The sequence below is a fragment of the Triturus cristatus genome, chromosome 3_1 (assembly GCF_964204655.1).
Source record: "Triturus cristatus chromosome 3_1, aTriCri1.1, whole genome shotgun sequence".
In the NCBI taxonomy this organism is placed as follows: Eukaryota; Metazoa; Chordata; class Amphibia; order Caudata; family Salamandridae; genus Triturus; species Triturus cristatus.
In genome coordinates, this window is record NC_140583.1 from 593,381,224 (window position 1) to 593,453,312 (window position 72,089).

General features: G+C 44.0%; 1 long non-coding RNA gene across 1 annotated transcript; it reads right to left on the reverse strand.

Moving 5' to 3' along the window:
• Positions 1-12,043: 12,043 nt before the first annotated feature.
• On the reverse strand, positions 12,044-55,650 carry LOC146860598 (uncharacterized). The gene is made up of 3 exons (XR_014979188.1): positions 55,365-55,650; positions 41,361-41,510; positions 12,044-12,783 (listed from the first exon to the last, which is right to left on the reverse strand). It is a non-coding gene; the product is annotated as an uncharacterized LOC146860598 (long non-coding RNA).
• Positions 55,651-72,089: the final 16,439 nt, after the last annotated feature.

Sequence of the window (72,089 nt, forward strand, 5' to 3'; positions counted from 1 at the left end):
ACCACTTATGAGCTCTATTCTAAACATGGTGTTGGCCCCATCGCCTTTAATGAGGTATGGATCCGATACACGAAGAATGATGGTGTTTTAAAATGGCCAGAAAATGGTAGTTTTGAGCCTGACATACTAGATAATTTGGAAGCAGTTTTATTCAAAAGAAAAGCCCGGCCGGCAATGTTTGACTCTTTCCGCCTTTGGCGTAAGGAAGCCAAACAGAAGAAAATTAAGCAAGAAAAACAAGATAAGAAAGCACAGGGTATGACCATTATACAAGCTGCCCAACAGTTTAAAGATGATGAAGTCGATAATGCGATGGAAATTTCAGAGAGACAGCATCGTATGGCGATAGATAAATGCTATCCGATGTTGCCAGTTTCCCCCTCTGATAAAAGAAAGGATTGAGAAGAGGATTCCTTGATGTCTCACCTATTGAGATTACCTCCGCCCTATGCACAAGGTGCTGATGCACCCCAGTTGTTACAGCCTGTTCAGCCGCCAGTTGCGCCTCAGCCTGCTCCGGCTCTTCCACATTTGCCCCCTCAGGTATTGCCGCCTCTGCCGGCTTTGCCTTTGACTCCTTTGCCTTCGTCTTCTTTGCCTTCTGCTCCTCCGGTAATTACCGATTCCTTTTCCGTTAGTTCGCCTAATACTTTGTCCCCTATTCTTATGTCCAATTCTCCGTCTATGCGTAAACGACTCACAGATACGGTCTCTGGTCTTTTATCACCTTTCTTTGAGGCATTAAATGTGTCTCCGGCATTTTCTCGAAGACAGTCTCGTAGTCAGTTCCCAGATTCCGAAGAACGGGAAATGTTGGGCTCTCTTGCTCGTAAATGAATTGAAAAGGGTCCTCGGTATAGTGTACCTGATATTATGCCTACATTCTCACAATGGAATGCGCCTACGCAGAGATATGTTTTCAATGCTATGTGCGATACTCTTATTAAAGGATGGGAGGATATGAACTTGGGTTCGGTTCCTCAGGGTCTGTTAGACATTCAGGATAATTTTGATTAAGGTCTCATTGTGGGTTCTAAGGTTGAGGACGCTGTAAAGACACTTGTTCCCTTTAGGACCTTATTTTCCTCACAGACTTTTCTAGATTCCGATCCTTCATTTAGGTTGACACTGAAAAATTATCCAATGAGAGAGGTTCCTCCAGTGTGGAGAGAAGAGTTTGCGGGAGTAGGTGGTAATCAACCTATTCCTGCTCACTTCCAGCGAATATGGGTACATGTCCCCTGGAAAAGATCTGAAGTTTTAGCCCTTAAACAGTCTCTACCGGATCCTCGTAAGAACCCTGCAGGTTATTATAAAGAATTGTCACAAACTGTCGAAGCCTGCATCATGAATTTAGCAGATATTGACATGTTGATGGGGAATGTAGTTCCACAAGCATTATGGGCTAGGATTCGTAAAGAAAATCATGCCCAAGAATTAGGTGAAGATTGGGATGCTATCATTGCCGCAGATAGAAACCAAGTGGGTGGTGCGAAGCCTGATGCTTTGATTTCAGAACTCCCTGGTAGGATTATTACCTTAATGAAAACGATGATGCCTGCCTTGAGAGTTAACTGGGATAAACTAGCCGCATGCAAACAGAAGAAAGATGAGAGTGTCTCCGATTTCTTCACTCGTTTCGAGGAGACATTCATTGATCACAGTGGTCAGGACATGACTACGGAGGGTGGACAGCGGTTATTTGTAGATAAGTTCGTATTTAATTTGCTTCCTGAGCTGTCGTATAAGTTGAAAGACTCCGAAAGTTCATGGGCTGTTTCTTCTTCAGCCCAGATATTGGCTACTGCTCAATATTATGAAAATAGAGATAAAGAAGAAAGAGCTAAGCAAGAGAAAAAGACTAAAGAATTAAAAATGAAGGTTCTCTTGCAACAGGCTTATCCGCCTCGTCATGCTCAGCCTCAGTTTCAACAGCCTCCGCAGTTTCAGAGGATGTATCAAAAGCCTGAGCCATATATTCCGCGACCTTTGTTAGGACCTAATCAATGTGCCTATTGTAGAGAGGAAGGTCACTTCAAGAATAGTTGTCCGGTTTTATTGCAGCGAAATGGGACACCATCTGCTTCACGAGGTCGTGCTGGCCTCCAGTCAGCAAACAGAGGTAGAGGTCGGGGTATGTTGACCCAAGAACAGCGTTCCCTTCCTCCTTCTAATTCCGTTAATTACTTTGATCAGCAAAACGCTCGGTCTACACAGTACTACAATGAGGATTGTTATGTTGAAGACGGGAATGAAAGTCTTCATGCTAACTAGGACAGCCATGGACAAAGTAAGGGAGTTGTGTCGATTCCAGTAGACCAGAATGGACCTTATGTTAAAGTCACTACGATGGGTGTTTCAGAGCCATTTCTTTTAGATACTGGTGCGATGAGAAGTTCTATCATTCATTCTAAACTCCCTGGGGCACCTTTGTCTGGCATAACGAATGTATCTGTAGGATTTTCTGGCACCCCTGTTCGTAATCCGGTTTCTTGCCCTTTGCCCATTTCAATTGGCCCTTATGATTTGGAAGTTTCGCTTCTTTTGATGAATGGTTGCGGTGAGAATCTGTTGGGTTTGGATTTATTGAAAAGAATGTATGCTACGATATATTGTTCTCCTTCTGGTGTACATCTTACTTTAGGTCAGTAATTAATTTCTCCAATGTATTTGTCGAAAGATCAGTTTCCACCTGAATTGCTTTCTCTTCCGGCAACGCTTTGGGCCACGGGTCCGAACGATGTGGGCTGTCTTGAGATTCCACCGTTTGTTGTTACTCTCAAGCCTAATGTTGAATTGCCTCGTATTCCACAGTATAGAATTTCCACTGAAGGTGAAAAAGCGCTTTTGGAAATCATTCATGATTTGATTCAGAAGGGTGTGGTTGAAGAAACAAGTCCTATTCTTCCTGTTCTTAAACTCACTGATCCTTCTCAACCCCCTGTATATCGTTTCGTAATTGATCTTCGGGAAGTAAACAAAATTGTTGTACCACAATTTCCTGTTGTCCCAGATATCACTGCTTTGTTGACAATGATACCTTCCACAGCGACTTGGTTTTCTGTTATCGATCTAAACAATGCCTTCTTTAGTATTCCCATTGCAGAAGAGAGTAGAGATATTTTTGGCTTCTCTCTTGGAGGCCGAAGCTTCCGGTTTAAGCGCGCACCTCAGGGCTATTGTGAAAGTCCCTCTATTTACAGCCAAGCTTTAAAATGTCATCTTGATACTTTTCATTTGCCGTCTGGTGCTATTCTTATCCAGTACATGGACGACTTGTTAATCGCTGCTGATTCAGAAGATATTTGCAAAAACGTGACTGTTGCATTGTTACGCCATTTGTTTAATCTGAATCATAAGGTTTCACTTTCCAAACTGCAATATATTCGTCGAGAGGTTACCTACTTGGGTCACCTCCTATCAAAGAAGGGACGACGATTAACCCCAGAAAGAATTCAGGCGATTTCACAAATGTCTGTGCCATCCACACAAAGGGAGGTCCGTGCCTTCCTGGGCATTACTTCCTATTGTAGACAGTGGATCCCTAACTTCTCTCTGTTGGCCAAACCTCTGTTGGCACTTACTTTGAAAGATACACCTCAGCACCTTCCATGGACTGACGAATGTCAGAAGAGTTTCACTGACTTGCGTGCTGCGCTATGTTCTGCTCCTGTATTGGGTACTCCCGATTACAGTAAGCCATTCACGCTATATGTTCATGAAAAAGAAGGTTGTGCGTTGTCAGTTTTAACGCAGCGTTTTGGAGACAAACAGCGACCATGTGCATATTTTTCAGCTACGTTAGATCCGGTAGCTAAAGCATTACCTAGTTGTCTTAAAGCGACAGCAGCAGCAGCAATTTCTATTCGACAGTCTGCTGGAGTAGTGTTAGATAACACACTTATTGTTATGGTGCCGCATGCAGTGGATACTTTACTAAACCGAACGAAAACACAGCATCTTACGAGTGCTCGTTTGTCTGGATATGAGTTGACACTTTTGGCTGGTCATGTGCACATCAAACGATGTAACACTTTAAATCCAGCTACTTTGTTGCCTCTTCCAGTGGATAAAAATGATGAAATACAACATGATTGTTTCCTCCGTACTGAGGAAGAGACAAAAGGAAGAAATGACTTGAAAGATACGCCGCTAGAAAATCCGGATGGAATTCTATGGGTGGATGGTTCTTGCTTTAAGCTTCCTAATGGAGATACAGTTTCAGCCTATGCTGTTACTACTTTACATACAGTTGTGGAAACAGCTCGTATCAGACACAATTCAGCTCAAGCAGCTGAACTGATAGCTTTAACGAGAGCATGTGTGTTGTCAGAAGGAAAAAGAGTGAACGTGTACACCGATAGTCAATATGCCTTTGGTGTAGCGTTCAATTTTGGGCGTCTTTGGAAAGAGAAGGGATTCCTTACTTCACATGGCACTAAAATACAACATGGTCAGTTAGTGACTGATCTTCTTGAGTCACTTTCGTTACCTGCTCAGATAGCAATTGTGAAGTGTAGTGCACACAAGAAGATTACAGATGATGTTGGTCGAGGAAATGCGTTTGCAGATGAAGTAGCGAAAAAGACGGCGAGGGATGCTACAAGTCGAATGTATGTTGCTGGTACTGCGAACTGGGTTAGAGAGAGAGGAATGTATGAGGATACAGTAGAAAGTGTAAGGTCGATTCAAGAAGAGGCTACAGAGAAAGAATTGAGCAAGTGGAAAGAAAGTATGGGAATGTTAGATGAGATGGGATGTTTGGTGGAATTATCTGAACACCAACGTTGGCTGTTACCAGACGCCTATGTACTCCCAGTAGTTACTATGGCACATGGTCCAGCCCACTTAAGTGCGAAAGGTATATGCAAGCTTCTGGCTCCAGTGTGGCAAAATGAAGGAATCCCAAAGTGTGCAGACAATGTAGTAAAACATTGTATTGTTTGTTTGATGTACAATCCAGGAAAGGGAACCCCAACTCCAGCGGGTCACTTTGCTCCTCCGACATATCCATTTGAGGTGTTGCAGATCGATTACATTCATATGGAGCGATGCAACAACCTCAAATATGTTCTGGTGGTAGTATGCGCCTTTTTTCCAGATGGATAGAAGCATACCCTCTAAAAGACAATACAGCCTTATCCACAGCCAAGATTCTACAAAAAGATTTTTTCCCCAGGTTTGGTTTGCCGCGCATTGTCTGGAGTGACAATGGGAGCGAATTTGTGGGCCAAGTTATGCAGAAAGTTTGTGCGGGTCTTGGTATCAAGCAAATGTTTCATGCGGCAAACCATCCACAATCAGCGGGTTTAGTGGAATGCTACAATGGAACCTTAAAATTAAAGCTAGCGAAAGTACAGGCTAGTACAGGATTTAATTGGCCCGATGCTTTACCATTGGCTCTTCTATCCACCAGAACTGCTGTACACTCTCGTTTGGGACTTAGCCCTTACGAAGTGGTGTTTGGACGCCCAGCTAATATATGGGGAGTCCCTCGCCCTAAGAAATACTCAGACTTGCCATATCTAATGTTGATTGATTACTTGCATGAACTTACAACTAAATTGCGTGTTCTCCATCAACAGGTTCAGAGTGCTCTGCCGGAGGCTTCCACAGACCCAGGTCATTCCATCCGACCAGGAGACTGGGTCTGCATAAAAAACTTCCAAAGGACAAAAAATTTGGAGCCCAGATGGAGGGAGCCTCGGTTGGTTCTCCTCACCACGAGAACAGCAGTGAAAGTCAAAGGAAAGAAAAACTGGATTCACGGCATGCATTGTAAGAAAGTGCCTTTGCCCCTACCCTTTGATCAATGGATGCTTAAGGGCATTAGTGACTCTGAGAGCGAGAAGATTCCACGATTTGTACCTTTCAGTGATGCTCGCCTGAATGGAACATTGTCTGAGAAAGAGGATGACGATATTCTTCAAGAAGCAATAACACCACATCGTCGCTTGAATACGACAAATCCGAGAACATTGTTCCGAGACCAAACTATACCTGATAAAGAACACTATAACCTAAGACCTAGACTGAAGAACACTTAAGATTTTCTCTCTCCTATGTAGTATTCTATCCCGGTTGCAGGGTCACGGTAGGAGTCTTGGTTGTGACCTGAGTAGTGGCAATAGGCCTGCAGGACTTGCAGTGTCATAGGACGGCAGATAATCATAATTAAGTGATTGAGGAAGATTGCCATGAGCATCCATTAGAAAGATGGAAACTACATTAGGGAAACGAGAGAGAAAGGATATAATAAAGAAAGAATTCTGTAGATTAATGTACAGTCGCTTTAGTATAGCTTTATGTATTATTATATTATTGTGTATCCTTTTGGCGTGTATAAGTTGGATTATTTACGCTCTGCAGCAAAAAGTTGTCTCTCCTTCTACCTCTTTGTCTTCCTCTACTGTCTCTCCACATCTATTTCATACCCTTCCTCAACATGAACTCAGGAGACTGGGTCTGCATAAAAAACTTCCAAAGGACAAAAAATTTGGAGCCCAGGTGGAGGGAGCCTCGGTTGGTTCTCCTCACCACGAGAACAGCAGTGAAAGTCAAAGGAAAGAAAAACTGGATTCACGGCGTGCATTGTAAGAAAGTGCCTTTGCCCCTACCCTTTGATCAATGGATGCTTAAGGGCATTAGTGACTCTGAGAGCGAGAAGATTCCACGATTTGTACCTTTCAGTGATGCTCGCCTGAATGGAACATTGTCTGAGAAAGAGGATGACGATATTCTTCAAGAAGCAATAACACCACATCGTCGCTTGAATACGACAAATCCGAGAACATTGTTCCGAGACCAAACTATACCTGATAAAGAACACTATAACCTAAGACCTAGACTGAAGAACACTTAAGATTTTCTCTCTCCTATGTAGTATTCTATCCCGGTTGCAGGGTCACGGTAGGAGTCTTGGTTGTGACCTGAGTAGTGGCAATAGGCCTGCAGGACTTGCAGTGTCATAGGACGGCAGATAATCATAATTAAGTGATTGAGGAAGATTGCCATGAGCATCCATTAGAAAGATGGAAACTACATTAGGGAAACGAGAGAGAAAGGATATAATAAAGAAAGAATTCTGTAGATTAATGTACAGTCGCTTTAGTATAGCTTTATGTATTATTATATTATTGTGTATCCTTTTGGCGTGTATAAGTTGGATTATTTACGCTCTGCAGCAAAAAGTTGTCTCTCCTTCTACCTCTTTGTCTTCCTCTACTGTCTCTCCACATCTATTTCATACCCTTCCTCAACATGAACTCATTAGAAGAACCGAATATTACAACAATTCATTTGTCCTGTTATTACATCAACACCAATTAGTGATCAATACAACTGACTGTTGGGTGTGTGGACTTATGCCACATACCACAGAGAAAGGAATGCCGTATTTAGTTCTTCCGTTTTCTTATGAGGGATCCGCTTGGGCTTATTTTGTTATCTTCTCCAATGCCTACCAAAGCAAATTCAGACGACCTGTTAGTTCATATATTGGTGGTCCGGATTTCAGTCATAGTTCACTGATAAAGGGAATGGTAGCTATGGCTAAAATCATGGAGAATAGTAAGATTTCCGTTGACGAAAGAAAAGCGTACACCAATTGGAACGTCACCCATTATGTCACTAGCCTTAGTGATAAGGTTAAACAAGGAACATCTCCACCGATTTGGACTATTCCTCATCAGGGAAATTTCTGTCTGCAAATTAATGATCCGTCTACTGATACCGTACAAAGAGACAACTGTTCCCACACATATGTCTACTCCTCTCAAAACTCACCTCCACTAGTACCATCCCAAGGCACGTATTTTATTTGCCACGATAGGGCTTACACGTGGTTGCCAACTGGTTTTTCTGGTACCTGTTATATAGCTTTCCTTCTTCCCCCTACATACACCGCTTCTGCAAATCATCATCGAAATAGATATGGCAGAGGGATTATTGACTCTAAAGACACAGCAGGACAAGAGGGGGGAGATTTCCTCAAAGGATTTCTTCCTTTTTGGGGTCCGATGGTCAACAGCAGAAATATAAGGCAACTGGTTCGTGTCGTAGAAACCACTATAGACATCACTGTAGGAGCCTTAAGTAATATCACGGCAGAACTACAGGCGGATCGTCTTATGACTTTACAAAATCGAGTTGCTTTAGACTTTGTTCTTGCGGATCGTGGTGGAGTGTGCAAATTGATCGGGTCAAGTTGCTGTATTTTCATACCTGATGACGCTCCGACAGTATACCAAGCTATCTCTAAGTCACATATAATCTCTGAGTCGATTCATCAGGACGAAGGAGATTGGTCATTATTGGAGTGGTTTTGGGGGCTACTGTCCAAATGGGGTTGGAAAGTATTGACATTCCTTGGAGTAGTTTTGACCATCATTTTCTCTTGTTGCCTTTGTATGCACTGTGGTCCCGCCGTCTGCGACCTGTGTGCTACTATGTGCATCCCTAAACCCAAACCACAAGTAACAGAGAATATTAGAATGATGCTACAGCAACAGCTCGATGACCTCATGGCCATCGACATTGACTCAGATTAACGTGAGTCTATGTATCTTGCCTGAGTTCTGGCAAAAGGAGGGTCTGAGGAAATTCGATTTTCGATCATGATCGAATCGACCCGCCATTTTGTGCTCCGCCGCCATTTTGTGTTGCCCTCACTCAGGCAGCACGGCGAACATAGTCTTTTCTGCTTTTTCCTGCAGCTTTGTGTCGAAATAAGCCTTCTGCCTCTATTTAAAAAGCTGATGTTAGCACTGGCTGAGTACACTAATCCCTGTCTGGTTTTTCTAATCCCTGTCTCAACTATCTCTTGGTTCACACTATTCTCTTCTAACTTTATCTTATCGTCTGGCCTTCACTGTCCTCTGCTAGTATTCTCTCGTTTCACAACTGTCCTCCAAAACACACAAACGTATCTCGTCACCTGCGAGCCGACCACAAACCTGTCAATGAATTAGTTCTTGGGGAGGGGTGACAAACACAGTTGGAGGAGAGGCTCTTCGAGTTACCCGATACTTTGTTTTCAAACCTTTCCTATTGGTTCTGTTCTGTTTTTCAACCTTTCTTATTGGTTCTTTCTATATGTTTTAGGTGTGTTCTTGGTTAATGTATATTTCACATATGACCTATATAAGATTGTGTGCCACGGAGTGAAGTGGCAGTCTCCTGAGAACATACCGTGTGTACTTCTAGGACAACTGTACTAGCTGCAGCTAATAAAATCTGATCTTTTATGCCGACGGAGTGTCCCCGTGTCTCTGTTAGCTGAAGCAGGAGAACCCAGGAGATTAAGGCGTACCCTGCGCCGCCAGACCCAAAAGGTTCTGGTTATTCACAGGGAGCTGCTGGAAATGCAGCTACCTGTGTGCAAGTGCAAAAGTGTCATCTCTTTCCCTGCCCACATGACTACGGGCAGGAAAAGAGATGAAACCTCTGCTTTCAGCAGGCTGGAGCACTTTGGCAGCTCCCACCTGCTGTAACCGGAGTGTTTGATTTTTCTTGGCGGGAACTGTCATAGCTTCGGCGAAGCAAAACAAACAGCTATGTCCTGGGGGTGGACATCCCAGGACATAGTAGGAGCTGGCTCTGGGGCTGGTGGTCTCCAGGGCCATATATGGATCCTTCTTCTCTGATCATGGCCCAGCTCCTGGTAGGTGATGGGCCCTGGGGCCTACTTTCTATCATCTCCCAAAGGTGCATAAGGATCTGAGAAATCCACCGGGGAGGCCCATCGTATCTTCCCTGAACAGCCTTTTGAAGAAGACCTCTATCTACATTGATTCCTTCCTGGCACCTTGGGTGAGGGACCTCAGCTCGTATGTCAGAGACACGCAAGATTTCCTGAGACTTATCGAGAGAATCATATGGGAGAATGATATGTTGTTAATCACTTTGGACATTACCAGTCTCTATACCTGCATAGAGCATGAGCAAGGCATCACAGCAGTTAAATGGTTTCTAAATAAGAGACCCTTGAAATATCAGAAACACAATATGATGCTGTTAGCAAGGATCAGATTCTGTCTGGAAAACATTTTTTTTATATTCTACGGCCAGCTTTACAGGCAACAACGAGGAACAGCTGTGGGTACGTGCTTCATCCCTAGTTGTGCGAACTTGTTCGTAGGCTGGTGGAAGAAGCACGTGGCCTTATGGGCCCATTATATAGATGATGTCTTTCTCGTGTGGATGGGCAGTTGCTCCGCGGCCGAAGAGTACATATCCTTTCTCAACCAGAATAACCTGAATCTGGTCTTCTCTGAGCACATTAATGACACCACTGTCTGCTATCTAGACCTGGAAGTCTGAGTGGAGAGTAACAAACTCCTAACTAGACTGTACAGGAAGCTCACGGGAGGGAATTCCGTTTTTCACGCAGGAAGCTACCATCCAAGAAGCTTAATCCGGAACATTCCTTATGGTGAGTTCCTGCGCATGAAATAAAATTGTACCAATGATTTCGAATATCGCCATGCCAAAACGATGCCAGGGAATGATTCAAGACAAGGGGATACACAAATAGCATTCTGAAAGAGACGCAACAAAGGGTAGACAACGTGTCCAGATCTGAATTGCTAATAGCCAAAACCACCATTGTCTCATGAAATTCGAGCGAAGGTAGCCTAGTGAGAATGATTACGCAATATAATGAAAAATCACATCAAGTTATGCGGATCTTCAAGAAAAATTGGCATACTTTACAGAGAGATAATATCTTGAAGGGCACCATCACTGAATTACCCCAGATCACGCATAGACGTTGTTCGTCATTGAGTGATCATTTGGTATATGGCCACTACCGTTCCACTCCCTCCACTAGGGTAGAAAAGGTTAAGGGTTTTTTCCTTGCATGAACTGCAAGGCCTGTGAATTCAGCAGTAAGGTAACCAAGTACAGCGCTATTGGACGGGGCCTTTGAAACTTTAGGAGCATCACTATATTACTTAACTGCAACTCCAATTTTACAGTGTATTGCCTTGAATGCCCATGTCCGAAGAGGTACATAGGGAGCACCATTCACCCTACCAAAGAACGAATTTTAGAGCACATGCACCCAGTGGCCCATCATTTTGAAATTGTGCATAACAGCAACCGTGATCTCTTGAAATTTTTCTGTCATGGATCAGGTACCTAAAGATGAAAGAGGGGGCGATGGGGTTAGAAAATTACGTGTATTGGAATCAAAATACATTATTGACCTCCAGACAAAGGCCCCAGGAGACCTGAACAACGAACAGGAAATGTGGGTTCATCTGGAATGAGGTAAGGGACCAGAGAGGGTGCCTAGATTCCCAAATCTATTAGTGCTCCCGCCTTGGGGATTCATAATGACTACATAACTTTCTGTTTATAGTCACCTTTATCTCAATTATTTTCATCAGTATAATGCAGGTGCACAGGCTGGGAAATATATTTGTGTGTCAAACATGTGGCGACTGCACTAGAACTGTTGATATGAGTTCATTTATGTTTTCCGCTACAATTGACCTTCTTCTCGCCCATTCAGGGCTCTATGTCTGGTAACCTATGTGGGTACGAATCATCTTGTCACAATAATTGAGGAATAGGATGTTTCCGTATATCACACAAGGGAGGACATAGACTTCTTGATTAGATAATGAACTCACAAAATGCTGTTCCAAATATCTACATATTTTTGCCATTTTGTCAAGCCGGGGGTGACAAGTGTCATCACGGAGGGGGGTGACAAAATGGCAAAAATATGTGTTTAAAACACATATTTTTGCAATTTTTCCGCCCCCCCCTCAGTGATGACACCCGGAGCGGCCCGTACCCACAGCACCCCCCTTCCTATGCCCCTGGCACATCTACTCACTTTCTGTTAAAAGCACCCTCACAGTGTGAGTAAATGTTCAAGTGTTCTAAGTGTGCTGTAAAATATTCACTGTTCACAAAGGATAGAAATGTATACAATATAAAATACTTAACTTAGAAGTAAACGTCGATGGAATCTAAAATGAATTCATGCACACAAAAAAAACATTCATATAATTTATTGTACATTATAAGTCCTTAATATGTTTTGAAAGGAAAGGCACATATAGACTCTGATATTCTACATATTCCTTTCAAATACATCCATCATATGTTACATTTTCTGATGTAGCTCATCTGAGACAGCAACACTTGGTACTAGCCAGGATCCTTATTCGCAGTACATCTCACATTTCTTCTGTTCTCATAGCTGAGCAAGTATGTGCTTCAAATTAGTCCAATCAATCAAAATCTTTACGAAAACATATCCACTAATAGACCTTTTATCATCTTTAAAATGTTGCAGGCGTGTAAATGTTTGCGCCAGAAACAAGTCTGTAAGGTCAAATCTTTTCCATAAATGCTTAATTTCAGCAATTGAATTTTCTTTTCACTTGACACAAATTGCAAATGTATCAGAGGGAAGGTCTACAGAAAGCAGAACAGTAGTTCATTATACCAGTGGCAACTGTTTTCCTGTGAGCATCATTATTGATTAGGAAACCTTATGTCTGTGCACCAGGGATGTTAGTACAGGACCTCCATGGGATCGTACAATTAGGAGGAGATTAGGTGCAGGCATTAGCATCACCAAGGCAATTATACATTGAAATCTACATATTTCTTGCAGGAAACAATGGCCAAATCTTCGTCAGCAGATATCTGCAGAGTCAGCAGAGTATTTGTCAGTGTTGTGAACTTTCTGCTGCTGTTTCCGGTTGAGGCGAGTTGCTTCTCTGATTGTTGATGTTACAGCGCTCCATTTCTACAACCATTCTGAAAGAGAGAGAGGCTGTTTCAGTTGCAGGAAATAGAATTACCCATGACAGATGGTTCTGTCATGCTTTACACCATTACCTACATAGTATTGTGACTTCTCTCGGACAAATAAGTGTCTGTGTGCGTGTTCAGGCTGCTATGTGAGGCTGGATAACAAAGGCCTATAATTAAGGCATTTCTATGTTTGTTGTAATCCATGAATTTCATACTCAACTAATTTCATAATACATTCTTCACTCAGAAAACCTTTTGCCACTGTGCTGCACTTCCCATTAAGCTCACCAGAGGAGCATAGCCCAAATAGGACCTGCTGAATTAAATGGATTTGTAGGATATAAATACAGTGGTTCGAACGCCACATATAATACCAAAAGAGTGCCCTTCCTGGCGGGCTGGGGCTCATGAGTGGAGTGTGGATGTCACCACACTAATGCATTGCAGAAGCGAAACTTTCTTGACTCCATGAGCAAAAAAACGAGCCACACCATTCTGATAAATTTGCTCCAAAGTATTTAATTCAGCAAGCTCCTGACGCGTTTCAACCCGAACAGGGTCTTGATCACGTGGTATACCAAAATATTTAGTTGCTTCATTTGAAAAAACGTACAAATACATAAACATTGAAAAAGGAGTCCATAAATGACTCTAGTAAGCATATAAAGCAATAGTAGTTAAATGTGTTAGAATTGTTAATTGCAAAAAACCAGTGGAACGTTTGATGATTGTATCTTAATTCCACCAACTAGTTCATATTACATTTCTTCTACAATACCACTGGTCAAGAAGTTGATTCCTTGTAAGAGATGTCCGACTTTTCTTTGGTTAATTGACTGCAATAACCATAATCCTGTGCCGGTAATTGAGTCCACCGTGTCCTTAACTTACAATATTAGTCCTTCATCCAATGTTTCATAGCTCATCATAATTATTTCAAACACAGTATCACATTTCAGTTGCTATAAATGGATTTTGTGTTGTGCCAAGTGATGCCCATATTTTACACAACCATTGAGATTCTGCTACAAAATAGTTTCTGATATTTGGAAAACAGACGTTTGCTGAGCGTTAATTTTTGCCAGCCATGACGCGTTTCAACCTAAGCAAGTCCCTGAAACACGTCATGAGTTTGCTAAACGAAAAGATTTTGGTGCCAAATCTATCAGAGTGGTACGGCTCGTTCTTCGATCTTGGAGTTGAGTGTTTTTCTTCTGGAATGAATAGAGTGGTGTAAGGCAGAATGGTATGCCCCTCAGCAGAATGTGATGAGGGACCTTGAATCTTCCATATCTCACCAATATTTATTAGGGGGCTGGGGACCGCCTTGCACCGCAGGGGTCTGTGTTATACCCATGTATGAGTAGCTAATTCTATTGTGGAGAATATCAACCTTGTTCCTCATACATCTCTTTCTCCACTTCAGAAACATCTTTCTTGTCATGCCTGAACTGAATCATGTGGGTGTGCAGGGGAGATGGATACTTCAATGTGCAATCCATCATTATCTAGAACAGTATCCCACTTTAAATCATATCCCTCTCTAATTCAGAAATGCCCTCAGAACCTATATTTTCAACAGTTGGCAGAACCAAGCACCCATTGCAATGTCCAATGAGATGTACGGTGATAAAAATGGCACATTCTCTCTCACTTTCCTTTCTTTGAATGGCATTTTAGTGGTTGTGCAGGTGTTTTGCAGTATTTGTATGTTTACATTGATGAGGGCTGTTTCCCTTTCAGTGAGGTTTTATTAGTTATTTTAGGTTTACACCTAAAACAGGATGGCCTTAATAAATTATATAATAGAGAAAAGTGGACCAATTAGCTGGGCCAACCAAGGAAATTCTTCAAGCACGTTTAGAAGGTAGACAATTGAATTCCCCACCACATTTAAGAGAGACTAGTGAAAACATATTGTCAATGAAAGATCTCTGATGGTTTCCCTTAGGCCTTTGACCTATGAAATCTTGGCAAGGTTCTCATTTGGGATAAAGGATGCTTCCCAAGTGAAGGCACAACTCAGTAATGTATTTTCCTCCATGCTTGCTCCACCTGAATTTGATCTTCAAGGTTGTTTTTGCAACTATGAATTTGAGGTGGAAGGAGTGTAGAGAATGTCGGCTTCTGGAAGTACTTAGAAATATTGTCCCAGTAAGCTTTATATATCTTGTATATTTTTATTTGATTCTTCTTTCTACAAGGTGCCATTATTTGACTTCAGGGAAGATGTTGTGTGGTCAGATTTCCTCCAACCTAAAGAAGTCATGGTCATTTAATTCCAGTTTCTAGAAACATGATGTTTTACTTTTTGGGACCGGCAATGTAGGTCATCTTAAACTAATCCAGGCAGCAAAAACGTCAGTCTTTTGTGCCTTCCACACAATAATTTAACTGACTAAGTAGGGGAAACTTCTTGATCACCTTGAACTGAAAATTGGCAACCCCGACGGCCGCATTTATCTATGTTATGAAGGAGAGTTCTGAATTGAGCTTCACAATTCTGATGTGTTGCACCTGGTATAGCAGTGGTCTCAGGGATACTGACATTTGCAATCACATAATAATATAGTTTACATTGCATAATGCAGGGTATCTGGTTTAGGCTCACTTGAGAAGCAGGTAATTCTTCAAGGGAGCTATGGATTAAATGTTTGATGAAATTGCTTTGCTTCCCTAAGAGTTTTTCAGTTGAAGGTAGATTTTAGTATCACAATCAGACACTTATCTTTGAAATAGTGGATGGTGTTGTGTAATCAGCTTTGACAAACACCATGTAGAACGTTGTTTTGTGACCTTTTATTTTCATTTAACATGCTATGCAGTCAATAGTTATTACAATAGGCAATTATTGCTGGATGATGGTGTGTACGATAGAAACAGGAATATAATATGAGGAAGGTGGCAAGAAAAGGCTCCATTGTCAGAGAAATGAACCGTGGTGTCAAGAAAAACATATAACTTCAAAAACATGTGCACAATTTCCCATCCCTTATTCAGATTCATTCAGATTATTATGGCGTGCTCTTTACATCATGTCTAGCAACCAAAATAAGCATGAGAGTGATGACCCATCATCTTTCAATATAGTTTGGGGTATGTCTTGAAATGTGGGATTATATCCCAGATGAAGGGATAGAAACAGAATGGATACTGGTTTGTGGTATGCTGGGTGCTTTACTGTGGGTAAGGCGTTTCCCCATATTGCCCCATTGGGTTATTGCTGTATGGCCCGAGTGTTGCACTGTTGGATAGCAATAGCATTTTCGTTTGATTCCTGCCATTTATACAGCTCTTTGTCCCATGCAGCACCTGAGGTGCGGGTGAGGACTTCCAGTTTACATAAGATGTAGGCCTTAAAGAGAAGTATCTGTAGGAGGATCACTGGTAGAACACAGAAGTACTACTTTAGAAGAAGAACTATGTGGGCCCAACCTTGATCTGATGGTGGTGGTTACAGAAAATGGATCAAATCCACTTCTGGGTCATTTCAGATTTAAATATTCAAGTTTGCTGCCATTTTAGAAGGATGTAGTGATAAACTGTATCTCGTACATTTGAGACATTGAGTAGGATATAATACACAGGCTAGTAGTTTTCAAGTAATAAAACTAGGTTGCTACTACATTGGCCAAGGCGGCCTTTCTGGCTTTGTGGTATCAACATTCTCAATGAATAATCTTGTAGGAGACAGTGAGCTTCAGCAAAGGCCTGCAGCTGTGTCATAAAATCTCATTTGCAAGATTCTTCATGGAAATGAGAGGTTGGGGGAGCAAAGATGGCATCTAGCTAAGAGGCTCACTGCCCGTGGGCTCCCTCCCTTCCTTTTACCGGCGGTGCATTAGCGGCGATCCCAGGCAGTGCAAGCTAGCAGATGCATCAAGCATTCAGCCCCAGGAGCAGGCGAGGAATGCTGAAGGGTCTGCTGCTCATTGGAGTTTTCTGGACCTCCGTGATCCGGCACGGTGACTCACCAGCAAAGCGGAGAGTCAGAGGGAAGCACAGTGGGAGACATCTTGAGGCCAATTCTGTAACAGGCCGGCGTGTAGCTTTAGGAGGTGTACTGAGGCAGGCAGGCACAATCATTACTGCGGGACGGTATACGTTTCACGCATTAATGGCTGGCAGGAATTCTAAAGCCTCCAAGGCTAAACTAATTAATGTAGCAGCCACCGCTACCGGCCCGGCCGGGACTGCAAAGAACAGCATGCACCAGTGGGTCCTTAAGGAAACTGGTTCAGATTTGAGGAACAAGAAAAAAGGGGATGAGCCCGGTGATAACATAAACAAGCCTGACATTGCAGGTTAAAGGGCTATCCGAGGGAGCCATATGTTGGTGACAGCAGAAGACCATCCCGTGACCTCGGACCTTTTTCTTTTGAAATATCCCAGATCTGCAAAAACCCAGGATTCTGTTACTGTGACTCTTCCCCTAGCTACAGTGTCCGCGTCTGCATCTGCACCTGTCATCACCCAAGTGCAGGAATCTGTGCCCGGAATTACCACAGAGGGGGATGACACCAGAAGCTCCAAACTAGGTGAAAGGGAGAGCCGCGCAGGCACCCCCAAGGATGAAGTAGGGAGGAATCAGCAGGTCAAGCAGAATCTCTTTGGGGGGGAATGTTTTGACAAAGATCCTGGTTTTCTTAGGGGGCTTCGGATCCCCCTCCTTACAACCGATGGAAACTGATCCTATCTCCTTTGACTCTGACTGTCTGGGGATCCCTGGCCTGCTGGCCTCACCCAACCGGACTGAGCGTTGTGAGAACTTTTTCTCCCTAGTCGAGGACTCAAAGTTCTCAATGCCTGACTTAGGTTTGTCAAAATCTTCACAGTCCACACTTTCTAGTAGTAACTCACGGGATGAATCAGCTATCTCTGCTGTTCGGAAAAAGAGATCAGGAGGATCAAGAGGCAAAAAAAAGGCCCACTGGCGAGATAAGAAGCAGCAGTCAAGTAATGATAAGGCTGTCAAGGACCAGAAAGAGTCTTCAAAGAAAGGGTCCCCCAGGCTTAGGTGGGATTATTCCGCTGTTCAATTTTTGGACCAGCCTGCCCTGGGCATGGAGGGTGCTACCGCCGGATTTCCAATAGTACAGGAACCACCACCTTCTCTAATTTTAGCTACGATTAAGCAGATGCAAGCTGAAGTGCTGACAGATAACCGATGGGCACGGCAGGCCTCTAAACAAATACAAGGCGTGGTCGGGAAAATAAGCAAAACCTGTACCAAAATCTCCGACAGGATGACCAGTATAGAGGCTCGGACCGATACTCTCGAACAGGAGGTCGCTGAGTTAAAGGCAACAAACTCTTTCCCGGACCCCAAGGTCACGGAGATGATGTAGAAGACAGAGGACTATGAAAACAGGCAGAGAAGGAGCAATCTAAGGTTACTGGGTATTCCAGAAGGGAGAGAGGGAGAGGACCCCAGAGACTATGTTGTTAAACTTCTAAAAGATGCATTCCCAGAACTTACGGGATGGGATTGGGCAAGAGAAATTCAGAGGGCACACCGATTCCCCCTAACACCCAAAAAACAACGGGTGGACAGTAATGCATATCGAGGACTATGTTGGTATATTTTGGAAATTTTCTTTTGAGACAAAGTATTTTTGATTTGGCCCGCCCTAATGCTAGAAGAGATTTTGAGGGAGTTACCTTCTTTGCACAGTCAGACTTTGCTCACGCTACAGTAGAGCCAAGATAGTGATTAAGACAGATGTTTGCCCCCTCCAGAAATTAGGTGCCGAAGTGTACCTACAATATCCTGCAAAATTGAAGGTAGTATGGAAGGATTGTACCCGTTCTTTTTTTTCGGAGATTCAGACTCAGGAATTTCTCACGGATCAACAGGGCGGGGTATGATTCAGGATGAAATATTATAAAATATATTTCTGAATTTTGGGAAAAAGCGAAAAGTAAGAAATATAAGTGAAAAAGGCCACATGAATAAAAACTAAGATGTTTGTCACGGGGCTGGTGGTGGGGGCCAGAGGAGTGGTTAGTGAGGCTAGACGGCATCATACAGGCTAGGCCTGGTTGCTCAGTGGAGTGGTGAGGGTGGGGGGGTGGGGAGGGAAGGGGGGACGGTCAGAGGGGGTAGGCTGAGGATAGGAGTCCAAACAAACCAGTATGAATGAAGCATGTGTGGAAAGAGGTATAGAGGCGGGGTGGTGGTAGTCCTGAAGATATTGCAATTATGATGGGCTGGTGTTTAGGGTGTGGGGGGAAACATTAGCCAATGAATGATCCACCAATGATCCATATCGCACCTATCAATATATGCTCCCTAAACGACCCTACGAAAAGAGCCAGGACTTCTTTGGGTTTAAAACTCCTGAGGGCGGACAATATCTGCCTCCAGGAGACACATTTTGAATCTTCACAGAGAGCTATTCTTAACTCCCTGGGCTATAGACTGGTAGCCGGCACTTCCCAAGGTGTGCGTACTCCTGATGTGGCAGTTTTAGCCCGAGGAAGCTTGCTGAAATTTTCACGAGTAGGGTATGATCCTAGGGGGAGATGGGTAGGAGCTGTCTGTCACTCACCCTGTGGAGGCAAGTTCATGCTATGTTTAGTTTATGGCAGCGTGCTCGATGATCCCTCCACCCTAATTCAGGTTTCTAAGGAGTTAATGGGCTGCCCCCTACCTGTGGTTTTGCCCGGGGATTTTAATCTCAACCTCCCAGGGAGTTTTGATATAGGTGGACAGTTACTGTACCCAAGGAGGAATCCTAAGGTATATCAAACCCTCAAAGGGGTATGGAAGGATCATGGCTTGGTTGATGTGTGGCATAAAAAGAACAAGACGGTAGACGGGTATACATATTTTTCAGGTCCACACATCACACATGCCCCCCATGATTATTTTTTTGTGTCCAACAAGCTGATCATGACCTGCCACATTGAACGATACCCACGGTTCCACTTGGACCACAATCCTCTGGTCTTAGTGCTGCAGAGAATAGGGGGAAAGCAGGCTAGCTCATGGAGGTTTGAACATGCGCTTTTAACCAAGAAGGAGTATTGTGAGTATATCAGAAAGTGGATCCCAACTTTCTTCAAGAAGAATAATAGCAGTGCCTCTGTTTGTATGGTGTGGGATACCTTTAAGACCTGCCTAAGGGGGAGACCTTAAACTTCTCATTGAATAAAGGAAAGCAAGATAGGCTGATGATTCAAGCTTAACAAGATAACTTAGCAGTAGCCAGGGAGGACTTAGTGAAGACCATACAGCATGCGGGGGATATAAGTGAAGCACAAACTAAGGTAGTACTTGCAAGGACAGGCCTGCAGGCAATTTTTGCAGACAGGGCAACAGCTCAGTATATTGCCTGGAAGGAAAGATCTTATGAGTGCAGTGATCAGGTAGGGCACCATCTGGCAGTAAGAACAAGGCAGTGGTGTACTGATAGCAAGATCAGAGAAATACGCGATCCTACTCTTGGGGTGGTTATCGATACTAATAAAATCAGAGAGACATTTCAAGTGTTTTATCAAAACCTGTACACAGAGGGAAATCGCGATTGTCCTGAACAAATTAATGAGTTTTGGGAAGCAATACCCTTAAGAAAATTATCCCTAGAAGAGCGTGAAACATGGGATGAAATATTGCTAGCTATCACTAGCCTCCCCTCAGGCAAAGTGACTGGCGTGTACGCAATCCCTTCAGAATTTTACAAACTCTTGGCCCCCTAGGTGAAAGATCAGATGATGCCACTTTTTAATCATATATTCAATGGACCTACACCTCCTGATTCTTGGTCAGTAGCGAAAATAGCTGTCTTTCTGAAGAAGGATAAACCAGCGGCCGAGCTTCGCTCCTCTAGGCTAATTAAGTTAATAAATGGTGATTCAAAGATTTACTCCAAGGTTCTGGCAGCTCGATTTGCCCAGGTCATTAAAAAATTGGTGACTAAGCAACAACATGGTTTCCTCACTGGTAGGGACACCACCGACCATATTCGTTGAGTGATATCACTTTTTGACGCAGCGGAAGTGTCAGGAGACCCTATGGCTCTGAATTTGTTAGATGCTGAAAAACCATTCAATAGGGTCTCATGACAATTCCTCTGGCAGGCAATGTATGCAAGGGACTTTGGCATAGGTTTTTTGCGTGGAATTAAGGCCTTGTATCACAACCCTACGGCTAGGGTTTGTATTTCGGGTAGCCTGACAGGAGCAGTGACGATCACTCGGGGAACCCGACAGGGGTGCCCTTGCTCTCTACTCCTGTTTGCATTGTACATTTATCCTTTTTTAAGAAAAATAGTGCAAAGTACTGTTATTCCACCAATAATTAAGCATGGCCATGAGACTAAGATCCTGGCTTATGCAGATGATGTGGCAGTCTTAACACCTAACCCGGAGGTTACTATTAAGGCAATAGAGGCAGAAGCCGCTATGTTTGGGGGGGTGTCTTGTTTCTCGCTAAACAAAGAAAAGACACCGTTTGTTATTAATGAAAAGATAATAGAGTGGCGGAGAAAGCACTATATTTGGGTGTTCATATCTCTTCTAAAGTTGAATCTATCGTCAATCTTAATCTAGATACTTTGGCAGATAGAACTAAGAAAGATTTGGCTAGATTAAATAATTTGCACCTTACTATGATAGGACACTGCAATCTGATAAAGATGATTTATTTCGCGAAAATCTTGCACTTTTTTAGAGCAATCCCATTAGGATTCCCTAGTGAATGTTTTTAAATCTTTGATGCGGTATTTACTAGATTTCTATGGGCCTAGTCTAGGCCAAGGAGAGCGCTGAGGTATCTTTCACTTCCAAGAGAAAGGGAGGGGGTTGGGCTATCCCAACCTCAGATTGTACTACTGGGCTTCACGATTGCAATATAGCCGGATTCTATTGATGGAACCACCACAAGCGGCAGTGCCCAATGCCACGCTTCCATATATGAATTTTACCTTTAACTCCCTAGGACATCTGTCATATAATTAGCTCAAATTTTAGGACGTCTGTAAGGAGTTAATGCTATTTAGACTTAAGTCTATTTCTGATTCAAACCCTTGGTAATCATGTTGCATTTTCATTAATTGAACCATAGGAGATTGTGAAATGTTGTCTGGCTAAAGGGTCATGAATAAGATAAGATAGCACTTGACTCTAGTCCAAGGACAGCACGATAAAGCCCTTCAGTTATAAATTAATCAATGAAAGGATGTGAAGAAAAGTGAAAGATACTTTATGAAAAAGTTACTTTTCATCCAAGAAGCCTTTGAGAACATAACTTATACTTCTGAGCTTATTCAGAGTTTGATGAACAGGGTACTCTGCCACAAACTTGGCAGACTGCCCTATCGCCATACTCGCAGTCCGCTCACTCTATTTAGAATCAGGTAAACTGCCATATTTCCACCAGCAGAGTCTCCATTGGCTCCACTCACAGAAACCTTTGACTGACAGCCTGATGTGATATGTTTTCTAGATTGTTCTGGGATTGCAGAGCTTGGAATTCTAGACCCCTGGCACCAAAGACTCAGTCATTGTGCCAACCTGAGACAGAAATACCAGTTCAACTGCAAGCACCCCACAAACCACAGAGCAATATTTATGTGAGATGTGTTTCAAGAAGCGATCAATCCCACGAGACATTATAGGGATAGTTAGTTAGACCCCAAAACTTCTTTCATTAATGAATAACACACTACAGAACACTAAAAAATGAGGAACATATTCTAGTGCACACAATTTGAATTGCAACCACAATAAAGACAAACAAAAAGGTGGTGACAATGTTTACTAAAATCATAAATAATAAAACAACTCCTTCATGATTACACTTCTAACCCATCCTGCTACTTCTAAGAACTAAGCTAGTTTAGCACAGAAAAAAATAAACCCTTTTTAGATTTTCAGATGATTCACACCAGCATACCTGTTTAAACAATAGGGTTTTTGTTCAATATAATAGCAAGGACTGCTATTCTTGTCATTTTCAGACAGCTGCACTGATAGGTTCAGTGAGTGAATGCTAAGTTTCTTCCTTCTTTGTAGCCTTCTCATAAAATTGGTAATATATTTCTGCACAACCTGTCCTGTTAAGCATGAAGATTCCCTTGTAACCTCTCACCTTTTTGTTCTTTGCTTTTATAGCTTTATTTCATAGTTGTTGAAAACACACAGAAGAAACAATTGGCAAGGAGTGGCCTGGTTCCTTTTTACTTAATTTCAGTCTGTCATACTATGTTCTTTGAAAGACAACAATAAACGATACACGTAGTTATCAACCTTGTAAAAACTCTTCAGAAATCAATATAAATAAATGCAAAACAGAACAATCAGCTTTTAGATTAAATACTACAAATATATTCAAGTAAACTTGATTGGCACTTTGCAGAACAGAAGAACATAAACCAAATGTACATTCTATTAATCACATGCACTCACTTTCAATTGACTGATTAGCCCATACAACTCAAAAAAGCAAATTCTAAGAGGAGAAAGACATAATATTCAGGACATCCCAAGAACGATACTAAAGATATATGCAATGAATATATTTGTAAATAAATGTGGAGCTATATGTGTAATGATAAATGAAGGAAGCTAGGCAATTATATTCACTTTCGAATAATTGTGGCTGGGTAGAAATGTTTATATATCGGGAAAAAAAGTACAAACTGTGCAACTTCGAAAAAAGCAGGGAACAGGTACCTGGCATTTTAAGATGTAAACATTAGGGGTGGGTGAAGAATTCCGCTCTGCCGGCAGAGTTCGCAGAGTTTTGCCCACTCCCCGCGCCTTTCAGATTTCTGCAAAACTCCACAAAGTGATGCGGAGTGGAGTTTTTTCTCATGTGTGGCTCGCCAACATTAAATTGCTGAGCGCTCACGAGAAAGAAATCACGCAGTAGATCTCCTCCTGGCGTGATTTCTCAATGCCGGCGGCTGCAGCAGGTCACGACCACGCACGTTGACAAATCTGCTGCTCGCGTTGAGGAAACTGTCACTCGAGTAGAATATCTACTTGAGACGCAGAAAGCAGCAGCACTCTCCAGCGTGAAGCGGAATGCCGTTTGTTATGATTTTGCAGCACAGGACAAACTCCCGGCACTTAAAATCAGTGCGAGCAGCAAGACTGAAAGGGCTCTGCCGCTGGCTGAACTATGCGGAGTGTGGCAGAGTTTTGCGGCACTACACTGCCCAGGCCTAGCAAACTCATGATTGCTACTTTCTCCCAGATGTTGACCTTGCAGATGGCAGTGGAGCCATAGACGATGATGACAGGGCTGTAACAGCTCATAGAATAGCATCAGCTGAACTTTATAGCATTGGTCTTGTTGTTGTCATTGAAGACTGAGTGCACACATATCGAAGCACAGTATCAATGGAATCCAGGGATACAGATGTTGTTTGAGATCTGACTCTTACCATGATAGGTGATGGAGCAGGGGGAGCCGAGGTTTATGATGCATCATATACTGCATACTTCAGTACTGACAGCTGAATTGCAGTGCGATATGACTGGTGCAATCTTATTGGTCAAATCATTTCTCTCATGTTGAAATATGCTATTGGTGGCAATTACAATGGAATATCCAGATTGTTTCAAAACAGTTCATGCACCAAAATGAAAGTCTCATCTAAGGAGCTTGCAACCAGGCATTGCTGCTCAATTGGATAGATGTAATTTCCACTCATGTTGGAATTCATGCTGACTTTACTTCTTTACAAAAATAAGACTGGATGGAACAATCAACTATCAGTAGTGTAACTGAGATACCACCAAACAGGCTTCAACACAGTAAATTGGAAAATGAAGGGACCCGTCGAAACATAGCTTTAAAGCCATAATGTGAAAAGAGAACTCAAGCACTCTGACAACAATTAGTAGTCTTCTTGTGTTCTTTATTTGAATGCCGTAGTCAGTAAATCTTTATTGGTTCCACCACACACGAGCCAGCATGTTTCATCCCTGGAGGTTATTACACCTATAGACTTCATCAGGGCTAGAACAATAATAAAATATATAGCTCAATATAAAAAGAAATAAATACATTTGGACCGTAGCGGCTCACACAGGTAAAAGCAGCAGGGCGGGCGGAAGGCCGTGGAAGTTGATAGATGATGGGATAAGTAATATTAAATAAATATTTAAACTCAGAAGGAGTAAATTCTACTATTCCCACTCTAGTCGGTGCAACAGGAGGGAAAGGGTTGGACTCAGGAGGGCTAAAAATTACTATTCCCACTCCAGTCTGTGCAACAGTAGGGAAAGCTTTGGACTCAGGAGAGGTTAAATTTACCATTCCCTCTCCAGTCTGTGAACAGTAGGGAAAGAGTTGGACTCAGCAGGGGTACAAATTACTATACCCACTCCAGTCAGTGCAACAGTTGGGAAAGTGTTGGATTGCGGAGGAGTAAAATTTAATATTCCCACTCCAGTCTGTGCAACAGTAGGAAAAGCGCTGGACTCAGGAAGAGTAAAATCGACTATTCCCACTCCAGTCGGTGCAACAGTAGGGAAAGGTTTGGACTCAGGAGTGCTAAAAATTATTATTCCCCCTCCAATCTGTGCAACAGCTGGTAAGGTTTGTACTCAGGAGGGGTTAAATTTACTATTCCCACTCCAGTCTGTGCAACAGTAGGGAAAGGGTTGGACTCAAGAGGGGTCAAATTTACTATTTCCTCTCCAGTCTGTGCAACAGTAGGGAAAGGGTTGAACTCAAGAGGGGTAAAATGTACTATTCTCCCTCCAGTCTGTGCAACAGTAGGTAAAGTGTTGAACTCAGGAGGGGTAAAAGGAACTATTCCCACTCCAGTCTGTGCAACAGTAGGTAAAGCGTTGGACTCAGGAGGGGTAAAGTTTACTATTCTCATTCCAGTCAGTGCAGCAGCAGGGAAAGTGTTGGATTGCAGAGGGGTAAAATTTACTACTCCCACTCTCGTTTGTGCAACAGTAGAGAGAGAGTAGTTCACTTGAAACAAATAAAATATTTTAACGACAATATTAAATAACGAGAAATGTAAATATTTTAATTTAATAATTATATTTAGAGATTTTTTTAATGAACCTGATTACATATGTATTACAATGTTTACTAAATAAAATAAATTGAAGCAAATAATATCAATCTCAGTAAAATATCACACTATATTCTCACAATCATAACAACAAGCATATATATAATGTTATTTACACTTACAAAGCCTGACACAATTAACATACAACACCTCTACAAACAAAACAACACACTTAAAATATATCTTAAAAATTATAATTACACATTTGACATAATTATCAATTAAACAATTAAAAATAATTAACTAATAATTCATTAATTATATTTAATTAACTTTCCACACTTTACCTCTACAAACCCAACAACCCATACCTGATATGTAACTTAAACAATATCTTAAATACACAATTTGCATAAATAATTTTCAATTAAATTATTATTAATATTTAACATTAATTATTAATTACTCTAATTTATTTCATTCCTACCCTTTACCCCCTACAAAAATCACAACCTCCACCAAAAATATAAACTATAAATTAAATTAAATGCACAATTTACATCATTAATGATCAATTCAATAATTAATAATCGTTAATAAATAATTAATTATTATTAAATTACTTCCCGCTGTATCCCCTACAAATCCAACAACCCACATCTAAAACTTAAGAAATAATTAGTGTGAAGCTACCAAGGGGGTGAGCAGGGGTTATCTTAACTGTGTGACTTTCTTGCCCTGACTAGACTAGAGTGAGGGTCCCTACTTGGACAGGGTCCACATCACTGCCAACTACAGACCTGGATCCTGTGTTGAGGGTGATCTAGTCCTTGTTTTTTTGTTTTTGCGATCTGCTTTTTCTAAGTGTTTCGAATGGCTTTCTCCTTGCCAGAACCCTCACTCTTTTTTTTGCTTGGAGGTGCTGAGATGCTTAATAGCCCGTGGACCTAATATATCAAGGCCTTCAGAGTTTTTAGAAGCTCCCTTTCACAATTCCTTTTGAAAATCTGTTCCTGCCTTTCAAAACCAAGGCACCAGGGTATAAACGATGGACCTCAGACACTACTACAATAGAACACTTGTAGACCTGTAGATGCTCTGCCAGGAAGAAGGACTTCTGTGCTGCTGCGGCCTGCCCCTCAGCCGGACTCCTGCTTTGCTGTGTTGACCTGCTGCCCTCCTGAATGAATGAGAAGTTCTGGAGCTGCCTCTGGTGGTAGTATACCTGCAGTGTCTGAAGGAGACAAAAAGGTTTGCAGCCCTAAGGATTTGGTGTCCAATTATGTTATGGAAGATGACATTGACAAGTAGTTTTCTGGCTTGTTGGAAGATGTTGGGAGTGCCTGATTGGGTCTGTATGACCACAGGGGCCATTGCTGCCTGGTAAGGGAGTCAAGGGTATCTGGAGTCTGCAACAATGGCCGGCCCAGGCAGCTGCCAAGAAGGTAAGGGGCAAGGTGCATGGGAAACCAGACGCTGAAGTTCCCATGGTCGTGGTTGACTGGGCACCTGAGGAGGATACCCCCGAGCCAACCAGGAAGGACCTTGCCTCCCTGGGCAACATTTCTGAGCTTGCTGGTTGGCAGGTTGAGGCTAGGCCCACCAGAGAGGAATTCAGCAAGGTGCAGAAGGAGTTCCCCACTCTAGAGGGCTTAAGGCGGTAAGCTGTGGCCCAGGCAGCAGGTGATACCTCTTGGGATCACCTGATCTAATGGGAGAATGACCTCCTATATAGCAAGCCTACGGCTAATGTATCACGTGTGTTGGTGGTCCCCCAGTGTTACAGGACCTTCCTACTGGGTTTGGCCGATGACATACTGCTGGTAGGACATCTGGGACAAGACAAGACCTTCGCCAGGCTTGTTGCCCACTTCTAATGGCTCTGGATGAAGATGGCCTCAGATGCCTTCTGTAGGTCCTGTCCCATCTGCCAGGCCAGTGGGATGTCAAGTAAAAAAAAAGCTCAAGGCTCTCTTGACCCCATTACATTGCATCATTGGTACTCCCTTTGAGAGGGTAGGCATTGATATATATTGGACCCTTGGGCCCCAAGACAGCTTTAGGCAACAGGTTCATCCTGGTCTTGGTGCAACTACGCTGCTCGCTACCCAGAGGGCATTCTTCAAAGGTTGGTGACGGCACTCATGGTGGCCAGGGTACTGATTGGATTTTTTATCTGTGTGGGATTCCCCAAAGAGGTACCATTTGACAGAGGCACTAGCTTCATGTCAACATACATAAGTCCAAGTGAAATGAAAGAGACTTATAAATTCTCCCCACCCTATCACCCCCAAACTAACGGTCTTGTGGAAAAATTCAACACAGCCTTGAAAGGCATGATAATGGCCTACCTGAGCCCATGAGGCGTAAGTCGGGCGTTCTCTTTCCATGCCTTCTCTTTGCTTACATGAAGGTGCCACAGAAAGGAGTAGGGTTTAGCCCCATTGAACTCCTCAATGGCCACCCTGTTAGGGGACCTCTTAGCCTTGTGAGGGGGGTGTTTGAGCAAGCTCACAGGAAACATCCTCAGGATATGGTCAGCTATATGCAGGCCTCAGAGACCAGATGCGCTACTTCTGGAAAAATGTAAAAAGTAATCAGAGTCCATTCAGGAGTTTATGAAGTTCTGGTATTACCAGAATGCCAGAAGATGTGGGTTATGGCCTGGAGCCTGTGGCGCCCAGAGCTCTCCAGGATCGCTGGCCATGCCTACGAGGTGAAGGAGTGGAAGGGGCAGTCCACCTACATATTGGTGCTCCAAGTGAACCACCTCAAACCACACTTTAAGAGGTCGGAAGTAAGCATGCTCCTAGTGACAGATGAGGGAGTGGAAGAGGAGACCGAGCCACTCCCTGACCTATTGTCTTCTCAGGTGCATGATGGGTCAGTGTAAGGAGTCAACCTCTTCCCTACCTTTACCCCAGAACAGCAAAGTGAATGTTGCCAGTTACTTGGGCCGTCTGCTTCCCTGTTCTCCCTCACCCTAGGACTCACACACCTGTGTTTCCATGACATTCACACTAGAGACAGTCCACTTGCTAAAAATGAAATTTACAGGCTGTCAGACAAGTTGAGGGCCAGTATCAAGAAGGGGTCTCTCAGATGTTGGCATTAGGGGTTATTGAGCACTCCAACAGTCCCTGGTCCAGCCCTGTGGTGCTGGTACCCAAGGCTGCCACTGCAGAAGTTAGGTTCCAGCCGTGGCCCTTGGAGGGAGTTCCGTGGGGCAGAAAGGCGGGGCAGGGGAGGGGCAGGGTGGGGGGTACTAAAAACCGGAATATGGATAAATGGAGGTAACTAAACAATTAAATAAATAAAACGAATTTCGTAGCGCACGCTACATCGCATTTTGCGATGCAGGGCGCGCAACGAAATTCATTTTATTTATTTAATTGTTTACTTACCTCCAATTATCCATTATGCGGTTTTTAGTACCCCCCACCCTGCCCCTACCCCACCCCGCCTTTCCGCCCCACGGAACTCCCTCCATGGGCCGCGGCTGTTAGGTTCTACATGGGCTACCTGAATCTCAATTCCGTCACGAAGACTGACACAGACCCCATCCCCCGAGATGATGAACTTGTAGACAGGGTGGGCCCTGACACATTTTTCAGTACTTTTGATTTGATATCAGGGTTTTTGGCAGAATACTCTGACTGAGGGGGCAAAGGAGAGGTCAGCATTCTCAACTCCAGAGGGCCACTATTCATTTAGGGTGATGCCCTTTGCCTTGAAGAATGCCCCTGCCACCTTTCAGAGGTTGGTCAACAGGCTCCTAGCTGGGAAGGAGGCATTCTGTGCCACCGACCTGGGCAACATAACTGTCTACAGCTCCAGCTGGCAGGACCACCTGTACCATCTCTAGCAGGAGCTTCAGGCCCTGCGACAGGCAGTCTTGACTATCAAGGCTAGTATGTGCCAGATAGGGCAGTGTTCTGTGGTATATCTGGGCTACATGGTGGGCGGGAGGCAAGGTGCAGCCCCTCCAGGCCAAGACTGAGACTATCCTGGCATGGCAGCCCCCTAAAACACAGACTGAGGTGAGGTCCTTCCTTAGCCTCACAGGATACTATACGAGATTTGTTAAGGGATATGGCACCATTGTTGCCTCCTTAAAATAGCAGAATTCAAAGAAGCAACCCAGACAGGTGATCTGTTTAGAGGCCTGCCAGATAGACTTTGATTCCCTCAAGGAGGCCAGATGTAGAGCACCTATACTCAAGGCTCATGCCTTCTCTAAGGAGTTAATAGTGCAGACAGATACTTCAGAGTATGGCCTAGAAGTGATCTTAGCACAGTTAAATGAAGACGGCTTAGACCAACCGGTAGCCTTCATTAACAGGATTCTACTTCCATGGGAACAGAGGTGGAGTGTGACTGACGGGGAGGCCTTTCCTGTAGTCTGGGCACTGAAGAAGCTGGGAGCATACCTGTTTGGGACTCACTTTCAGGTTCAGACAGACCACAGACTCCTCAGATGGCTCATTCAAATGTGGGGTAAAAATCCCAAACTGTTGAGATGGTTCATCTCCCTACAGGGAATGGACTTTGCAGTGGAACACCGTCCTGGGTCAGACCACGCCAATGCTGATGTCCTATCCAGGTTCTTCTGGCTCAATGAAGGAAACTCCCAGGGGGTTTGGTAGTTCTCACCCCTTTCAGCTGGTGGGGACACACGCTAGTCCTGTCAGCCTTAGGGTGGTCTTCCCCCGAACTTTTTGCCTTCTTCCTTCATTTTTTCTGTCCTCGTTTCTGCTGGTATTAGGACTATGCACAGTTACCACTGCTAACCAGTGCTAAAGTGCTAGGACTCTCTCTTCTAAACATGGTAATTTTGACCTTTCTCCAATTGGCATATTTAATTTACTTTAAGTCCCCACAAAAGTGGCACTACCTGTGCCCGAGGCCTTTAAATTAAATGCACCTAGTGACTACGAGCAGACCCACACTGTAGGACGAGCAGTGTCTCACTGTCCTGCTGTCCCAGCGTCTTTCGCCCCGCAGAGCTGCCTACCTGCGTTGCCTTCCGGAGACGATTTAAACAGCTGAAGTGCCAAGCAAGCCATACGGACATTGCTGTCCGAGCCCGGGGAGTGTAGTAGAGCAATTCCTTTCCTCGTGGAGAGCATCGGAGCACACGGGGGTCAACCCGAGATGGCCTCCATTACAGACCTCCCCTGGTGACAATTCTGCGCCCTTTCAGAGGTGCCCGATTGGAAACTAGTTTACAGCATTAGCCCTGCCTTGTTGCATATGTCAGTTTCTCTTCCTCCCAGTTTTGTTTTCCTTGTACCCATGTCCTGACAAAGCCCGAATGAATGGGCCAAAACACGTCGACCTCACAGAACAGAGGAGTCAGACAGAATAATAGCACCAGTAAAGAAATTGGATACACACATTTTGGACTAATTAAGAGGGTTGACCTATCCCCTCTTGTGTGTATTGGACTACCTCATGGTTGGATTGCTTATAAATATGTAGCAACCATTCAGTTTAAAGAATGGGTTGGAAGGAATTAGAAGTGAATTTTATAGATTTGTCCATCTCTTGATGTTTGTGTAAATGGTCTAAATCCCCCCTTTGTGATTGATGTGTTTTACATGTTGTTAAAAAGGATAATAATTAAAGAATTTTAAAGTTGCTTCAACTGGATTTGGAGGTGGTATGTGCGGAGAGAAATGAACACAAATAAATACTAAGGGATTATGTACCTGGAAGTAGGAACTAATTGATGTTCTACCTACTGAAAGTTGTGTGGTATCTATTCCTCCACATTATCCCCCTCTTCCTTAGTCAGATGTTTATGGACCAGATGTGGCAGCAGGATTAGGGCAAACCCCATTGTTGTTTAAATAGCGAGTCTGCAGCAATGAGTGTGCCACCCACTTAAAAAGCCCTTTAAACATGTCTCAGGCCTGCCATTACAAAGTCTGCTTGTGAAGTTTTACCTCTGCCATTTCGACCTAGCAAAATAAATCTTTTGCCAAGCCTAACCCTTCCTTTTAATACATATGTCATCCCTAGGGAAAGCCCTAGACAGCCCAGAGGGCAGGGTACAATGATTTTAAAAGTATGACATGTACTTTGAAGTTTTACATGCCCTGGTAGTGAAAAACACTTAAATCCATTTTTCACTACTGCAAGACCTATCTTGCCCATTGGCATAGGTTAACATTGGGATTACCTTATTACATCTTATACGTGTAGTTTCCAATTGTGACAAGATAGAAATTTCAAGTTTGATGTCTCTAGACTCACAATTTAAAATCACAATTTATGGTGAAGTTGGATTTTAAATTGCAATCCTGAAAAGGCCACTTTTTTTTATAAACTTAGAATGTTCCTGCCTTAGCCATTTGGTGCCTGAATGCCTGCCTCTGGTCACATGACTGGGTGTGATTGGTAATTGATAATTGTATATTCCTCTTAGACAGCCACACACAATGGGAGCTTAGGTGCAACTGGATGGGCCATCACTGGCAGGATGGGAGGGAGGAGCTGGTCCCAGCCTCTCTTACACCTAAATTGGCTTTGTCCTGTCTCCACACAAAAGGAGTAACAACCCTGTATTGTCTTAGCCATCTTGGAGCCAGGGCAGGCAGGCAGGTAATTTCTTGCACTTCACAGTCACTGTCTAAAAGCTTCTCCTACCTTTCAGAACCAGGGCACCATGTTATAAAAGATGGACCTCAGACACCACCACTTCAGTATACTTGTGGAATTGTGAATACTCTGCCAGGAAGAAGGACTGCTGTGCTGCTGAAACTCTGACCATCTGCTGGGCTGCAGTCTGCTGGACTCCTGCTTTGCTGTGCTGACCCGCTGCCTGCTGACCTCCTCAATGGGTGAGAATGACTGGGCCTACATCTCTTGAACCCAGCACCCAGAGTAACACCAAGGACTAGTTGGCTGGCCTCCTGATCTGAAGCCTCTGGAACACAACAGGCTTCTAACAACCTTGTATCTTCACCTGAACTCTGCCACCTGTGGGTCTACCCTGCCACGTGGTGCCACCCCAATCCTGGACCCTTGAAAGTTGGCCTAAGATGCTCTGCCATACTGTGAATCCAGCAGAAGCATCACATCTCCTCTGCTGTGCAGCACAAACCTGAGCAGAACCGACGCATAGTCGCTGCTGCGTGGACTACACCTGTCATAAAACTCGCATTGCTGCCATACCATGCATCACCTTCAGAACTGCTACTGCACAACTCATCCACGACGTAGGCCCTCGCATCTCCCATTGACAGCAGCCTCGACAATAATGCGGGACTCCACATCGCAGCCTTGCAGCTCTTCGAAACCGATGCATCGCCCTGACTCTGTGTCGTGTGCCCGACACTGGAGTCCACATTGCAAGCCCCGTCAATTGGATCCTCGACCACGATGCAACAAGACCATACACCGCAAACACATGTATCTGCTCAGCTGCGCAAAGCCTCTTCAATGCGGATGCACACAACGCTATGCAAATCAGGATTGAAGATACTTTTGTTCAGCAGGCCTAACTGGGTCTTTGTAGCCAGCCTGTACTAAAATCATGGTTGGTCTAAACTTGTGACTTTGTCCTGGTCCAGCGCGACCAGCTATCCACAGTTGGTGCTTTTCACATCTTGAAGCACTGTTTTCTAAACAAGGTTTTCTAAAACAACTTTCACATGTAATATCTCCAATTCTATTGATTGGATTTTTGACATTTTGGTCTTGTTTTATTTATTTAAAACTACTCTATTTTTCTAACTTTGTTGTGGGCTCCTTTTCTGGTGTGTTTTCACTGTGTTACTGTTTGAAGTGTTGCACAAATACTTTACACATTGCCTCTAAGCCTAAGTGCTCTATGTCAAGCTATCAGAGGGTTGAGCACAGGTTCATTTAGGGTTTGCTTGTGTCTTATCCTGACAAGGATTATGGTTGCTGCATGACCAGGGCTCATACGCCAGTCAACCAACAACCCAATTTCTTACACAATGATTAAGGCTAAAGTTTAATTTTCAACTGGAGCACATTTGTATTTTTGACTCTGGATTGTCAACCGAAACCACAAAATAATGGCCAGTTAAAACAAAAAACACAATTTTGCAGAGTCGCTGGTAACCAATGAGAACTATTTGTTAGGACAACCAATTATAAACAGTCCTGGTACCTAATGACCCAGGCCCAGCGAATCCACTTTCTTTGCTGCTCACAACCGAGTAAAGAATTCCAAACCCTGATCAGGTACAGCCTTAACCACATCTTAAGAACTGCAACCAAGGTTTTAAGTGGGCAGGGTCCCTCCAGGCTTTAGATCTGGTAGTAATTTAAAATGGATATTGAAAAGGGTCCCATTCGGGCCCTTTATTCATGTCCTTAACTTTTCATTAGGGATGGACAAATAATTCTGCTCTGTCGGTGGAGTTCGCTGAGTTTTGCCCAACTTCGACCAAAACACCCCCAACCGCAGAGTGGCAAAGTTTTTTCTCCTGTGTGGCTCTCCAACGTTAAGTTGGAAAGCACGAGTAAGAATTTGATTCCCCTAGCTCGATTTTCGGGCGCAAGAACGTCTCTTGTCAAGATTTTTCAACAGAGGCCGTTGCGGCAGTTCGTGACCGTTCGCATTGAGAAACCTGCAGCTCAAGTAGAAAATTTACTTGAGCAGTAGATAGAAGCAGCGCCCTCTGGCACGCTGAGTGGTGCCATTCGTGCTGATTTTACAGTGCGGAACAGACTCCTGGCGCTAATAATCAGCTCAAGCAGCGCAACATGCTGAATTCCTGCTCTCAGAACAATGCGGAATCTTGCAGAGTTTTATGTAACCCTGCAGAATTCTGTGGAGTGAAACTCTGCAAGTTCCACCCACCCCTACTTTTCATGAAAAAACACTGATAGGTTTTTGAACAATGAGTTTTAAAAAAACGTTAAGGTAATCCATGTCCTTCTTGCTTATATTTCACAATCTTTACTTAATCTTGCCTTCCCTATGAGTGTTTGCTTTTTCCAGGATGTTGTGTTACGCTTTTTTTTTTCAGGCAGCATATTACTAATGTCTAGTGCATAATTTGAATTGAGTCACATCCATGTGTTCATAATGGGGCACAATTGAGTTGTGGCTGAAGGCAGTTTGAGCTTCTCACAGTGACTGTCAGGGGCAAAAAGGTGTCCAGAATACTTGGTCATCCAACCCTTGGCCTCTCCAATGGTCACATTTTCCAGTTGCGATTCTATGCAAATGTGTGGGTAGGTTGGCATTCTGCATGAATTTTAGTGCATAGGTTTAAGCCACAGCCTTAATGATATAGGTCTGCCCCTTTCAGGGACCCCTCTCTTTTTCCCTCCCACTTAAAGCCCTGACTGCAACTCACTTGAGCAGCCCCGAGGCATGTGAAAATACTGGCAGCCTAGGTATGGGTGCCTAGGATCAGGTGTGTCAGGGCCGCCTGACCTTGGTGTAAGTCGTGAACCATGGTGTCCCTATTCCCTCAAGAGCTTCGACTGTGTATGGAAATGAGCAAATTCCACCCACTACCTATCCCTCCTATGAACTCTATCAGCAACTCTGGGTTCTACCAAAATATATTATGAGAGAGAAGGAAGATTTACCAGGGCAAGTTTATCATTCAGTGGCAGGGAGAACAGGGCACATCTGTTCCTTTAAGTACTTCTTGGGCACAATTCTGAGAATGCGCCAGCACCAGGATAGGAAAAAAACAAGCATTGGCATAGCCAATAGGTCTCGCCTTTGGGACCTTATAAGTGTTTAGCCATGCAACAGGTGATGTTGTTGCACCATGGATATTGTGCTGCATAACTAAATACTTATAAGGTCCCAAAAGCGAGACCTATTGGCTATGCCAATGCTTGTTTTTTGTATTTGCCAATTTTGACCATTTGAGAAGCTGTCGGGCCTTCATCAATCTGAAAAATAATTGGCTAAAAGCAAAAATTATTTTTGGTCTCAAAAAGTATACATTGCCAAAGTGTTCTCTGGCATTTATGGGATCTACTTTGTGTCTAGATGTGCTCCTTGTGAAAAGTCAGAATGCCATCACTCACAATAAAGACTAGTCAATGGCTGAAATGGCTGACTCGTTGCCCCACGTGGTAATGGCTGAGCAAAAATATGAATGGCATAATAAAAGACCAATGGATGAAGAGATTTGGCTGAAAGCCTCAATAAGTATATTATGCATATTATTTTAGTAAAATCAAAAGGCCATGGGTGACGCGGACCTAAAAAAGTTAATTTGCCTTGGACATGCCTTTCTGGTCCGGCCTGCTGCTCTGTGGAAAACAATACCACGCATTGTTTTTATATTTAAAAACAATGTATCTGTGGGGGTGGAACCCCCACCCCTCAACTTACCTTAAACGCGTTGTATTTGCATGCGTTTTAAATGCATATTCGCTGTAAAAAAACTATCTGTGCTAAAAAATCAGTTGAAAGGCTTAACGAGATAAAAACCTCGGGCAGATTTATGAGCCCCTTGCGCCACTTTTGCGTCACTTTTAACATGGGAAAAGTGACGCAAAAGTGGCGCAAGGGGTTCATAAATCTGCCCCCTCGTTGTAAATGCTGATTCCAGTCTTCCATTGTGGCAGTTATGCCTGCTTTTAATCCATTATTATGCCTCACTGTTCATCATTAGAGCCTAGGGGCCTCATTTATGAAAAGTGACGCATCACTACGTGAAAACAGTGATGCGTCACTTTTCACTGCGCCCTCCCTGCGACTCCAATGATGCGTCATATTTACAGTATGACGCATCATGTCGCAAGGAGTCACAGATACGTCAGTATTTCTGACGTATCTGTAGGCGCAAAAGTGACGCATTGCTAGAGTGTGTCACAAAAGTGACGCAACTCCAGCAGTGTGTCCTTTCACATGGGGCAAGCCCCATGTGAAAGGGCCTGCGTCAGTCTTACGTCTGCTGTGAGGCAGGAGTAAGATATTGACGCATTTGCACCCTAGAAGTGGCGCAGTGAAATCTCGTAGATTTCACTGCGTCACTTCTTGAGTTTAAAGAAAAGTTTATTGGATATAAATAAGAAATATAACAATTCAAAATACATCATATACCATAATATAAATCCAAAATTGGTTGTAGAACAAGAGAGATGAAAGAAAGAAAAGGAGAGAAAGAAAAGAAAGATAGAAAGGGAAAAGTGGGAAAGAGAGAGGAGATCAGAAGATAGACAGCGATATCGTAACTAGATTACAGCATGTAAACAATTCGGCGAATGATAAGAGTAGTATGAGTAACAAACGTGCATTATACATTAAAATATTAACATTAGATAAAGTAAATTTTCTGATTAAATTCATGGAGGCTTGGGTACTTCTTCATTACAAGGAGTATGTAAAGGTATAGCACGAGCAGAGGCATTTAGGAAATTGGTGACTGGTAACCACAACAGATCTCGCTTAATGGCCAAAGCAATTGGATAAACATAAGCTCGGTCTAATCTGTGATTATAGCAGACGCCATACCACCAGGCTTGGAATGAAATGTTAGAGGCATTTTTCCACGATTTTGTAATTTGTTGAAATGCAACGGCTAAAAGTAAGTCCACAATAGAGGTGGAGGTTCCGAGAGAAGACCATTCCTCTGAGACACTACCTAGAAAAATATGAGCATAAGAAAAAGGGATATGTGTGTGAAAGAGTTTGTTGATTTGCTGCCAAACTCTGATCCAAAAGGCATGAACAGGAGGGCAAGTAAAGAGCATGTGATAAAGGTCTGCATTGGGGGCAGGGCATGACCAGCAAGTAGAAGGAACAGTAGGATCTATATGATGTAATTTGGTCGGGGTAATTAGGAGTCTATTGTAAAGAAAAAATAAAGTTTGTGTGGTATTAGCTGCTCTTGACGACTTCCTTATTTTATTCCAGATCTTTTCCCATGTTAAAACTGAAAAAGATATACCCAAATCTACCTCCCAACTGCATTCCGTTGTAGACTTAGTACGGGAAAGAGATGTAGATCTTAATTTTTTATAAATAGTGGATGCCGAGGATGGGGTACGTAGAGAAGAAAGTGTGAGAGGAGAAGCTGTTGTATGGATAGGAACTGAGGATAAAATATTGAAAGAATTTAAAGCAGTAGAAGTCAACAGTCGGTATTTCGATAGATAGGAAGGGGGAAGAGAAAAGCGGGTGCAAAGTACAGAGAAGGGAATACAAGCATCTTCTTGAAATAGTTGATGGGTCCACTTAAGGTCAAGTGCTAGCCAATCCTTCCAAAAAAGGGTCCTATTTTTGATTTTAATATGTTTATTGTACCAAATTGGGGAATTTAGAAAATGGGAACGATCATCAAGACCTCCAAACAAAAGAGGCTGAAAAGTTTTTCGGGCATTCTTAAGAATAGGGAGTGACATTTTCAATGGGATGTGAGTTAAGGACAAAAATTCTTCAAAGGAAAATGGATGGAAAAAGGAAGATTCTAATTCTACCCATAAGGGACGAGGATTAAAAGTGTCCAGATCTGTAGATAGTAGAAACGCACAGTGTTTGAGAAAAAACGATGTGTGATAGGAAGAAAAGTCAGGGAAATTGACTCCACCCATATGCTTAGGTTGCTTAAGTTTGGAGAGAGACATCCGAGGATGTTTATTTTGCCATAAAAATTTTGATAAAATACCATAGATTTTTTTGAAGCAAGATTTAGGGATATTAACAGGTAGATTGGCTAAGTAAAATAAGATTATCGGGACTAACATCATTTTAATCGAATCTAATCTGCCCCACCAAGATAAGAATAAAGGGTGCCATCTTGATGTAGAGTTACTCAAAGTGAGCTGTAAGTTTTTTAAGTTTAAAGCCACAGTATCTTTAAGGGAGGGAGTGAACCATAGACCCAGATATTTAATTTTAGAAGTGTTCCAGTGAAAGGAAGAATCTACAAAATCAGCGTGAAAACAATATTTGTTTAGAGGGAGAATTTCGCATTTGTCAATGTTGAGTTTGTATCCCGAGACTAGAGCAAAAGCAGAGACTTCTGATAAAAAGGCTGGAATGGATGATTGAGGATTTGAAATGAATAAAAGAATGTCATCCGCATACGCTGAAAGTTTTAAACTGCTGTCTGCATAAGGGAAGCCGGAAATGTTAGAATTCAAACGAATTTTTGTTAAAAAGGGTTCTAACGCTAAAATAAATAAAAGTGGAGAAAGGGGACAACCCTGACGAACCCCTCTATGGAGAGGAAAAGACGAAGATATAAGGCCATTGGCTAAAATAAACGATCTAGGAAAAGAATATAATAATGAGATATATGCAATAAATTTGGGACCAAAACCAAACCAACGAAGTGTGGAAAAAATAAACTGCCAGTTGACTCTGTCAAAAGCTTTTTCAGCGTCTAATGCAATGGCCGCTAAAGAACCTGTGTGAGAATGGGACTTACTAAGAACATTAAAAAAGAGACGAGTATTATCTGATAAATAACGCCCTTTAATAAAACCAGATTGTTCTCTGCCAATTAACCGTGGTAAGATATTGTCTAGACGAAGAGCTAAAATCTTTGCAAAAATTTTATAATCCAAATTTATCAAAGAAATGGGTCTATAGTTTTTACACAGAGTAGGGTCTTTGTTGTCCTTAGGAAGAAGACATATTAGAGCCTCTTGAAAAGAGCCTTCAGATTTTCCAGAAGAAATGAAAGATAAAAACAATTGGTGTAATTTAGGAACAAGGAACGAAGCAAAGTGTGCGTAGAATTCCATGGTAAAGCCATCTGGCCCAGGAGCTTTGCCCTTTTTGAGTGAATGAATAGCTTTAAGAATGTCACTGGGGAGAATATCTGAGTCCAAAGAGGAGAAATCAACATCCGGGGGAGACGGGGAGGGGATAGAGGATAAGTAGTGAGAAATGTCAGTCAAAGAGGGCGAAAACTCAGGAGTATAGAGCGTTTGATAGAAATTGACAAATTCTGAGAGAATATCTTTATCTATATGGACAGTTGTGTTATTAGAGGTTACAATAGAATCGATCTTTGTGCGCTCTTTTTTGACCTTAAGATAATTGGCAAGTAAATTGCCAGATTTATTCTGAGCGTTATAGTATTTAGCACTGGATTTTAAAAGAATTAGGTTTGCAAATTCTGTAGAGAGTTTATTAAAAGAGAGTTTGGCTTTAATAAGATCATTCAGCGTAGATTGATTTTCTGTTATATAATAAGAATGTTCCAATTTCTTAATTTGTGAATTAAGTGTTTGAATAGATTGCATAGATGTTCGACGCTTACGGGCCACGAATGAAATAATGAAGTCTCTTGAGGCAGCTTTAAAAGTGTCCCAAATGAGTTGGGGGGATGTAAGGGGAGTGTCATTTTCAGCAAAAAATAAGGTTGCAAATTCCAAAAATGATGATGAAAATTTGGGATCTAATAATAGAGAGTTGTTAAATCTCCAACGTTTAGTGCCTTTGTTGGGAGGAAGTAAATCTAAACTTAAAGTAACTGGTGCATGGTCTGAAATTAGAATGGATCCTATGTCCGAATGGGAAATATGTTGTGTGAGAGGTTTGGAAATAAAAATATAATCAATTCGGGATTGGGAGGAGTGTGCCGGGGAAAAGTATGTGTATTCCTGGGTTGTAGGATGACAAAGTCTCCAGGAGTCTACTAGAGATCTTTGCTGAATAGTGGAAGTGAACTGGTTGTGCATGGAAGAAGGAGAAAATCGGGATTTGGATCGCCTGTCTAAAAAGGGGTCTAAAATCATATTACAATCTCCGCCCAATATTAAGTAATCATCCGTATATTGCATTAAAGACGAAAGAAGGTGAGGCCAAAACGTTTTGTCCAAAGTTGTGGGAGCATAAATATTGAAAATGGTTAAGGGAATTTTGTTAATCAATAATGATACAACAACCCACCTACCTTCAGAGTCATTTTCTTGCTTCACAAGTTGAATGTCTAAGCGTCTGTGACATAGTATAGTCACACCATTTCGTTTCCCTGAACCAGGCGAAGCATAGACATGGCCTACCCATTGACGACGCAGTTTAGATAATTCACCTTCAGTTATATGAGTTTCTTGCAATAACGCAATATCTCCTTTTAGATTAGCAATATGAGATAACACCCTTTGGCGTTTAATGGGAGAACCCAAGCCTTTGACATTCCACGATACAATGTTCAAAGTCATCTAGAATATAAATAGTAACTCTTCAATTATCGTAGAAACAGTCATATGTAATGTGTACTAACTGTACAGTGCACGCTAAATTAGTACCAGAAGGAAGTATCATAAAAAACTGTTGAGAAAAGCTAGACATACTTAAACAAGAAAAAGAGAAGTTATAACACCAAAGAAAGAGGTAAAGGTATAAGATAGAAACTGAGAAGCTAAGAAATAGAGTAGAATGAGGAAAGGAAGAACAAGAAAGGAAATTATAGATTATTACAAGAATGTAAATAGAAAAAAGAAAGAAGAAGAAGAGGCAGAGCTGAGGTAAGAGATACAAGATATGAAAGAAATAACAGAGAGCCCAACATAGAGAATAGGACAGGGAGGCGAGGGCAAAAACAAAAGAGACAGGGGGAAAGACAAGGAGGATAAAAATAGAGAAGAACGAGATAAACGAGATAAAAGAATAAATAAAACACATACCACAAAAAGACATGGACAAATGGGGATGGTGGAAGCCCATGAGGAAAACAGCACACCAAACACGGGGTACCCCGATACAGAACGGAAAACGAAGACATCATCCAGGCATTGGAGATATGATCACGGAAGGACGACGATACCTTGCTGCTTCTAAAATAAAGAGAAAGGGGGAGAGGAAGACCAATTACAAAGGATATACGAGACTTATGATCACATACAATGACAAGGAACAGAAGAACAAAAATTAATATAAACCACCAGCAATTAGAAAAGATAAAGCATTTAGAACAGATAAAGCATTTGCTTAGCTATAAGGCATAAGTTATAAGTCTTGAGTATCTTCAGGTCTTTGAAGTACGAGGAATTTCCATGTTGTCTTCAATACAAGAGTCAAGAAAGGTTTGTAGACGTGCTGGGTCTTCATAGGACGTAGTTTTGTTGTTAAGGGTGACTTTCATAAGACATGGGTGAAACAGGCCATAACGCGCATTGAGATTCCGTAGTGCAGGTCTCATATCCAAAAATTGTTTCCGCCGGTCAGCAGTTGCTTTCGCATAATCCTGAGCAAAAAATAAATTATTACCTTGCCAGGACACTCTCCCTTTACTTTTGGCTGCATGAAGAACTTTAAGTAAGTCTGTGTATTCTAAAAAATAAAGAATGACACCACGAGGCTTGGAAGTAGAGGAAGCAAACTTAGAGTTTGGGCCTAGTCGATGAGCTCTTTGAATGTTCAATTTTGGAGATTCAGGAATGTCCAGCAGGGTTGGTAAAAAAGACTGAAAGAATGAAGGCGCATCGGAGCCCTCAATTCCTTCCACAAGGCCATAAATGCGTAGATTGTTACGCCTATTTCGATTTTCCAAATTCTCAATCTGAGTCTTGAGATGAGCGACCTCTAACTGTAATGGAGGTATTTGAGACGTGACAGACTGAATGGAATCAACACGTTGAGAAAGCAGTGAGGACTGTTGCTCCATTTGAAACCATTTATCCTCAAGGTTTTGGAGACGGATGTTGGTCTCTTCCATATGAGGTTTAAGTGCGCGAATTTCCTGAAGAAGAAGTTCCATGGATAACGTCGTTGTAGAGCCTGTTGGAGACGGTGGGTCTTTTTTGACACGCTTTGTAGAAGTGGTAGATGAATTTTTAGGCAACTGTTTAGTGTTACCACGAGGTAAGCTGGACTGAGTAGTAGCGGCATTGAACTGCGTAGGCTCAGGGTCTTCCGTATTGTCTTGTAATACACTGAAGGGATTAGAATCACTCATTGTAGTGTTGTCACCCAGAGTAGAGCTAGTACGGAGTGCACGTGCTTTTGCCATAGTAAACCACACAATAAGATGTAAACGTGTGGAGAAATGTGGATACACAAATGTTTAAACGCAGAAGTCCAGCCAAAAATGATGAAAGTCAGTGAAAAAAGGAAAGAAATGAGGCAAAAAGCATTTAGAAAAGTATGCTGCACAGGTTGTTTATAAACAGCAAATGCTCAGAAAAACAAAGAGAGCGACCTTGCATAGGTAGAAAGCAAAAAAGCCATGACCTCGAGTCAAATCTGAGGAGATAACATTCTGCGCCGTGGTAAAAAACAAAATGGCGGCCACAGAAACGAGCGCGAACGAAAGTGCGCTGAAAGAGAGTGAAACAGCTCACCCTGAAGTTTGAAAATGGGTTCAAATGAAAGCGCTATGATTCATATCCTCTTGCCAGCGTCAACATCGTCCCGAGGATAGAGAAAAAATGCCTGGTGGAAGCTCCGGTCTTCACGTCAGTGAGGAGCTCCGCGATCCGGCGGCCATCTTCTTTGGCGTCCAAGCCACGCCCCCTCACTGCGTCACTTCTACGATGCTTACTTACGTGGGAACGCCCACCCTGCATACATTATACCTGACGCAGGTATAATGTAGCGCAGGGGTTTACAAAGTGACGCATCTAGGTAGATGCGTCACTTTGTAAATATGGCGCATCATGGCGCATGTTTTACGCCACTGGTGCGTCACAAAAAGTGACGCACCGGTGGCGCAAAAGTGACGCAGGGGCTCATAAATGAGCCCCTAGGTGTCTCTCTCTCTTTCTTTCTCTCCCCCCCCCACCCCTCTCTTTATATAGTAAGGGTGCCTAGGGCCCTAAGGCAAGACTGGAACACAGTGGAGTGCTTTAAATTTGGGTAATAAAAAAATACTTTACTTATGGTTCAGTGGTACCTCAGACCTCCTTATCCAGGTGCCCTACGCCTGCTGAACTAATTATATATACGCCCCGCCTCTTTCCCTCCCCACTCTCTCCGCCTCTCTCTTTGTCTTTCCATCTACCTTTTTCTCTGTCTCTTTCGCACACTCACTCTCCTTCTGTCCCCCTTCTCTCCCTATCATCCTCTGCTACTTTCGTTTCATCATACACTCTCCGCTCTCCTATGCCACTCTCACAACCAGACCGCTTCATATGTTACTCTCTCGTCCCTGTGCCTCCCTCGTTCTGCGCTCCCACCGCTGGTCCTCTCACTCTCTCTCTTCTGTCTCTCGCAGGCAGTCTTTCTTTATCTTTCTCTCCTTCTATGTTTCTTTTACCCTCCCTCACCCTGTCTCTCCCAGTCCACCGCCTCCTTCAGACCCTCTTCTGCTTCAGCTATCACTCCCTCAGACACAAACTCTCTCCCTCCTTCTCACACACACAAACACACACCACCACCACAACCACCACCACCACCTCTCTTTTTCTGCCTCTCAGCTCTATTATTCCACGTGTGCGGTTGTGTGTGTTTGTGTAAATGCACTGGTGTGACTGAATGAATATTTCAACCATATTGTTCTCGTGACACAGTTGGCTGATCTGAGACATTTAATTAAATTAGGAATAATGAAGCATTTTCAAGATTTTCATTAAGAAGCAGCTCCGTCGAATGCGCCGGTCTCTTTCAGGTTTGGCGCGCGGCCTAATCCACAATGCCGAATGCATTTTTTGTCGGAGGAGGAGTTTATTTCAATCAAGATAATGATAATCTCCCCCAGTCTGCTTTGCAAAAGTCAACTTTCTGCTCTTTTTGATGAGCTTCAAATGCATTTTGAGCCAATCAAGCCACCGCCTGTTTAAAGGGTGTCATTTTACTGAGCATTTATATTTTTGAAAGTGTATTTACTATAAAAAAAAAAAATGCATTCAATACGGAGGCAAACGATTGGCCAAGACATGTTCTCTTATGCGCCTCCTCTGTAAGTGTGTGATTTTATACCTGTGGGTTATCTTTTATGCAGAAAATCCTATTAATCTAAGATAGATAGACAGACAGGTAGATACATAGATAGAGATCTCGCGAGAGAAAGTAAAGACAAAGAAACACAAAGACGCGTAAGAGAAATAAAGGCGAGATGTACAGATATCGACACACCCTCTCAAGTTTCTGTGTACTATGCGTTCGTGCATTTCACGTGCACACGTGCATATACTATTTTTCAACATTGTTTCAGCTGCAACATTTTTGGCCGTATTTTCTGGAGCACTTTTTACTATGACATTGTTAACTGAAGTTAATTCTGTTTCGCAGGAGTAAAAGAGTGCACAGGCGTCAAGATGTGAAAGTGTAGGGAATCCACCCAAAACTGGGAAGTTTAAGACCAGTTTATTTTAGTGACAGTTGTTAACTATCTATGTTGTTCCTTCCGCGGACCCACGGGTAGAACAAACACTACATTCGTCCGTTCGTGTTGGCTTTCTATGCATCGTTAGTTTAATGCGTCGGAGGTGTCACTACAGGGAGGTGCTGAAGAGAGAGCACACACGTGCGAATGCTTCCTCCACAGAACTGCACATGAAGTTTACACCCACTGCCCCGATGGTGACGTGTAGCATGTATGTATGTATGTTTGGTCATAAGTTACCCTCAGTGCGCTGATGATGTATGTACGTCGTGTCCACAACAACGCACGTGAGCCCGAGCAGTGCACTGCACTGAAGTGCAGTTACACGATATTTCAATGCAGACATGTAACACACATGTAAGTTTCCTTCATAACGCTGCAAATAAAGCCGAACAGTGTGCTTGTGTGCACTCACACCATGGCCTTCTCGTGTGGCGTGTTCCCTTCAGTGTGCTCATGGTGCGATAGAGCATATATGTATGTTCCATCTAAAGCGCTGCACATGAACCCGAGCGCTGCACTGGGTGCAGTTCCACAGTGTTCTCAGTCAGAAAGGTAACACGTATGTATGTTTCCTTTATAGCGCAGCGCGGCATGCAAACCCTTTCCCTCTTCTATCCCGTCACCATCCTTCTCAATCCAAAGAACTGACTAACCTCTCCACCGCTCGGATCCATTCCATGGCACTGTACTAATCACCACCAATCCTTTACGGGTTCCGGAGTAGCGTGCTACTCGCGAAAAGGTGCTTCGACGCCTGGTCAGGCGTAGTAAGCACTATTTAAATGCAATTACAATACAATACACTTCTGTGCGGTTACACTCGGTGTTCACATGCAACCTTCTAGCATGTATGTATGACTGCTCCATAGAACTGCACATTATTTCGAACACTGTAATATTCTACACCCAGGGATCCGATGCCGGCTTGCAACATGCGTGCGGTTCCTTGACACCACTGCACATGACCCCGAGCATGTACTCGTGTGCAATTACGGACATACATGTTCCCTGCACATCACTGCAATCTGCTCGTGTGAGGTTACACCCAGTGCAACCACTGTGGCATGTAGCAATCATGTATCTATATTTCTTTCATATAACTATCTATGAACTCGAGCCCTGCACTGGTGTGAGGTTAGACGCAGAGCTCTCTTGTTGGCACGCGGATGGCGAGCATGCGTTCTCCAAGCAACTGCACAGGAAACAAAACCGCACTCGAGGGCAGGTACACCCGTGTTGGCATTTAAAATGCATGTATGTTTCGTCCATAGCACTGTACTTTAACGAGAGCACCGCAACCGTGTGGATTTACGAGTGCAGCATGCTTGTATATTCCCTTCACAGCATTGCAGATAACTCGAGCACTGTGATCTTGTGCAGTTACAGTCAGTGTTCCCTTGAATGCATGGCATGTAGCATGCATACAGGGTTCCTCTTTAAAGACAGAGTACTCCGCTACACATAAAGACGAGCACTGTGCTCTTATGCAGTTACAACCACTGATCCCTTAAATGCCTGGCATGTCGGATGTATATAGGGTTCCTCCTTAAACCCAGAGTACTGCGCTACATATAACACGAGCGCGGTGCTCTTATGCAGTTACAGCCAGTGTTCCCTTAAATGCATTACATGTCGGATGTATACAGGGTTCCTCCTTAAACCCGGAGTACTCCTCTACACATAAATACGAGCACTGTGCTCTTATGGAGTTACACAACCAATGATCCTTTCAATGCATGGCATGCAGCATATATGCAGGATTCCTCCCTTCAAACCAGTGCAACGCGATAGTGTGCAATTACACCCCGCCCCCCATGCAACCATGCAGCATGTGCGTACATTTCCTACACTGCACTACACATAACACGAGCACTGTGATCTTGTGCAGTTACACAACCAATGATCCTTTGAATGCATGGCATGCAGCATGTATGCAGGATTCCTCCCTTCAAACCAGTGCAATGCGATAGTGTGCAATTACACACCGTCCCCCATGCAACCATGCAGCATGTGCGTATATTTCCTACACTGCACTACACATAACACGAGCACTGTGATCTTGTGCAGTTACAACCAGAGTCCCTTGAATGAATGGCGTGTAGCATGTATGCAGGATTCCTCCCTTCAAACCAGTGCAATGCGATAGTGTGCAATTACACACCGTCCCCCATGCAACCATGCAGCATGTGCGTACATTTCCTACACTGCACTACACATAACACGAGCACTGTGATCTCGTGCAGTTACAACCAGAGTCCCTTGAATGCATGGCATGCAGCATGTATGCAGAATTCCTCCCTTCAAACCAGTGCAATGCGATAGTGTGCAATTACACCCCGTCCCCCATGCAACCATGCAGCATGTGCGTACATTTCCTACACTGCACTACACATAACACGAGCACTGTGATCTCGTGCAGTTACACAACCAATGACCCTTTGAATGCATGGCATGCAGCATGTATGCAGGATTCCTCCCTTCAAACCAGTGCAATGCGATAGTGTGCAATTACACACCGTCCCCCATGCAACCATGCAGCATGTGCGTATATTTCCTACACTGCACTACACATAACACGAGCACTGTGATCTTGTGCAGTTACAACCAGAGTCCCTTGAATGAATGGCGTGTAGCATGCATGCACGCTTTCTCCAGAAAACCAGTGCACTGCGCTCCACGTGAACACGAGCACTGTGATCTTGTGCAGTTAAAACCAGTGCCCCATGATTTCATTGAATGCATGGCGTGCAGCATGCATGCAAGTTTCCCCATGAAACCCCGTGCACTGCGCTGGTGTGCAGTTACATTCAGTGCACATGGAGTCACTGAGAATGAATGTATGCTTCCTCCACAGGACTGCACATGATCTCGGTTGTCATTTAACGTGGCATTACAGATTGGTGTATTTTACACTAGTAGTATACATATATCTAAGCGCTAAAAAGTATCAGGAAGTGACATGCCGGCGCTATAGAAAAACATTTAGAATAAATAACTAGATACATAAATATTCGCGTAATGAAATGATAAGGCGGGCTTTATTATTGGACTGCAGTAATTGCCTCTCGGGGAACTAACCCCTCCCGCCTCTGCCCCTATATTTGCAACGAATGATCTAGAACGAGTCCCTGATTACATGTCACGTATGATCTACAGCTTTCATTCCCGCGCTCAAGGGGTTAAATCTGATAAGCTGCCTCGGGCGGCAGGTGCTGAGGAAGGTTGCTGTTGTGCCGGCGACTTTATCTCACAATAACAATGAGAGAAGTTTCAGCTAAAACATTATTGCAAACCCCCGCGCGGGCCCCTTTGTGGCGCCGGTAATTATTGACACGTTTAAAAGTATCTCGCCGCGACATCTTCCAAATGTATGCCAGAAACACGCGGAGCCCCAGACTGCAGCCCCTCGTGTTTAATAAAAATAACTCTGGGAGCAAGCAAACGATAAGCGCGCCCTGGAAGCGCCATTTTCAACGTAGCGTCGTCCCCTGAAAAATATCAGACGTCATTGACTGTTGTGTGGACCGAGAAGGGATCGAATTCTCTTCAAAATCACATCTCTTTATTTGCACCTCTTGGATCAAAGCCAACGAAAATTAAAATAGAGATAACAAATGCTCTTTGCACTTTTGTTAATTTTACGGCTTGTATTTTTTTTTTATGCCGGTGGCACGTTGAGTAATTTGATTGGAAAAACCTAACAAGTGGAACTGAAAAGAAAATATTTCTGCTTTCTAAAATTAATTTCACTCACTGATGACAATTAATGTGATGCGTCGAAATATAAAAGAAACGTGACAGCGGCCAAGCCTTATTAGAACTTATATTATTTAATTACATTGGGTATTGTATGAAGGCTAATATTTCTAATAAACACGAATTCGTCCGTTCCTTAATTCGGCCAGAACAATAACCTCGGTTTCCTGTTTTAATCATTGGAAAGGAATTCTCGTTCGTGCAGTTTTGGTTCGGTTAAATAAAATAAATACAAAATAAAACATGGCAATAATATAATGACCGCCCGGATAATTTGGTTTAATTTTTTTACCTTTGCATCGGTGGAGCTTGAAACAATTTCTTGTAATTGACGCCTCCATGTCTTGTATTTATATGTATAAAAGGCAAATATTGAGTTGCGCGTTTAAATAACTATAGGATTGTGCGCGCAGTATCGCCAAATGTGTGCTTCTGATTGCAACTTTGATCAATATATAGAAATTGGAACAATATATTGGAAATATACCAAATTATTGGGCAACAGAATATCTTTCTTGAAAATAAATAAAATAACTGAGAACTGAAACCAGCTTGGGTTGCATTGTGCATTTCAGACTGGAAAGAGCTATCGAACAAAACAGGCTTCGAAGAAATAATACGTCATATAGAATGCAAACTATGAGCACGTGGCTTCAGCGCCTTGAAAACATGTGCGCATCGGCTATTTGCATTTCCACCGATTTATTGAAGTTGTGGATACAAACTTTCTCTATCTTTACAAAGAATGTGGTGAGGCTTTTGTCGTCATAACAGTCCCAACCTCGGTAGAATTTATCATACACTTCAGAAGGCTTTGCGGCAATTTATGAACGACGTCATTGCGCCGCAGTGCGTGGGGGCTTCACCGCCACGCAGGTCGGAGCCTGTGCGTGGGTGGGTGGGTGCCAGGCCAGAGCCCAGATCCGCCCGGAGGAGTAGAGGGCTGTTGTGTGACACTCCTCACAGAGCTTTGAAACTTCAGAGCTAGTAATAGGCGCCTGTCGCGCTCTCATTCACTGACACTTCGACGTTAAGGGAGAGGCGACGAAAGAGAGTTACCGCCAACATACAGTCACCTCACAACTCACCTCAAACTGACACTACTTTAACTTCAGTGAGAGCCGACTGAGAAATCAAGCGGGAAGGTTAAGGGATGTGGTTATGTGGCCTGGCGTTTCCTTATGGGGGTAGACTAGTTATATGGGCGCGTGGCTAGATATGGATGCTGAGCCTAATTAGGAGGTCGAGCTCATATGTGGATTGGGGGTCTGGTTATGGGGCTGAGGGCTGGTTACGGTGTCTAGTTAAGTGGGTCGGGCCTGGTAAAAGGGACTAAGACTGGTTATGGGAATAGAGGGCTGTTTTTTTTTAATTGGTTACGCGTTAAAGGGACTGTTTATGGGTGTTGGTTATATGGGCAGGGGTCTGACCATGGGAGTCTGGTAACAGTGGCTGGGTATATATAAAGGTCGGGGTCTGGTTATGTGGGCTGGGGCTTGTTACGGGGCCTGGAACTGGTTAAGAGGTCTGGTTATGTAGGCAGAGGTTTGGTTATGGAGGCGGGAGCCTGGTACGGCGGCTGGTTATACAAGAGTCGGGCCCTGGTTATGTGAGCTGGGCCTGGTTCCCAGGTCACGTGCACTGGGCATGGAGGACGGCGCTCGCGGGCTGGTTATGAACCCTTGAGCTGGTTGTGGAGGCCGAAGGCTGCTAGTCCGCACTGCCAGCGCGCGCCACCCTCACAGACCTTTGTCTGCAGAGGTTGCGCCACGCGATGAATATCAGCACGAGGTGCGCCCCGGGCACGCTGCGCAGCCTTTTATTCAGCGCAACAGCTACAGATGCGCAAACCCACCTCCCTTTAACACATCTGGGCCGCAGGCTAAAGGGGCACACGCCAGTGACAAAGAGGCGTCGTAAATCCGCACGAGAAGCGGCGAATTCACCACACCCCACGACAAATAAATATTAATATGTTTTCTCTCTAATTTATCGTTTTAGTTTTTACTATTTTTAGTACGTTTCAAATCAGATTTCAGCCTAAGTTTCATCAATGTACTGCTAATAAAACTGTTCCGTTAAAAAATCAGTGCATTTCAGGAGATAGTGGGCCTTAAAAACCAGGACAGCAAGGTTTTAATGTGCAAACTTTTTTAGTCGAAATTGGGACTGTGCGCGCATCCTTGTAACGCGCATCCTTCAGACGACTGCTTGGAAACTAGCGGCTTTGATTAACTAGTCACAGGCCCTTTCAGATGTGGTCTGGCGGCAGCGTTACTTCTCACACAGGATCACAAAAATATGGAACACGGGTTATGTCTAACACCTGGGAAACGTTCGGTTGAAAACAAAAAGACCCCATGTGGGCAAACTAAAAATTAAAACAAAAATCCTGATGCATTTGAGTTTTCAAATGCGGGGTTTACGAAATTCATATAACACTGTATGGACGAATACGGGCCAGCAAGCCACGCTTAAACCTTCACAGGTGAGTCAGTGGAAGGGCGAGAGAAGGCGCCAAGGGAAGCCCGAACAGAGCGCAGGCAACAGTATAGGTTCTTCCTTGTAAAGGCCGACACACAATTCCAATACCACGACTCTGTACTTGCATTACAGGCTTCCAGGGCAGTAGGCATCACCTCTTAATCCGGTACCTGGGAGGCATCTAACAACAGACTCTGCCTCCCACCCACTGCTCCCTAAAACGCGTTTAAATGTTGAAGAAGTGAGCACAACAGAAAACCCCCCATCAGAATCCCTGACAGGCTCTGTGCCCTCATTCAAAGCTCTCTCCTGGCTCCACAGCCCTTTATATTTGTTACCACAGAAAACAATAAATGCAGGAGAACAGATCTAAAGAAACAGCAATAAAAAGCGAGCCGCATGCTTCAAATATCACGCTGTTTTTACAATAGTAAGATTGACTTTTTTTCCACTCCGATTCCCCAGCCCAATCAAGGTTTCTCATCACTTCTAATTTCCCCTAAATCGGATTTTATTCCCTAACCTGGTTACGGGAGCCGTGCTTTGGGAATAAATCGCCGGCTTGTAATAGAAACAAACTTTTCTGTTGACTGCTGGCGCTGCCGTGTGTTTTAAAACACAGAAACAAAGCCGGTTCCTGCTACTGGGGCTGTCTGGGTGCCGAAAGCGGCTTGATGAAGAGGGGCAGGCGCTAAAGTGACACAATTAAGTGCCTCTTAGTTTTTGGCTTCAGTTGCACTTTCCTCATTTACACAGCCATCACTTCTCTTTGACGTGTCTTGTACAATTAAGCAAACCAAAGGACATTCTTATTTTTCTTCAGTTTTTAGTACTTGATACTACATGAAGTGCAGCTTTTACTCTATTTTTCTGCTCGAATCCTTTTTCAATATTAGTGAATATTTTTCTCTGACCATGAGATGCCGGGTGGCCTCTGGGTATAGTTTATTTTCGTGAAAATGTTTGTTCAGTGTGTTTAATCAATCGGCTGGCCTCAGAGTTACCTCAAAATACAATATATCTATCTGCCTCTGCCGAGCTCTGCACCCTGCATAGATTGTTCTCTGTGCTTGCAGTAAATCATTGCTTTCGGCCCTTGCTGTTTAATTCTGCCTGTGCCTGGGAATAATACTTAATTTGATTTTTCCAAAATGGACAAGAGTGGCATAAAAGCGTCGTAAGGTTTGTGCGTTAATGTTGGAAGTGATAAAATAGGTCTGACGGGGAGGAGGCATCGAGAACCCCTAAGCTGCGAGATAAACACATTAAACAACAAAACCATACAGAGTTGGAATATTTCTTTGTCAGGTTATGTTTTCTTGTTTGTACATGGCGGATAAGACGGTTTCCCCAGCTGCCTACGGGTCTTACTAATCAGCGAGAATGCCGGAAAGCATCTTGGGGTGAAATGAATTTTTTGCTAATCAGTTTTGTTAAGTAATGATGCCATCTTCATCGGGCGCCGTGAGTGACAGAGTCAATCACGTGCCCTTTGTACCTGCTTGTCAGGAAGCTGCCCCCAGGCACGCGGGGCTGGAAGGGAGCGCTCCCAGGCATTGTTCCCTGTCCCACCTCTGGCACAGGGGCATCGAGCCGCCCTGAGAGCGCCCTGGCAGCACCTTCACCTGGGCAGCACGGGGGCAGAGGGGCTGGACTCTGAGCTACCCTCACCCCTGGGTCTGAAGCCAGGGGGTGAGGGCGGACTGGGTAGCAGGACAGCAGAGCAGGGGCCTCTGTGCCACACCACCCTGGAGACTAATGCTGTGATGTGAAAGAGCGTGCCACCCTCACCCCTGGGTTTAAGGCTGTGGAACGAAGGGGGACTGGGCAGCACGTGACAGAGCGGCGTGTCCTCTGTGCCACCCCGCCCTGAGTCTATAGCCATGGGGTGAAGGGGAACTGGGCAGCATGACAGCAGAGCAGCGTGGACTCTGTGCCACCCTCACCCCTGGATCTAAGGCCATTGGGTGAAGGGGAACTGGGCAGCATGACAGCAGCGTGGTCTCTTTGAGGCGAAGGAGAGCTGGACAGCACGTGAAAGAGCGGCGTGTCCTCTGTGCCACCCTCACCCCTGGGTCTAGGGCCATGGAATGAAGGGGGGCTTGGCAGCTCGTGACAGAGCGGCTGCCCTCTGTGCCACCCTCACACCTGGGTTTAAGGCCATGGAACGAAGGGGGGCTGGGCAGCACGTGACAGAGCCGCGTGTCCTCTGTGCCAACCTCACCCCTGGGTCTAAGGCCATGGAACGAAGGGGGGCTGGGCAGCACGTGACAGAGCCGCGTGTCCTCTGTGCCAACCTCACCCCTGGGTCTAAGGCCATGGAATGAAGGGGGGCTGGGCAGCACGTGACGGAGTGGCATGTCCTCTGTGCCACCCTCACCCCTGGGTCTAATGCCATGGGGTGAAGGGGAACTAGGCAGCATGACAGCAGAGCAGCGCGGCCTCTTTGCCACCCTCACTCCTGAGTCTAAAGCCATGGGACGAGGGGAGCTGGCCGGCATGGCGGCAGAAATTACATTATGAAAACCGGTGACAGAAACTATTTCTCTCTTGGGAAATCTTAAGGATTTTGGGGGCTCTGGGTCAAACCTATTTTGGTGGGCCCTGTTCGGAACCACTTTGGATTATGGTCCAGTTTCAGCTTTGGTCGGGTCACTGACAGCGCGCAGGCGCGCTAGTTCAAACTCTAAATGCGTTCACATCTATTATTCGGGGATAGTGACGTGCTTTCTATATTGTAGAACAGCAGCTAACTAACTAATGTTACTGCGAATAATTTCCGTGACACCCTTCCATTTCTCGTATGTGAGGTCCTATTGTCATTTAAAAAAACTTTTTATGGATGTTGCACAAAAGCATAAACACATTTCTCTGCAAAATGTCTGTGATAGACTCTCCCACAGCATACCCCATTAAAACACATTAAGGGAAAACAGTATTTAAAAACAATCTGTTTAAGAACTGTCCAAGGTCATCAGGGCAAGACTCCCCAGAAAAGAGCTGGCTCTATCAGGGGGGGGGGGGGGGGGGCTGAAAGGTTGAGGCCCCAGGCCAGAGCCCACGTTGCCCTTTCTTTAAAACCTCTCTGTTTCTCTCCACTGCTAATATCGATTCATACTGTATATTTCTGCCCCTCCGTGCCAACTTCACAGCATCCAGAACTGCCCCTTTTTAAGAAGACTTTGGAGTGTTGCGACCGGCAGCCATGCAGAGCTGAGCCTTTCATCGTGGCATTGCGTGAAAGATGGCTCAGGGCATCCCACAGCCAGAGGTGCCCCCTCTCACTGCCCAGGCCATGCCCACTACAAAACATGTACTCTATTCATTGGCCTTTAAATCCAGCGGCTGCAGGTCCCACACAGACTTGGACGGGGCAGCGCCTGCATAGCGATGGACAGGTGGCTGCGCACAATATTATAGGTGTGTGTGCAGACAGCAGGAAACAGGCCGCAAAAGATTATCCGAAGTAGAGAGGAGTGGAGGAAGGCCCCGTGCACACTTGTGGTGTGGCTCTGCAGTGCCGGGTACCCCTCAGGCGGCGCTTCCACAATGCGCACGTGATAAGAGTCGTTTGCAAAGTGCGGCTGCGAAATGGACTGGAGACAGGGCTGACACCATTAGCCGCCGCCAGCACGCGCGCCTTACTGCCTTAAAAGCACCGGGCAACATATCTCTGTGACAAACCCCGGCGCACAGAAAACGCTTGTTAGTTAAACACGTAATTAACAGCGCCGCCATTCATCTCGGCGGATGCGCGCAGGCCGGTATTTACATTTTTTTTAAAGTCCACCCACAGTTTCAGAGAAAGAGAGTGAGGCTTCCCCACCCGGTACCCGGTATGCGCGACGCTAATAAAGCGCGGTAAAGGAGAACTGTTGAATTATAATGTGTTTGCATGCTGATTCCATTTAAATGTTTCATTTTCATCTTCTTTCTGCATTTGGTAAAAGGCTTCGCGTTAAGCGAGGCAGCAGCTCCGTGGAGCGTAATTAGATCGTTTTTTTCTTCTTTGCAAAATGTTTAAATGGGGGGAAAGAGAGAACGGCATAAAAAAAAATAACAGATCCGCACCAATCAACCGTTAAAATAAACTGCAGTCATTAGAATTCATATTTTCTCCTACCTTTGGCTGCCTGTTTCATCTGTCCCTTTAAAGCTGCTGTTTTAGGGAATGGCTTGATCTTCCTATGTTTTCATCACTATGTGAGGCGAGGCAAAGGGAAACACACCGCGCTTTGCCTATGGAAAGGCGCTCATATAATAGCTACTTGAAGCTGTCTCAGTGAGCGTGCGTGTGTGCGCGCAGAGGGGCCGGGAGAAAGAAACATTCCTTCTGGGCGCCTTTAGTTGTCTTTATTTAGGCCTGTCCAGCCTTTGCTTGTCCCCTTTGCCTTGCACAGCTGCTGGACGCTGACCTTCAAGTTCTGCAAAACAAAAAAGAAAGAAAGAGACCCTTTTCACATTTCGAGTTGCTCCCTGCCTCCCCTCCCACCGACACCGTCCCATTCAGCCCTGGAGATAACTTTATTCATCTGCACATCATTGTATCCTGCTCAATGGGCAGACTGCGTGGCCACGATTCACGCGCACACAAGGCACAAATGTCTTCATTTGGGTCCCGTGCTCAGAGCGGCCCTAGTGTTCGACCTAAAGACTGGAGGCCCCCACACACTGCGAGCTGGCCCCACTGCAGTGCCCTCTACGGTAGGGGGTTTATCTGAAAAGAGACATTTTACAAGACATCTTCCTGCGGCCCATGAGCATCTCTCACAGCCCCTTCTGAGGTGGGCATGTGTGAAACAACTCATTGGGTCATCAAAGCTCCTGCTCAAGAGACTATTGAGAGATGGAGGTAGGGCCTGTCTGTGAATGGGACAGGCCCTATATAGTCATACAATGCACCCCATACAGGCAACCTGAGACTGGTGATCCTTCTTTTACTCCCACATTCACTCCCACACAGAGGACCACAGACAGGAGCACTGCTCTGGGTTCCCACTTCTGATTCCGAATGCCCCCCAGTCTCATCATTTCCCACCAGAGTGACAACAACAAGTTGCCCTTCACTTTAACTGTGCCCAGGAACCCTTACTCGCCCACACCAATGGTGAAGGAAGGGAACTGAGACCCTAAGAGGTGCCGCTCAGCATGCCTGCCACATTAATAACACAGCTGTCAGTTTACAGTGAATACGAAACCCTTTAAGCACAGATTTCTTACATTATTTCATACAGCTTTCTTGTTCATTCCACTCTAACAACCTCAAGAATCATTGGACAACCTGTGGCCCCAGTTTACCCATCACCACGTATCATGGTTAGCATAAGGGCCGTTCAATAGTGGGCCTATAATGCACTCAAGGTGTGATTTTAATGTTTGGCAATATATGGGGAGATCAAGCCAAATGTCCAAGTATGGCTCTCATTTGTACCGTGGCAGACATGCTAATAAATTCTCTGTGTGTGACTAAGGTCATAGGCCTAAATAGTTCCTATATGGAACCTATGCAATGTGGATGTCACCTATATCAGTAAGGGGCTGTAGAAAAATACGTTGCTGTGAATCGATTGTGGGGGCCTGATCAGTACAGGGGCCGGGAGGATGTCTTCAGGCATCAAGGGATCTTCACCTGGTGGAACAGTTGAGCTTGGCCTCTGCACAGCTGGGAAGGCATGGGGGAGTTTAGGTACTGGACTCAATGAACTACTTCCTTCCCAGTGTTTCTATGAGAAGTGGCAGACGGCAACTCTGAAAGTCCTTGGCCAATATGGTTATAGAAGCATCTGGAGGCTGCATGCTCTCTTCAGGGTCTCATAAAAGAAGAAATCCACACTGCGCATCACTGGTTGCCACATTTTACCGCTGGGTGACCACACAACACTGACATAGAGGGACAAACTCATGCTGTGAGATATAACTATCTTACAGGCTACTTAAAGCGGCCTGTGCCTTGTACATGGTTGAGTTCTTCTGATCAACTTACTCGATGAGTGTTTTTGCACTTTGGTGTGACAGAAGGTTTACAATTCAGAGGCCAAGCGGTTGTATTCTATAGATGCTAAAAACATTCTTCATATAAAGTTGTACTGGCAAGAACACCCGAAGGCAGCCAAGAACACATGTTTACATCAAAGTAGAAAAGAGCGAAATCAAATCACATGGCCATGAATCAAGGAGCACTCTTTGACCCTGTATACCATACAGACAAGTGCAGGTTCCATTATAACCTTTCGTCTCTGAGAGCGTAGACTGCCAGCCCTTATGTGAGAGAAGAAACTTTCCCTGTAGCAGTCAGGAGCTTAAGGCCTGCTTCTGCTTATGCAGAGGAGTGCTGCACTGGACACACCACAAGACCCCCTCAGTACCAATCTGCAGACTTCCACACCTTTATCCGAGCTAACCAAGCATTAGGAAGTGCATTGCAGAAGCTATTACAGTCACGTGGAGAGCTCCATTACAGACATCACAGCCAATGCCCCTTTCAAAACTGCAGAACACTTTTTGGTTATTGAAAAGTAAGGTATCAAAAGGTAGACGTGAAAATATTACCCTGGCTAAGATAACACCAGTTATTTCTGTGCACATAAGTATGGAAATCTGAAAAATGACATTCATAGAAGCATTTGTGGTACGTGTTGGAAGTGACATAGTGAAATCGACCCCTTCTTCCCTTCAACAACCTAGTCATCTGCTATATTGTCATAATATATATAATACAGTGGACTAGCAGTAAGAAAAACAGTTAATTGCATTTTCTCTACAAGGGAGCGGCCCATTTTCACATACATGTCTTTGCTACCCCTCTGCGTCTGATGACACCATAAGGGCCATGTCACATTAATATATTCTTCTTGGACTGACATCTTTTGTGTGCTGAAGACTTTTCCCTTAGCAGGATTTGTGCCTGAAAGCATTTCTCCGATTGGCTGGAACCTACCGAGCTACTCTTCACATAAAGGGGCATATCAACAACAACCGGCGATAATTATCGCTCAGCGCTCTTAGCGTGAGGATAATTATCGCCGGCTAGCGTGAATTTTTATCGCTGAGATAGCGTGCTATTAGCAACGCTTATCTCAATAGCGATAAAAATCTACACGCTAACAGGCTAACGTGAGATTATCGCTGGAAACCCAGCGATAATCACACGTTACCTTGTTGATAGGGACAGGCAAACTTAGCCATGATATCCTCCTTCCATAGGATATCATGGCTAAGTCTGAAAATTAGCAGATGTAAAAAAGCAGCGTTAACCGCGGTTAGCGCTGCTTTTTTTGTCTCTAACAGGGTTAGCGACATTCTTGATAATAGGAGAAATGTCGCTTAGCGACATTTCTCCTATTATTTTACTAAGGAACGCCCCCTTTGCATCTCATTAGAGATGCAAGGGGAAGCGTAGAGTAAAAGGGTGCTAACATGCAAATTTGCGTGTTAGCACCCTGTTGTTGATAGGGCGCTAGTTTTATCTCTGCTTTTTTGGCTTTTAAAGCCAAAAAAGCAGAGATAAAGCCCTTGTTGATATGCCCCAAAGTTCTTATAAACCGTAGAACCCCGAAACTCCCTAAATTCAGAGCTGCCTGAATGAAAGACTCGATGTATTGTAGAATTCCTTTGTAATCAAGCCCAGCTGAACAATTACGCCAACAATTCCTTTTCTGTTGTAAGCGAACCACACAGTCCGAAGTTTGAATCCCAGAGGATAACCAAAATAAATAGGACAACAAGAAGAAAAAACACAGACCTACACTTTTACCAGAGTGTTTTCAGTTGTCAGCCTATACGTTTGTGTAGAGGGTGTTGCTAACATTTGGGGGGATTGGAGGGTTTCAAAGGAGAGAGGTTTATACATTAGTGCCGAAAGTTGCAAAACACTGTTGATATTCAAATGTTTATTGTGCAAAATCTGGGATAAGCTTCGGCATGAGAGCTCCTTTAAGGACCTACAACTATTGCTAATTCCCCTCAGCATTGAGACAAACACAAAAGGCCTAATCCAAGTCCTCTCTTTTCCAAGAAAGCCTACGCTGGTCTCTCTCACATAAACTAACAACACTAGGCCATCACATTGCCAAGCAGGTCACAGGAAAGGGCTCTGTGTTTATACTTCACCCACACTGTGGTATGGGAGAAACTTAAAGTGGTTCCCCAGGCCTCGAGCCATGCTTAGACAAGAAGAAAAAACCCACAGGGTATTCAAAGCATCAGATTTCTTTTATTATCCGTAATAAACATTCAGAAAAAATAAACGATCTAGAAATCGTTTTTTGAATAAAAGACAATTAAAAGGAAGAATCTCACTGTGCATTCCTTTTCAAACTAGGTAACTCATTCACCTCTATTTTTCTCAGATATTTGTATTAAATCATTTAAGTATGGGGTTTGATATATCAACTTCTAAGGCTGCCCAGTAACAGTTGGACACACTGAATTGATGAGTTCGGACAGAAAACGAGGCGCTCCGTTGTGAAACTACATACTATAAAAACACTAAATTATTCACACGAATTGCAGAAGTTACATTTGCGTGGAGCAAAATTATAAATCAGAATGTGGGAATTTGTGATGTCTCACGGCTTACAACGCCGTGCATTTCTTTTTTAAATACAAGCAGCTACAGAAAATGCTGTCTTTAGTAAAACATAAATGTGCTGCTGCTGCGCCGGCAACTCCGGACGGCAGCGGGAAGCACTCCGCGGGGGTCTCTACAGGGCAACCCATACCATCGGCACTGAGGCCTGGGCGAAATGTGCATTATTTTCAATGAGCAAATTACTTGAACTGCGCAAGGAATTGTGGAACATTTCTCGTGATTAAACAAAGTGCTGGCTTTGGCATTTTGCACTATTTGTTTGCAGTGAAATGTGTCCTCACGTCCATCTTTAGCGCAAGGACACATATTGTGCTAAAAAAGAGTGCAAAATCACAGTGATGCGATCAAGAGCTTCTCAAGCCTTTTTTCACGTAATTCCTGTACTCCTGGGATAGAATTTTTATCAGGACAAAGTCTCAGTCAAGCAGTGTGGTGTAATGGTGTAATGTCAAGCATTCGGCGTAGTAATTACAAAGCCACACTATTATGTGAGATTATGCTGGTGTAAGTGAAATTCCTTACTGTCACCCCCTCCCCCCCCCCGAACAGAAGTGTTTCATTCATTTTCTGTTCAACACACTGAGTAAGGAAATGATGGACGGGGTGGTAGAACAGTTTTTAACTATTCACCACACACTCGTAGATACATTCGGCAGCTCTAGCTTTTACCCAAAGACCATACATTTCCACATTTTCCTCACAGCACACACTTATCAAAAGGAGTACGTCCCGCAATTACAAGTTGAAAAAATGTTTATTAAACAGAATCTGCAGCAGTGTGTTGTGCCATCCTTTTGTGGCACTAGTGATTAATGCCTGAATCACTGGTAAGTTGGTTAAGAAACCTTTGTGTTGACTGACCATATTAACCCTAATCAAGCCCTCTCTCTTAGTTCCAGCTAATGGGTATCCTGCCTCACTGCATAAATACTTAATACTGCTCAAGAGCTGGTAACTATAGAAGTGTGCAATCTGCAGCCATGCCTGCATCCATATCTTGTAAGCAGCCATGCCACCCTTCTTACAGTAAATGTGCGCCTTTACCAGATCCCCCAAAGAAAAAGCCTATTGATGGAATTTCCATAACTAATGACACAGGGGTTGATGGGTTGAGAAACTCTTGAACTAGGAGTGATAGAGTCACTGTTAAGGTTACTTAGTCTTACACTTACGTCACAGCTCTCTCCGGTTCCCGCTTAGTAGTTTATGTCTAAGAAATAACAAGAAAAAAAGAATGAGGAGGTAAAAAACTTGGGTCAGGAAGCCAATGCCATTTATGTGAACAGAATTCATGACACTGCTTGGCCATTACCAGCAGTAGCAACCTTCTTGGAGAAACAAGCACCCAAGTGATAGAAAGAATGTTGAGTTAATTCCAGTCACTGGTGATCGCATTCCAGTCCATCGTTTTTTCTCAGCTCTGCTACTCTAGTCTGAGTACCTACCTGAATACGTGGTATGTAGATTCTCACTTATCATGTTGTGTAGATAGTCACCTTGGTCCTGATGAAGTGCTTTGATCCTCCTGACGCTGAACGCACGCAACATGTTTACCATTAGAGAGTGAGCATACACAGCTAGAAACCTTATATCTAGTTCACTGCCACTCTTCCTGTTTTAATCAGGCAGTTTACCTTTACGAATAAAACACTATTAGCACTTACCGACCTGTTTTAATCCACTCACCCCACAGCTACACTGACTAGGCCTCTTACAACCACTGCACCTTACGGCAGGAACAGAAGATGCCTGCCAAAGAGCCCCGTACTGTGTGCCCATCAGGTATTGCAGCGCCGACCTGACGAGGGGCAGGCTCATATGATGAAGCATGACACCTAGCTTGCTAGGTGTGTGAGAGCCCTAGTTCCGACAGGGAATTCTCCCTTGCCTTTTCTCTCCAGGTGGATTGACAAGACCCGTGTCACACCCACCTGGCCTCCTTACGTTCACCCACTCTGACTCTGAGGAACTCCACACCCTCTTTTCTCACTACTCTAGTCTGAGACCAGCCATATGGAATTCAGCATTGGTCCTGCTTCGATAGCTACAGTCCAGCCGAAGCTGTCAAAGAGGAACACAAGCAACTCCAGCCTTGAGAAGCAGAGAAGGAAACTTAAGCTGCCTAGGCTGAGGAGAAAAAGGGTATTTATTTATAAAAGTGCATGACCCATTCAAGAAGTGGCAATCTATGTTATGTTATGTTATGGTATATTGATTTGAATAGCGCACTAATCACCCGAGAGGGCATCCAGGTGCTTGGGCAGGTGTGTAGGTTTGTGGTTCCCAAGGTGCCTATATGAAGAGCCAGGTCATCAGCTTCTTGAGAAACTAAAGAAGTGAGGAGGAGGCTCTGATGTGTTGAGAGAGGTCGTTCCACATCTTGGATGCGATGTAGGAGAATGTGCGACCTCCAGTTTTGCTTTTGAGGATGTGGGGAATGTGTGCGAGTGAAATTGAGGCAGAGCATCGGTGTCTAGTGGGTTGATGAAAGTGTATACTGCTGTTCAGGTGTTCTGGTCCTGTGTTGTGTAGGGCTTTGCATGTGTGCGTGAGAAGTTAGAATCGGCTGTGCTTGTGAATGAAGTGCCTATGAAGCATCCTGAGGTGCGGTGTGATGTGGATGCGGCATGGGAGGTCGAGTATTAGTTTTGCAGCAGTGTTCTGCATGGTCTCGAGTCTGTGTAGGAGTTGTTTGGAGATTTCAGCATAGAGAGTGTTGCCATAGTCCAGTCTTCTGGTGATGAGTGCTTGTGTGACATGTTCACAGTATTTATAGAATGTTTAAGTAGGAGCTGCACACTGCGTTGACTAGAGCAGTCATGTGGAGTTTATTGTGTAGGATGATCCTTAGATTTCTTGTGTGGTCTGTGCGTGTTGGTTCTAGCTCAGATGGCCACCAGGGGGAGTCCCATGGGTAGGTCTTGTTGCCGAAGACCTGTACTTCCATCTTGTCAGAGTTGAGCTGTGGGCGGTTGATTCGTATCCAGTCTGCTACCACGGTCATGCAGTTGGTGATGTTAGTTCTGGCAGTGGTTCTTTAGTCTGTCAGGCAGAGAACAAGTTAGGTATCAATGGCGTAGGAGATGACGGTGATGTCTTGTCATCGGATGATGTTGGTTAATGGTGCCAGGTAAACATTGAAAAGGGTCAGACTGAGAGACGCTCTCTTTGGGACTCCGCATATCAATCCCTTGGTCTCTGATTTGAGAAGTGTCTGCCTGACCCTCTGGGTTCTTCAAGGGGATAGGAACAGATCCATTTGAGAGCAGATCCTTTTCTGCATATCTTGTGGAGTCGTCTGATGAGGGTGTTATGGGAGGAATTGTCAAAGGCTGCAGAGAGGTCGAGCAGGATGAGGGTAGATGTTTCTCCTCAATCCAAGATGATTCCAATGTAATCGGTGGCCGCAATGAGTGCTGATTCTGTGCTGTAGTTCTTTCTGAATCCTGATTGAGTGTTGTATAGAAGATTTGAAGTTCAAGGTGGGTTGTGAGTTGCTTGCTGATGGCCTTCTCAATCCTCTATTAGAAGAGATACACAGGAGTCTGATAAAAATAGAAAGGTGATGCATCACATTTAATGCTTACTTGCAAACATTATATTTTGGAGTGAGAAACCTGCATCAGATGCTCACGTAGTTGTTGTGTGGCTACAGTAGCGTAAGAATTGTGGGGCATTTTATCAAGAAACGGAGTTAAAATGATCACCGCTTTAGCGGCAGAAAACTGCCTCTAAAGCGGCGATAATGGGCTTGATAATATGCCCTTGAGAATTCCCATAGAAGCCCATGTTCTGGTGTCAACATGGGTTTCTATTGGAATTCTCTGCGGCATATTATCAAGCCCATTATCGCCGCTTTAGCAGCAGTTTTCTGCCGCTAAAACGGCGATCATTTTAACGCCGTGCTTGATAATATGCCCCTGTGTGAGCATGGAGAAAGAGCTGAGTTGCATTTCATGGACAATGAAAAATTATTAGCAAAGCCAAATGGCTTGGATTTTTTCTAGCGAAAGTATTTAGTAGAAGTTGGGTGACTTTGGGTTTGTTACCCCTAGCTGTAATAAAAATAAAATCCTATTATCAAGCAACAGCTTGGCCAGTAACAGTATAGAAACTCGGATTAGGGCTCATTTTCTGAACAGACTGCTATAGCAGCGTTAAGTCCTGCAGTCAAAAAAGAGTGTAATGATAAGAAACAAGAAGATGAAATTACTTTTTTTTTTTTTGCAGAGTTTTATATAGCGCAAACTTGACCCGAATCCAATCAGGTATCAGAGCGCTTTACATAGCACCAATTACATTACTTGAGGACACACATTCATTTTTTGTTAGGCATGGGGAGATTAAGTGATTTGCCCAGAATCACAGGATGTTCAGCGTCATTACCGAGACTCGAACCCAGTTCCCCAGGTCCGAGGTCGAGCGCCCTAGCTGTTAGGCCAACTCCTCTCCCCAACATTGAACGTATTGAGCTTAAAAGGCATCCATGGGGACGGAGCCAAGCCTTAATGGACATGCCACAACTAGATAAAGCTCCCAGGCCCATACTGCCTGACCCGGGGGTAATGTCCTCCTATTATCCCCATGGATTAGTGGGTGCGAATGAGGTGGCATCCTCCTGATGTAGAGGGAATCCGTCGCTCCACCGAGTAGACACCAGCATCTCACTGCCCACCGATTTCTTCTTGCCAGCAGTGATGGCAGCCTATGCATGCACCTTGGAGCTGGGTCCTCAATTTTTGGATCTTGCAGCAGGTCAGGGCACCGATCAGGTCCTGCATCCTTTGTTGCCATGACTCCCCGAAGCCCTGACAAGGTGCATTCTGAAGTGACGATCAGAAATGCTGGAAACCCTTCTACCCCTAGGAGACCTACAAACATATCTTCTGGTGGTACCTCACCGTTGCCTGGAAAGAGTATTTTCACAGTGGAGGAAGACTCGGATTTATTGAGATGAGGCAGATCGGTGCTTAGCCAATTGGCCCATAAAACCCACTTTCTGCACACCAAGCTTCCTTATATTGGAGTCTACACCAGTGAGTTCTGCTCTGCATTTCTGCCCCTTCCTTATGCATCATCTGGCTGAGTAAGTGTGATCATTAAGGCCTTACGACTTACAGATGAGGGTGAGGGGTGGAGGTGCTCCTCATACAAACTACTATTTGGATCCATTATTGAGGAGTTTTTTCAGGATTGGACACTGTATCCTGCGGATTTCTAATCACTTTTGCTGTCTTTTGCATGATGAACCTGCCACCCTCTTTGGCTGAGACATTTCTATTACTGGTTATGCTCTAATGAACATTTGTGTCTTGAAAAATGTCCATGAAGTATCATCACTGGCATATCTAGCTTACTACCTTTCATCTTGTTGGTGTTTCCATATCCCTGGACAGCTTTTGCTCTCTCAAACTTGTCACCAACTGCATATCAGAGTGACTACCCAGCATCGCCAGAAGGTGGGGGGGGGGGGGGGGTGGGAGCATAGTGTGGGTACTAGCCCACAGTGGTCCCCTTGACATCTCTATTAGCCTCCACTCCCCGTTCTACCCAATGTCGAAACCAAAGGTGACCCACCAACTACTTTTCTCAGAAGCAGTAGGTAACTCAAAATCCACATCTTCCCTGGCATCAGACATGTTGGACGATACCCAAATTCCATCTACCTTACTTGATAATTTACTGCAATAATTGACCAACATCAAATTCTCCATAACTGAGGTCAACATCGCGGTGACATCTAGAACACCCAAAGTCCACTCCCTAAGGGTGGACATTGTTACTTTCCACACATGGATGGATGTCACTGATTTCAAAATCCAAGAGGTAGAGACCCAACTGGATGGTCTGCAGGACATTTGGCACGTGAAAATAAAACTGATAGACTTGGAGGATAGGAGCCGCAGGGACAACATGAGTATTATTGGGCTTCCGGAGAAGTCAGAGGGAGACAACATCTCAGTTCTCCTCTGTGAGTTTCTCCCCAACCTATTGAAACAATCATTTGACCCACCTTTATAACTTCAGCGGGCTCAGAGAGTTAAAATATTCTCCTTCACGAACTCCAACATGCCTCGTGTAATCCTAACATGCTTCCTATACCATCAACAGCCCCCACAAGTTATCAACGCAGAAAAAAACATGGGCCATTTATGTAGGAGAGCCACAAGATATACACACATCAGCAGACTTTTCAAATGATACCAACGTTAAAAGGAAAATATTCTAGGCTTTATAACCAAGGCTCCCTCAAGAAGACATACACTCTGGCCTTTTGGAATTGGCTACAACGTTCATCAATCTGAATGGTCGGAAGACTGAGTATGATGGTCGTAACATCCTGGAAAATCAGCTGGACTTGTTGGACCAGGGATATTTGGGGTTTGGAATGTAGAACATCTCATGGTCATCCCAAACAACTGATGATCATGATGAACATCGTCATCTTGATCAAGTGCCTCAGAAATTGTCTGCAGGGGAAAGGCATATACCCTTGCCTCAAATCCAACCAAGGGTTGAAATCCTGCACCTATGGATGGACTGAGACCTTAAATTTCCCATACTGATTTTCTATGATGTTTGTGGGGGTGTTTTCTCTTCTCCCCATCTGTTTCTACTTGAAATCATAGCCTTATTGCTCCCCCACCTGTTTAGAGTAAATCTCCATGGTTATGGTAGCATGAACCGGCTGATGCCAGGTATGTTGCATGACTATATTGTTCTAGTGATAATCTGGGCTCTCTGTTGCCAGTAATACTCACTCATTCCCCTATCAGCAGACTTCCTAGACATGGCCTCACTTGTACGGATTCTGAATTTCTCCATTACATACAAAGGACAAGTCCAACACACAGGCATTTTGTGGGTTTGGCCTGGGGCTCAAAGTAGGCGGACTTGACTCACCCCTACATTACAACTGTTTTATGGTCAGTGTGTCAGGGTCCATGGTAGACACATTCTCTTAGTTTCCCCTCTATCCTATGTCACACCCATGTTGGACGTTTCCCCATCACTGCAGCTCTCTCGCACAGGAAAACAGTATCATCCCTTTTACTTAGACACTCAAACTTTCTCACTCATGTTCCGCAGTTATACCCATGCATTCACCTAATGGGCAATGGATACTTACTACCTTCCTTAACGTTAATGGCCTGACTCATTTCAGCAAACATAAGAAGATTCTTACTTACCTGCCCACTCATAAACCAGACATTGCCCTGCTTCAGCAGACTCACTTTACTATGGCTGAACATGAGAAACTAAAGACAGATTGTGTTGGTATGCTGCTTTATGCTAATAGTACACAAGGCCTTCCTACACAATCGGACACTGCCCTAGCCCACAGGAAGGGAGTACTGGCGATTTTGCTCCACAAATCCCTTACCACATGAGTCATGCGAACATGGAAAGATGATGAAGGTAGGCATGTTTTCTTAACTTAAAATCCAATCAGGGACGTTGATAGTTGGGTTTATCTATGCACCCATCAGCTCTAAGACAAAGTTCTTGACCACACTATCCTGACTCCTCAATTTCTTTGGGAAAACCAAAGTCTTTTAAGGGGGGACTGGAACCTCCCACTCAACCCGCGTCCCAATAGATCTAATCCTTCCACTGCCACGCAACCCTGTGATAAGTTAATTCTGCAAGACATAATAACAGATCACGCTTTGGTGGAGCCATGGCCTGTGACTGTGAGAGGAACTACATATTTACATCTTGTATTTATAGCACCCGGTCTCTGATTGATTATTTCTTGATGGTGAGTAACTTCGATTTCCGATCGTGATCGAATCGACCCGCCATTTTGTGCTCCGCCGCCATTTTGTGTTGCCATCACTCAGGCAGCACGACGAACAAAGTCTATTCTGCTTTTTCTGCAGCTTCGTGTTGAAATAAGCCCTTCTGCCTCTATTTGCAAAACTGGTGTTAGGACTGGCCGAGTACACTAATCCCTATCTGGTTTTTCTAATCCCCGTCTCAACTATCTGTTGGTTCACACTATTCTTTTCTGACTTTATCTTATCGTCTGGCCTTCACTGTCCTCTGCTAGCATTCTCTCATTTCACAACTGTCCTCCAACACACACAAACGTATCTCGCCACCTGCAAGTTAGTTACGAATCCATTAATGAATTAGTTTGAGGGAGGGGTGACAAACATAGTTGAAGGAGAGGTTTCTTCGAGTCATCTGACACTTTGTTTTCAAATCTCTCCTATTGGTTCTGTCTTGTTTTCCAACTTTCCTTATTGGCTCTTTCTTGTATGTTCTGGGTGTATATTTGGTTAATGTATATGTTACCTATATGGTATATAAGATTGTGAAGTGGCAGTCTCCTGAGAACCTACCTTGTGTACTTCTGGGATAACTGTACTAGCTGCAGCTAATAAATCTGATCTTCTAACGCCTAACAGAGTGTCCCGTGTCTCTGTGTAGCTGAGCATGAGAACCCAGGAGATTAAGGCGTACCCTGCGCCGCCAGGCCCAAAAGGTTCTGGTTCTTCAACTGGCGCCCAACGTGGGGCGGTTTCAGTGGTACCGGTTCAGCCTGAAGGTCGTGAGGAACCCCGCAAGAAAATTCCGGAGGATTCGCGAGCCACGTTAAGCGACCTCTGTATGTTGAAAGTGGTCCGAAGGTCTTTTGCAGCGCGGTTACTCCTTCCTGACGGCTACTGACGACCGCTGCCCTGACTGCCGCCCTGCCTTGGCCCTTCCTTTGATGATGTATGGTAAGGAGAGACGATAGACGGGCCTCTGTTGGTGTAAGAAGACGTCCTTAGTTAAGTATTTTCGTGGGTCGCGCCCACAATTTTTGTCCTTTGTTTCTTGGTACCGCTAGTCCTTAGATGCGACTATTGCAATAGCTGAAGCCGAGGGGTAAGTGCATTTGTGCTGCGTAAACTGAGTTTTTACCCCCTTGAAGTTTGTGAACAGTCCGGTGAAATCACGAGATGCCTGGTCTGACTAAGTTTGGAAAATGTTGTTGCTTTGGTTGTAATAGGGATTCCCGACTTGAGGACTCTTGTCCGATTCCTTCGGTTGGAACTCCCACATATGAGCTCTATTCGAAACATGGTATTGGCCCCATTGCCTTTAACGAGGCATGGACCTGATACACGAAGAAAGATGGTGTTTTAAAATGGCCAGAAAATGGTAGTTTCGATTCTGATGTGCTAGATAATTTGGAAGCAGTTCTATTCAAAAGAATAGCCCGGCCGGCAATGTTTGACTCTTTCCGCCTTTGGCGTAAGTAAGCCAAACAGAAAGAAATTAAGCAAGCAAAACGAGATAGAAAAGCACAGGGTATGACAATTATACAGGCTGCCCAACAATTTAAGGGCGATGAAATTGATAATGCGACTGAAATTTCAGAGAGACAGCATCGCATGGCGATAGATAAATGTTATCCGGTGTTGCCTATTTCCCCTTCCGATAATAAGAAAGATATAGAAGAAGTTCCCCTAATGTCCCATTTATTGAGGTTGCCTCCGCCCTATGCACAAAATGCCAATGCACCCCAATTGTTGCAGCCTGTTCAGCCACCAGCGGTAGCGCCGCCTGTTCCGGCTCTTCCGCATTTGCCTCCTCCAGTATTACCGCCTCTGCCAGTTTTACCATTAACTTCGACTTCTTTGCCCTCATCTCCTGATCTTAGATCTCCTTTGCCTTCTGCTCCTCCTGCAATTATCGGTTCTCCTCCTGTCAGTTCTCCTAATACTTTGTCTCCAATTCTTATGTCTAATTCTCCGTCCATGCGTAAGCGTCTTACGGATACCGTCACTGGTATTCTATCTCCTTTCTTTGAAGCTTTAAATGTGTCTCTGGCTTTTGCTCGAAGACAATCTCGCAGTCAGTTCCCAGATTTTGAAGAACGAGAAAGGTTGGACTCTCTCGCACGTAAATGGATCAAAAAGGGCCCCCAATACAGTGTGTCCGATATTATGCCTACTTTCTCACAATGGAATGCGCCTACGCAAAGATATGTTTTTAATACAATGTGCGATACTCTCATTAAAGAATGGGAAGATGTGAATTCGAGTCCGATCCCACAAGATCTGTTAGATGTTCAGACTGATTTTGATAAAGGACTTGTTGTGGGTTCTAAGGTTGAGAAAGCTGTAAGGGCACTTATTTCTTATAGATCCTTATTGTTCTCTCAGGCTTTCCTTGATACCGATCCGTTGGTTAAACTGACACTGAAAAATTATCCCATGAGAGAGGTTCCTCCAGTATGGAAAGAAGAGGTTGCAGCAGCAGGTGCTAATCCAGTTATTCCTGCTCATTTTCAGCGTATATGGGTACATGTCCTTTGGAAGAGATCTGAAGTTTTGGCCCTTAAGCAGACTCTACCGGATCCTCGTAAAAACCCTGCGGGTTATTATAACGAATTATCACAGACAGTTGATGCTTGCATCATGAATTTAGCTGATATCGATATGTTGATGGGAAATGTAGTCCCACAGACAATATGGGACAAGATTCGTAAGGAGAATCACGCACAGGAATTAGGTGCTACTTGGGATGTTATAATTGCCACAGATAGAGACCAAGTGGGTGGTGCAAAGCCTGAAGCTTTGATTTCAGAACTCCCTGGTAGGATTATTACCTTAATGAAAACGATGATGCCTGCATTGAGAGTTAATTGGGATAAACTAGCAGCATGCAAACAAAATAAAGATGAAAGTGTCTCTGATTTCTTTACTCATTTCGAGGAGACATTTATCGATCACAGTGGTCAAGATATGGCTACAGAGGGTGGACAGCGATTATTTGTGGACAAATTCGTATTTAATTTGCTTCCCGAGTTATCACACAAATTGAAAGATTCTGAAAGTTCATGGGCTGTTTCTTCTTCTGCTCAGATATTGGCTACTGCACAATATTATGAAAACAGGGATAAAGAAGAGAAAGAAAAGCAAGAGAAAAAGACGAAAGAATTAAAAACAAAGGTTCTCTTGCAACAAGCCTATCCTCCTCGTCATGCTCAGCCTCAATTTCAACAGTCTCCGCAGTTTCAGAGGTTGTATCAAAAACCTGAGCCATACATTCCGCGACATTTTTTAGGACCTAATCAATGTGCCTATTGTAGAGAAGAAGGTCATTTTAAGAATAGTTGTCCGGTTTTATTGCAGCGCAATGGAGCATTATCTGCTCCACGAGGTTGTGCTGGCCTCCAGTCAGCAAACAGAGGTAGAGGTCGAGGTGTGTTGACTCAAGAACAGCATGCCCTTCCTTCTCCCAATTCCATGAACTACTTCGATCAGCAGAATGTTAGGTCTACTCAGTACTACAATGAAGAACATTATACTGAAAGCGGAAATGAAAGTCTTCATGTCAACTAGGACAGCCATGGACAAAGTAAGGGAGTTGTGTCGGTTCCAGTAGACCAGAGTGGTCCTTATGTTAACGTCACTACAATGGGTGTTTTAGAGCCGTTTCTTCTAGATACTGGGGCGATGAGAAGTTCTATCATTCATTCTAAACTCCCTGGGGCACCTTTGTCTGGCTTAACGAATGTTTCTGTAGGATTTTCTGGCGCCCCTGTTCGCAATCCGGTTTCTTGTCCTTTGCCTATTTCAATTGGCCCTTATGATTTGGAAGCTCCACTTCTTTTGACGAATGGCTGCGGTGAGAATCTGTTGGGTTTGGACCTATTGAAAAGAATGCATGCTACGATATATTGTTCTCCTTCTGGTGTACATCTTACTTTAGGACAGAAATTGACTTCTCCAATGTATTTGTCCAAAGATCAGTTTCCACCTGAATTGCTTTCTCTTCCAGCAACGCTTTGGGCTACGGGTCCGAATGATGTGGGCTGTCTCGAAATTCCACCTTATGTTGTCACTCTCAAGCCCAATGTTGAATTGCCGCGTATTCCGCAGTATAGACTTTCCACTGAAGGTGAAAAAGCGCTTTTGGAAATCATTCATGATTTGATTCAGAAGGGTGTGGTTGAAGAAACAAGAGGTAACACATGCAATAGTCCTATTCTTCCTGTTCTTAAACGCACTGATCCTTCTCAGCCACCTGTATATCGTTTCGTAATTGATCTTCGGGAGGTAAACAAAATTGTTGTACCACAATTTCCTGTTGTTCCAGATATCACTGCTCTGTTGACAATGATACCTTCCACAGCGACTTGGTTCTCTGTTATCGATCTAAAGAATGCCTTCTTTAGTATTCCCATTGCAGAAGAGAGTAGGGACATTTTTGGGTTCTCTCTTGGAGGCCGAAGCTTCCGGTTTAAGCGCGCACCTC